This window comes from Thermobia domestica, chromosome 4 (genome assembly GCF_964235325.1).
Source record: "Thermobia domestica chromosome 4, izTheDome1.hap1.1, whole genome shotgun sequence".
In the NCBI taxonomy this organism is placed as follows: Eukaryota; Metazoa; Arthropoda; class Insecta; order Zygentoma; family Lepismatidae; genus Thermobia; species Thermobia domestica.
The window spans coordinates 34160287-34232375 of record NC_137457.1 but is presented as its reverse complement, the minus strand read 5'-3'; positions in this window follow the sequence as shown (position 1 = coordinate 34232375).

Below are 72089 nucleotides of genomic sequence, written 5' to 3'. Positions count from 1 at the left end.
ATAATATTCGATATACCCATCCCTGCCTAACTGGTTAAAATATTACATCTGCTAAATTAGTGTAATCGTGGAAGTAACGATTACAACTTGCATTTAATATGAACTTTGCAATGTTTCCTTGCAAGTGAAATCAATCCATTCAGTGTCAGTTGGAAACAGGTATTCCAAATAATATAAATATTATAAGGATGTTCACGTAACAATTCTGTATATTTGAACCGTCAGTTATGAACCCCACAATTATGAATAATCCTACACGAATATTTCTATTTTCTAACTAAATACTAGACAGCGTTACAAAGATGGATGTAACAATTTATTCTTACCAATTATACATTTGGAAATTGAAAATTACATTATATGTGGACACTAAATAACAACTTGAAATTTAAGAAAGATGCCTAATTATCAAAGTTAAGTAAAACAAAAATTGTTAGAAATATATTGATTAACTATTACGAAATTATATAAACTGAAAATTATTAAATTATAAATTGAGATGTACTTAAATAGTAGAAATATGATTATAACATTTTTCTGTTTCTTTTCCCTCTTAAGACTACCAAATGTTCTTTCTCTGTCTCTCTCTCCGTCTATCTTTCTATTTGCGCGCACACAATGAGCGTCTTTAATTCAGACGATAGAAAATGATACAAATAGAAAGCACATAAATTATATTTAAAGTTTCAATGAAGCCTTTTGGTCGGAAAACAAAGAATTCTTGCAATCTTGCATTCACATCTATCACTAAGAGATAATTAATAAAATTAAATACTAACTTGGCGTGCACCCCATTAAAAGAACTAAATTTATTTGGATTGATAAGTGTATACTTATCTCTATATTCTACTTCTCATTTACAAGCTCATAGTTTTTCCCCACACATCTACATTTTTTAATCGGGAGGTCCGATGTGTCAGAAAAATGGAACAGAATTGGGAACAAGGAATAGTTTCAATGTATTTTCAAATCAAGATATAATATTTTCTGATTGTATTATTCGTTAATATTCTATAATTAATATCAAACAGAATGATTTAATTATTTTTTTCTAAGTCAAAATAAGTTGGTTAAGACACATAGTATATCAAAATACAAAGTAAACACTTGTAATCTCTAGGAACTAAATGCTAGGTTACGTTCTATAAAGGCAACAGAGAAAGTTAGTTCACCTTTTCACCTACCACTTTCGAACACCGACATATAAACTAAGACGTAAGTAAAGAAGAAAACCTAGTCCCCTACAACATGGACGAACTCTTTTCAACGTTCACGGAGGCTATATATTCTATCGCGGTAGATTTTTGGATCGAAAGATGGAGAGACTATCGAGTCCATTTTGACCGATACCATGGATTGTACTGGCGTTTTTAAGATTGTTATCCAAAGAATGGACAGGGGATAAGCAAGTGGTGCAGCCTCTGAGGAGTTCTAAGGACGTAAGTGTGTTTCTGATGCAAGGCATAAAATGGTAGTCAGTTATAAACTATCAATCATGAATATTCCTACACGAATATTTCTATTTTATAAATACCGATGTTATATACTCGACACATCGTTATACAGATCTGTGTAGAGATTTATTCTTACCACTTATACCTTCTGAAATAGATCGTTAGAAAATATGTATATTTTAAATAAGCACTAGAAATTTAAGAAAGGTGCGTAATTAATACGCTAATTGAAACAAAATTCTTGTTAGAAAATACGGAACTGACCATTACATAGCTACATAATTCGAAAATCACTACTCTAAATTGAGATTAACTTAATTAGGAGAACTATAATCACAGCATCTTTTCCTTTTTACTTCCCTCCTAAAACTACACATTTTTCATTCTTTCCGCATAATTGTCTCTCTGTCTATCTGTATATTTATCTATTTGCTTATATACTTCAAGCTACTTCTCTAGTTCAGACGATATAAAATGTTAGAACTAGAAACCACATCAATTTGTTTAATGTCCTAGTGAAGACTTTATGCAGCATAAAAAAGAAACCTTACAAACTTATTAAAACATCTAATATGCGTTTAAAACGTATTTATCACTATTAGAAGCTAACCTGACACGCACACATGTAGAAGAACTAAATTGGCCTGCAACAATAAGTGCATTTTTCTCCTGACTTCTACTTTACCCTTAAACACTCTTAGTCTTTCCCGTACTCATTTACATTTCTTTTTTGGGAAATATTATGTCAGAAACGAGGAGTGGACCGGCAGAGTTGTTATGTCTTGTATTTTCAATAATGAATTGTGACAGTTATGAACCATTATATCCTATCAGGTTAAAACCATGTCTTACATATTAGAGATTTCTAAAATACAGAAGGTTACTTCTTTCTTCAATATCAGTTGTTACTACTTCAATTTTCTCGCGTTTGGATGTTTTAACATCAAAAGGTAAAATGAACTTTCGTCAATATATTCGATATGTCTAACTCAAGTTTAACTGGTTAATTAATTATAGCTGGTAAATTAGTGTAATCTTCAATCAATTTGGTTTGAATCAACAAAGTTTTTACATTGACTTAGGAATTCCTGTCTTTACATCTAAATATTGAAATATATTACCAACTAATGTTAATATTTTCCCGTAATACAAGAATCAATTTTGAATATTTGAACTAATACCTGCGTTTACATCCAAGTGAATGTAAATCAGTTGAAATTTATGTTCCAACTAATTAGAACATAAATTTCAGAATCAGTTGAAATTTATGTTCCAACTAATTAGTATTTTATGGATGCTCACGAAACCTTTTGTATATTTGAATCAGTAGAGTAGAATCATCTATCACGAATCACTGTTCAACAAATTTTGATCGAAAGTATGTAAATTCTTTGAAATTGCGATTTTTACATTCATTAAGCATAATATGAAAGGGAATGATAATGGAAGAATTTTCTTAGATCAGGTTGTGAAAAAAACGTCCTTGTACAACAGTAGCTGTATATATGCAAATGTATTAATATTTATAGAACATTTAAGCAAAATCCTTGTAAAAACCTACATTTAATTTTTTTATCTATTTCACTGTGATGTGATAAGCTGGGGAGTTAAGAAGTACCCTAACCTATAACTCTCTATACCCTTGTACTTCCTTTTTCAAAACTGCGCAAATACCATGTAATCGTTATTTACGTCGTGGTTCGGAACAACTTTTATTTCTCATATATCCCCTTTTCTTAATTGTGATTCCCAGTTACACCATGACGTATACGATCACTTGCCCATGCTTACAGTTTCACCTACGATAACTGGGAATATGGTAGATGAAAATGCAAGCAACGTAAATAAAATATTGATTAAGTTACACATATGATATTACAACAAATGACAAAATATCCTTTCGGTAAAACGAGTGTAATGTTACTATGTAAGCACAAATATTACAAGCATGTATGTTTCAAATGCATCTACTGTTAACAACTCAATATCAGTAATACAACGGTGTGGTGGCTTGAATAGCAGATAATGTGGTGGCTTAATATGATAAATAACTCACGTGTTTCTTCGGCTAGCCTGTTGACGCTGCATCCCCTCTGTCCTGTATTCAAATATATGCGTAGTTGTTGAAGTTGAAGTCCAACGTTGAAATGTTAACTGCTACTTCCTCGATGAGAATTCCAAGTTGTCGCCGTATTATTAGACGAGTACACTTATATAAAAATTTTGATGTGAAGAACAACAAACTATCACTTCCACATATGGATAAAAAAAACTTTTTCACTTTGAGTTTTACTATAAAACGTTTACGTGCACATCATTGACTATTAGTAAAAGTGAGTATAGGCAGCCTAACTGCTGCTCTCAGAAGTGCGTTGGAACGAACGTCGACGATTGCCTCGTCGACTAGGTGCAGAGCAACTGCTCCTTTGTTCAGTCAGCTATTGTGTATAAATTCTAGGTGCTCGAGCGCCCCGATGATGACGTATACTACCAAGTTCACACTCCTTGGCCGAAGAAGTGCGGCCATTTTAAATAATCAAATCAGCGTTGAGCACCACCAAGAAGTAAAGTGTTTTTGCGACTTTCCCGTTTCTTTCGGGACTGAAAGCGTTCACAAAGAGGGTTGTTGTTTCTGCGTCGTATGTCCATACATGGTGATGAAATCGAACGGAAGTCTACTAACACAGATGAACAAACATTCCAAAGCGTTGACAAAGAGTTTCTAGAACACTTGGGTTTATACGAGGGTTGGTTAATAAAGTTCAAAATAAACCTATCCTTTTTCAATATTTCTTTTAAATCGCAAAAATGAGCTGTAGGACGGTGACATCCTATTGGGGCCCGAGCAGTGTCCGAGCAAATTGCTTCAATTTGTGAAGAGAACCCTGGCCGTTGAGGGGTTAATAGTCCATACTGGAATGTCACTTAATGATCATTGTATTTTGGGAACGCCCTGTATATAAATCAACCGTCACTGAGAGTTCACCATGAAGATTCAGTATATCGGGACTACACTGTATATGAAGCGAAGATCGTTGGGAACTCACTATGAAAATTCGACGTATTGGGACTGCACTATATATTGCACTTCACTAAGTAACTGTGTGGTTATTCACCCTGTATGACAACAAGCCACCTTTGTTAAAGCCACCTATTACGTTCTTTAAAGCCACCTTTAAGTCCGAATTGAACCACTTTTAAGTTTTAATTAAGCCACCTTTTGTTTAAACAAAGCCACCTTTATGCCACCATTAATAGATTGTTCATTTTTTTCAGTTTATAGTCTCTTTTATTTATTTATTTATTTATTTATTTATTTATTTTTCAAATACTGGTTTCTCACCATAATAAAAAATATTTTAATTCACTTTTCAATTATCTTTTCCAAAACACATGATATACTTAAACATGTTAAACCAAATAAATGTACAAATGAACATTAATATAGAAAATACTTAACTACTAAACAATAGTAAAATGTGTATAGCGATTTCGGAAGTGTAGTCTCACAACGTAACGAGCGGTAATATTGAAATTCCTAATATGTAGCTTGTGTAGTGTAATGTGTGTATATGCACCTTTTTACAACAAGATTGATACTTAAATTTTCTTATTCAAAATTTTCATAACATTCGATTATCAAACATAAAAATCTAATATAACATCAAATGATTATATCAACTAATATATATCCATACATATAAAGTATTAATAATCCAAAAGAGTTTTCAAAACAGAAATTTGTAAAATAAGTATACCATAATTCACATACTAATTATTCGGAATACTATATTTCAACTTATTAAACATCAAAATACTAAAGGAATCTAAATCAAATATACTATCAAGTTTCAGTAATCGTATTGCTCAAACAACAAACAAGAGATTCATCAAATTGTTTCAAATAGATTTAGAATCACATGTCAGCTTACTTTTTTTTTTTATCAGCATTGCTCACAGCAAACGTAAAGTTTTATTTTACTTGTTCATCAATTGCAGCAAGTATGCGGGCGTCAATACTAGTGCACGGAACTTGTATAACATTGGCGAACATATAACTTTTGGCTGATACAATCATTTCTGAATCTCATTTTCAACAAACATCTTATTGGCAAAGGCAAACTACAACTCAATTCTACGGGCATTAATCACAAACGCATATCACATAATAAGAGGGATTTACAATCCACCTCTAAACACATTAAACACTTTCCCTACTCATCTAGGAGCAATCTAGGTATTCAGGAAGTAACATCTCTAAACGTGAGTCGCCCTCTTAATGGCCTTTGACATCACGTTAAAATACACGTACGTAGTAACAATAAATTCATATAAGAATGCCGCTCTATACAGCCTTTGGCATCTCAAAATAGCCCTAACTTATTTGTAATGCTCAATTGCCATTCAGTTGAACTCAAACATATACAGCTCAAAATACTTTGCACACAATCATTTTGTTCGCTCGATGACCATTGTCAATGTCAACGTGACAAATAGATTTAAGTCTGATTGCCTCAACATACTATAAGCAATAGAATCTATCAATTACTATTAAATTGTACGACAAACCAATTTATTTCCATTATTTTTATTATTATTATTATTATTTTCAAATTCTCAACCCTCAAAATTCTCAAATTCAATCTAAATTTTCATTACAATCGTGTGAGTTTATTGACAAGTGCTGATTCGAAACGATATTCTCTCCTTTTAAACTTTCGAACACAAAAATAATCGGGTAAACAACAAAATACTTCGTTAATCACAATCGTTCTATTCAAATGAACCATGTAGCGAAAGTTCCAATTAATACTTTTCTCATATTGAAATGAATGAAACTCTAATAAAGTGAATTAAATGAAATTTTTTAACCTGTATGAATTATTTAAAACAAACGGAACATAATTAGGTATTCTCTCCTTTGTGTGAGTCGTTGAGCAATAGATAAACTTGTGAAAATTATAAAAGCAAACTTTTTTTTTAAAATATGTTTTCCACATTAACATTACTTCTTCATTTTTTAAATGTCTGTTTTCCAGAATAATAATTGGAATATGCGAACATAATATATAAATGTAATATGATATATGAACGAAATTTAAATTCTGATTACATTTGTTCACTAAATATGCAAAATGTATTCATAAACTAGTAAAGTTCAAAACTAAACAAGACCTGCTTATACGCTAACATTTTTACGGATTATATCATAATATGCAAAATAGTTAAAATATCAATCTATATATTTGCATTACATAACCTAACTAGTGAACTTTAAAACATTTTAATATATACATAAGTTAAACGGCGGTTAGGCCTTACATAGTGCCATCCTGAGTGTCATTGGTTGACACCTCAGGTCCTAAGTCGTTAATTAAACAAAAATATAGGTTAATGAATTGGTCCCGAAGACCAAAAGGCACCGACTTACTATTTCCCATAACTGGAGTGTGCGGGGTCGTTGAGCTCCCCGACGATTTGAATAAACCGCTCCTGCACGAAATCCTTTGTCCCTCCCAGCTAGATGCTTTACGCATCGTAGCTATGTCATAATCGGGTAAAATTTTCCAATCCCAATTGGGCTGCCAGTATCTAGACCTACAGAAGGTATTGAAAAAAAAAATATGAAAAGGACAAGAAGAATACCCTGGGGAGGGGAAGTTCGATACTACAGCCCTGCATCTCAATATCATTAACCATTCAATAACTATTAGTTATTTTAGGCCCGCTCCTACCCACAAAATTAGTAGGTTTACAATTGCATTCCTTTAAAGAGCGCTAGCCAAAAATGTGCCGGCCTCCTGGCAAAAATGCACTTATCAACATCAGTAATATCGTCACATCCGGGAATAAGTCACAATCGGGAATAAATCAATACATTTAGCCATATCGGGTGGTGACCATATCACTTACAATCAGAATGTCACATTCGTTGTTCAATTAATTTCACCTTATGGCATTTATTATTCATATTTCCTCAATTTCTAAAATACACTCATTTCAAAATTTAAAACAGTATTCATCGAATTTTGTCTAAGGTCAAACCGATAATGTTAATGAATTCAAAATCGATGTTGAATTTAATTATCAAATTTCCATAATATTTATAACTCATTCATTAAATATTAATACAGTTTAGCATCTGCTGTTACGTAATAAAGTTGATGTATTCTCCTAAGATAAATTTAATTCTGAAAAAACATTGCTTGAAATCCCAACTTAACATCTTAAGTTTATTTATTTATTTATTTTTAACATGGCTATAACAACTTATTAACAACAATTTTGTGATAGACGTTTAATGGCAATTAACTGGGTTATGGGCACTTATAAAACTGAGCTAGAATAATTCATATTGCGGTTGTCTTTAAAAAGACAATTTACACAACATAAGAGGGATAACTTCACCTCAAAGCATGGGCGTTTCTAGAAATATTTTCTGAGCATTCACAACATCGCATATAAAGGGATATACATATCAACCTTGTGGACCACTGTCATCTAGTAATATAAACACACAAAATATAGGCTTCTTGCCTCCTCCAGCACCCTTGGCTGGCAACTTAACAACGATAACGAGGGAAAAATCAACCTCGAAAAACACAGATGCGGCCTTTCATTGCCCTTTGCATCGTGCACACTTTGCAATATATATGTGGTCCTCGGTATAAGCGTCTGCCTCTCTATAGGCCTTATACGCAATTATCGCCCTCTATGCGAATATTATAGCTAGTATCCTGAAACGCAACATCGGTGTCGCTCTTCAAAATAGCCTTTGACACCGGCATTAACCCACAACGTGGAAACTACTTATTAGCCCTTATTCCATTTTTGCCCAATTATAGTTCTTAAATTACCATTGGCCTTTGCCTTGCATATCTCAGTTACTCACTGCCACTATACGCCCCTTTTTTTTCAAAGCATTTCAAACTGAACAAACTGATTGCCAAATCGTTTCACTAAACTGAAAGAAATTTCTGATGCAAACTTAAACAAATAACGAGAATACTTCAACATGAAATTCTTTACGATGCGAAATGTTATTCACTTTTTTTTTCATTTCCAATAATAAATTTATTTTCAAAATTAAAAAACACTTATCAAATTTTGGTCGAAATTACCGACGTTAATGAATTTTAAGGTTGATAATATTTTTGATTATTCAGTTTCCATAATATTTTTTAACCAATTTATATTATGTATATTTTCCATTTTTATAAGCCAATTTTACTATAGGTAATCACTACCTAATTAAAACAAACACTTTACATATCGATACCAAATTGTGTCGATGATCATTGGTAGTTCAGTTCTCTCGAAACATTGTTATAAATACACGCAATATTTCGCGAAAACTGAACTACAGGAAGGAAAGAAGAGAAAAAGTTATTTACCGAAATCCCAAATAAACACAATTTATAATCTCTTTTTCGTCAATTAAAAATGAATATCTAATAAAATGTGAAATTTTAAGCGTCAAATTAAATATCTTGTTCTTAAATAAATAGATTTAGAATGTCACAAGCCGAAATAGAATTTAGAAGTGTGTGTGTCTAAAGGCCAAATTCACACACTAGCTGAGGCCCAACCGGACGCTACCCCGATTTCGTCACTGTAATTTTGAAAGAGGATAGTAGTGACGCCTCTAAGGGTTGAATCATAATTTTCAACCTTTTGCCTCTTCTTAACTTGTAGAACAGTTTTTGTAATTAAATTGAATTAAGTTCAAAACTTCATTAGTGTCGTAACAAATACCCACTGACTTTGCATAACGATCACCATATGTGAATGGATTCATAAACAGATTTGTTAAATTCAACATTATTTCCAATTACTTGCAAAACCATACTAAGTATTATTTAATTTTCAATATTTCGACGCCTAACCAGTCTTGTGTTACAAAACTCATTATGCTCTTGGGCATACTTAATGACAGTCAGAAGAAAAGATTCATTAACTAAAGGAGAAACATTCCCCCCTTTTTTTTTCAAAATCCAAATTTCATAATTAATTGTAACATTCATTAGTATTTCTCTAATTGAATTTTAAAATATCTCTAATTGCCTGTCATTTCTCTAAATGCCTAATGGTATGGGGACGACTAAATGTTCATATAATCATACAAGGTAAATGAATAAAACTCAAAGAAAATAAAATAGTAAAATTTTATTAATGACATTTGGTTCCCAAGACTGGAGGCACCTGAAAAACAATAAAACATACAAAACATAAACATCCTAACAAAATTCAATACAGAAATTCTGTATCCAAAACGGGATAACCATAATTTTCAAAAGTGGTGGGGCCATTTTAAACTTTCAAAGTCCGGAATCGCGATCTAAAATGATTACCTATTTAAAAATTTCCAATGCTGTCTTTCCTCTGCTTTTCACATTCATCTCTCATCTCCAAAAACTGTAAAGAAAGAATAAAACATGGTATTTAAATAAACATACCTGATTATGAATGGATACTGGTGGTTCCTCTGGCTGGTCGCGTCGGTGACCGTGTGCACACACTTGAGACTGAAAAACAAATTCCTAACTTTCGAAATTCGGTGGGGAATAATTGAAGTAAAAGAGTAATAGTCTTTATTTTCATTCTCTATAAAAGCTTAAAAGTTTTATTCGGGTTTAATTTTTCGTCTCTACCGGGATTCAGTCTAAATTCGGGCAAATTTCACGTTTAGGTCGCACTAGAATTTTAATTTTCCACCGATGTCGATTACACTTGTACGCCTGCAATTTCATACGCTTACGAGTACTTTTCCAATTACCTTTTATAATTCGCGGGACTTTTCTCCTTTTTGCAGCGCACCTACTGAACTTCCACATAGTAACGCGTTTTCGTTTACGGCGCTTAAATTTAGGATCATGCACAACTTTTCTTTTAAGTTTACACTTACTACTATTGTATTTACCATGTAACTTGCTGCACGAGACTCGTACGTATTTACACTTGCGCCTTTTAGCATTCTTCGGAGTCGACATACACCTTTTTCGCGTCTTGGCTTTCTCACGAGTTTGTTGATATGCCACTAACTTCGATCTACGCTTAAATTTCTTTCTCCCACGATTACTTTGTGCTAACTTTCGTTTTTGGGAACGCTTTTGTTTTACTTTTGCCCTGCTCTTCGCTGCATACCTACTACATAGTTGTGCGCGCTGTGAGTACATTTTACATTGAAGTTGACGAGCATGAACATAATCACGAACGATCAGCTGTTTTCGAGTAGATTTACATTTGAACCTTCGTTTTCGACAATTTTGCAATGATGACGTACTAGCTTGATAAAAGGTGACCATACTAGAATCTAATTTACGCCCTTCTACAGCATGTTTATTATTGGTGCGCATTGAGACCGAATTCAGATAAACTACCAAATTAGCAAAATTCAACTGGTTATCGTGGACTATCTCACTGTTATTCTTGACCTCGGTATTATATTTTAACTTTTTCACTGGTGACAATTTCCCTTTATCTGCATGCACTTGAGTGAGAATGTTACTTTTAGGCTCAGCTACCGTAAACGTTTCTGACAAGTTATCCACAAATAACGCGCTTATCGCGTAAAACACAATTCGCTGGATAGGCCTACACTTCAAATTATCAATCTGGAGCTGTTTCTTACTACCGTATTCGAAGTTAGTAAAGTCGGAATGGATCTGCAGTATAAAAATGCAATTCACGTTGGCCGTGTATGGTACCAAAGACAAATTTGAATCTGTTAAGTCGCGCAAGACCACTTGCCTGCGACGTAAAAACGACAACACTGTAACTACATCTTCACATAAAAACAACAATTCAACTCGCAAGCTTTTCCTGGCTTCTTGGCGAGGGTGGGTACGCGTATTCCCAACGCTACCATTCGTTGTGTGTGAGTCATTGGCATCCCTAGCCGGTAAATCAATAACGCTAAGTATACTAGAATCACAATTGTCTACGGATACACATAACAAGCTTTTGCTTACTACTACTTCCACACTACGTATTTCCTTTTCCTGACTATAACTAACTCTCTGATTTATGAGGCATCTATCTTCCGCAATGGGGGCCTGCGCGAATTCAAGAGTATTTACGATTTCACTTTCGCCTTGCACTTTTTTGCGTTCAAGTCGTGCCGTCTGCATGCATTCATGAAACTCAACGAGACTTTCCTTACATTTTGCTACACTATTTTTAAACTCAACAGTTCCTGCCTCAACTTGATTGGTCACATCAATTAGTTCAGAATGTACCTCGATAATGGAATTATTGGTAGTTGTAATACCGGTACTTAATTGGTCGAATTTGCAATCAAACTTATTTCCTAGTTCTAACTTATTCTTCGTGCACTCGTTTCTCAATTCATCTATTCGCTCGTTATTAGTATCAATTTTATGCCCTAAGCGTTCAGTATTCTTTTCTAATTTCTCTAATTTCTTAAACTGTTTCTCCAATTGTTCTCTTAATATTGCCTGAAATTGTTCTAAAATATTCGCTTCCATATTTACTTAACTTGAAACAAACCAAATCACAATACAAAACATGCAAAAACAAACACTTGAAGTAAGCAACAATATAAACAAACACTTTTCTCAAACTATTTCATTATTTCAGTTGCACAAAGCTTTTATTTTATTTCAAATTTTCATTTTGTAAAAATGTTTCGATAGACAATCAACATAAACAAACACACTGTTATTCATTCATTATTTTACAGAGGCGCATATACTACTGTGAGTGTGTGTGTGTGTGTGTGTGGCTATGATCAGCTGTTCAGTGCTTTCGTACTATGAAAAGTTAGCGGAAGAAAAATACGCGAACAAACAAAAATGTTTTAATTTCTTACAAAACAAATTGTACTAATTATATTTCCGTGGTAATTGAATTTACTTTCTGTTTTCTTTTCTTTTTCAAACCCTATTTATTTTCTTTCCTCTTGCTCTTTTCTTTTCACGAGTTAAAACAATCTACGCATGATTCTATGCCCAGTTGCCTGCTTGCAACTACGTGATTCAAATGTTTACTATTTTCGTATTTTAATAAATGAACTCTGAAATAATTAAATGCAGTTCTATCCGAAGATTAAAGTACGTCCTGTCTCGGTCGCCATTTCGGGTGTAATCGTTATTTACGTCGTGGTTCGGAACAACTTTTATTTCTCATATATCCCCTTTTCTTAATTGTGATTCCCAGTTACACCATGACGTATACGATCACTTGCCCATGCTTACAGTTTCACCTACGATAACTGGGAATATGGTAGATGAAAATGCAAGCAACGTAAATAAAATATTGGTTAAGTTACACATATGATATTACAACAAATGACAAAATAACCTTTCGGTAAAACGAGTGTAATGTTACTATGTAAGCACAAATATTACAAGCATGTATGTTTCAAATGCATCTACTGTTAACAACTCAATATCAGTAATACAACGGTGTGGTGGCTTGAATAGCAGATAATGTGGTGGCTTAATATGATAAATAACTCACGTGTTTCTTCGGCTAGCCTGTTGACGCTGCATCCCCTCTGTCCTGTATTCAAATATATGCGTAGTTGTTGAAGTTGAAGTCCAACGTTGAAATGTTAACTGCTACTTCCTCGATGAGAATTCCAAGTTGTCGCCGTATTATTAGACGAGTACACTTATATAAAAATTTTGATGTGAAGAACAACAAACTATCACTTCCACATATGGATAAAAAAAACTTTTTCACTTTGAGTTTTACTATAAAACGTTTACGTGCACATCATTGACTATTAGTAAAAGTGAGTATAGGCAGCCTAACTGCTGCTCTCAGAAGTGCGTTGGAACGAACGTCGACGATTGCCTCGTCGACTAGGTGCAGAGCAACTGCTCCTTTGTTCAGTCAGCTATTGTGTATAAATTCTAGGTGCTCGAGCGCCCCGATGATGACGTATACTACCAAGTTCACACTCCTTGGCCGAAGAAGTGCGGCCATTTTAAATAATCAAATCAGCGTTGAGCACCACCAAGAAGTAAAGTGTTTTTGCGACTTTCCCGTTTCTTTCGGGACTGAAAGCGTTCACAAAGAGGGTTGTTGTTTCTGCGTCGTATGTCCATACATGGTGATGAAATCGAACGGAAGTCTACTAACACAGATGAACAAACATTCCAAAGCGTTGACAAAGAATTTCTAGAACACTTGGGTTTATACGAGGGTTGGTTAATAAAGTTCAAAATAAACCTATCCTTTTTCAATATTTCTTTTAAATCGCAAAAATGAGCTGTAGGACGGTGACAACCAGTTTCAAAGCGATACAGAAAATAAAGTAACCGTGGTCAACTTAAACATTAATAATTCCGTAATAAAAATCAGTATTAACATCAAAACATGAAAAATATGTACAAATACCTTTTTGTGCAAGGACTACACTGCAATGTAGACAAAAGTTTCAAGTGATCCCTTGTACAGGATTATGTTTATTTTGTTTTGAGCGTCTTCGCTTGGCTTGCTTTTTGTAGGTTACATCTGGAGCATCCCTTGCAATAGTCCAACAATAGTCGGCAAATATGTTAGAACTCCACTTTCCCTCATATCTCTTCTCCATGGCTGCAATATCTTGGTGGAAACGCTCACCATGTTCGTCACTTACTGCTCCACAATCTTCGGGAAAGAATTCTAGATCTGAATGAAGAAAGTGGAGTTTCAGAGACATATTGCAACCAAGATTTTCGTAGCACAATAACAACTTTGCTACCAGTTGTTTGTAATTTGTTGCTCGGTGTCTTCCCACGAACTGTGAACAAACACTCTTCAAGCTTTCCCACGCAGCTTTCTCCTCACCTTGGAGAATTTCGTCGAACTTGTGATCTTTGAATAGTTGCCTAATCTGTGGCCCTATGAAAACACCCTCTTTAACTTTGGCATCACTTAATCGAGGGAATTGTCCTCTTAGGTACTTATAGCCCTCATTCTCTTGGTTCATGCTCTTAACAAAACTTTTCATAAGACCTAATTTAATATGTAGAGGGGGAAGCAAAATTCGGTTACGATCTACCAGTGGTTCATGCTGCACATTTTTCACTCCCTGCTGAAGAGTTTCTCTGGTACTCCAATCACTTTTACGGTAGTGAGATCCATGATCTCTACTGTCCCATTCAAATATAAAGCAACAATACTTTTTATACCCTAACTGCATACCTAGCAACAGTGCTATTACATTAAGGTCACCACAAATGAGCCACTGAAAATCGTAATATTTAATGGCTTGAAGTAAACGTTTCAAGTTTTCATAAGATTCCTTCATATGAACTGCGTAACCTACAGGAATTGAAGGAAGTTCATTTCCAATATGTAGAAGTACTGCCTTTAAACTCACCTTGGACGAATCTATAAAGAGCCTCCACTCCGTAGGTTCGTAATTAATTTTAAGTGCCCTCATGAGACCATTTACATCTGTACATGCCACAAGTGTGTCTTCCATAGTAAAAAATGAAGTAAACATCTTCTCCCTATTCCGATACACTGAAATATTTACTTTTTCCTGCAATAAATTCCATTGCTTTAAGCATGACGCTAAAATTTCGGCTTTGCTTTTAGAGAGGTCCAAGTCTCTGATTAGATCACTTAGTTCCTCTTGAGTAAGTCTATGTCGTTCACATGGAGGTTCTTCTACAATAAACGTAGGGTTCTTCGAAGTACTTGATTAAGGAGCTTCAACTTCTTGATCATCAGAAAAAAGATCGTATTCTTTAGGTGGGTCAGGAACAGGTAGTTCTTCTCCATGTGGAACAGGGCGCATTGCAGAAGGAATCTTAGGATAGATCAAGCCCCGCTTCTTCGTGGAAATTCCCTTCTTGACGGAAGGAACCATGCAAAAATAACAGTCTCTGATGTGGTCGCTTGGCTTCCTCCAAATCATGGGCACTGGAAAAGGCATTGAGCGCCCCTTTCCATTAATCCAATTTCTTAGATTGCTGGCACAAGTGTTACACACAATGTGGGGTGGCCAAGTTTTATCTTGGTCTCCAATTTTACAACCAAAGTAATATTGATAGGCTTTTCTTATTTGTGGTGTTATAGTCTTCTTTTGTGAGAAAAATGTCACTTCCCCACACACGTAGCAGAAGCTATCCGCACTGTTTACACAATTTCGCGGCATTTTTGTTTATTGAAATCCTCAAAATGTCACTTGAAATAGTTCCGACAACTACTTAAAAATATACATTCGAAATACCACTATTTTTGCGTAATTGTAGTTGTATTTTTATGTCCTGCACTACACAAACGTCACACCCAAAACGCTGATAACTGCACCAAACCTATCTTTTCTAACAATAGCAGAACACTACTGAGATAAGGAACACAATGAAACCAAGCGTTCATATAGTTTCTCCAGTGTTGCCGGATCAATGTAACATTTTACCCCATTTATTTTTAAAGCGTTATTATTAGACATGCCTGTAAAACGAAAAGTAGAGCTAATATTCGAAAATAAGTTTCAAATTCGTAATCAGCACCACAAAATCAATAAGAATTAGCTGATTTTGTTCAATTTACATTTTCGTTGTTGAACAGTGTAATCCTACATGAATATTTATGTGTTCTAATTAGGAATGATATAGACACGACCCATCGAAATAAAGATGAATACAACCATTTTTTCCTATTATTTGTTCCTTCTGAAAGAGAACATTAGAAAATATTTGTATATTAAATGAGCATGTGAAAATTTATGAGTTGCTGAATTACCAACTTTATGAACAACAAAGGATTTTAATAAACTATTGAATCGAACATTACGTATTCACAATAAAATGAAAAGTAATAAATTCTAAATTGAGATGTATTTAATTAGGAGAACTATGATCATAACCTTTTTGTCTCTTTTTAATTTTAAAATAATTAAACTCCCTCTCTCGCGCGCGCTTTCTCTCCCTCCACTCCCTATATCAATCAACCTATCTATTTATCTATCTATCTCTCTATGTATCAAATTATTTGTGCATACACACAAAGCTACTTCCTTAATTCCGACGATAGAAAATGATACAAATAGAAAGCACATCAATTATATTTAAAGTTTCAATGAAGTATTTTGACATCAAAACAAATAAGCATTACAATCTTATTAAAACTTCAAATCAACGAATAACACATACTTAAAACAATTAGGTACTAATTAGAAATGCACCTACTTAACGAAACTAAATTTATCTGCATTAATAAGTGTATCTTTCTCTTTACGTTCTACCTCACAATTATACACTCATTGGTTACTTGTAAACATCTATATCTTTCATTCGGGAGAAATGACTGGAAGGAAACGAAGAATAGATAAGCGGAATTCTTATATATAGTATATCCAATATATATTTTTGACAGTTCATAACCACTATATCATGTCAAACAAAACCATTTCTTAGTTATTACATTTTTCTAGAATACAGGCCCGTTATTTCTTTGCTCGTTATCAGTTCTTACTAATTAATCTTTTTGGTATTTGTTTATTTTATTATCGAAAAAATACAATGAGCATTCGTAACTTCAACCGATAAGCCTAACTGCAACCTAACTGGGTAATACACAACTGAGGATAAATTACACTAACCTAAACAATTTCATTTGTTTCTGCAATTTGCATGAAAGCAGCTAATCCTTATGTTCTCTGGTATGCTGATAATGAACATGCAAGATTGGCTCTCCTTTTGAAGTTACGACAAGTTTACGTTATTGCGTATATAAGCTTATGCATGTATTTTCCTTGTTGTCATACTTCGGAAAAAGGTCACTGAAAGTCAACCGCTTTACGTGACGTTTGTAGTTCTCTGATTGGGTTTCCCTGATTAGTGTCGAGCAATAATCGGCTAATATTGATACACTCCGCTTTCCAAGGCATCTCGTTTCCACGTCGGAAATTTACTGGTGAAATAATTCTTCGTACTCGTCTCTTACAGCACCATAGTCGTTAAGAAATAAGTCCTTCTGAATATCTACGAAATGACACTTCGAGGACACATTGCACCCTAGTTTATCGTAGTAGTGCAAAAGATTTATCACCAGATCCTTACATTTTCCTGAAATATTATTTCCTACAAGGTTGTTTAACATTTAAACAAAGGCAGATGGGAAAGGAACAGACAGTCCGTCTGCGCGAGGCACTGATCACGTGGACGACGGTTTGTTAGTATATATGAAGAAAGATTTCTCTTCTTTGAAATACCATGCTAATAGAGTTGTCATACACAAGTAGGAATCGTTCCCATGGTTATGTGATTCTCGCCAGATCACGGAATAGCTAAGACTACGGAAGATCCTTTACTCTTCAACAACGAACGAAGACTTGAGACACAAAATTGCAACATAACTGAGGAGCCCAAAGCTTCTCGTTGTCCCAGATTTCACAGCCAAAGTACGGTCTGTACGCATTCCTAATATATGGCGTTACTACTCTCGTTTGCGTTTTCGTTATCAACGTTGTCGATACAGTTAAGACACATTTATTTCATTCCAGTTTCATTTTCAGTGTTGGCTATTGTTATTGTAAACCTCGAAGGAAATTGGTTTCGTTATAACTAACATTTAATAATAACTTAATGATTCCTATGCATTTATCATAGTGAAGTTAACTCATTGGTGAAGTTAAATCTTTGTTCGAATTAATATAAAAAATTACTGGATTTTCGTGAAACAATTTTGTATATTTAATCCGTTATTTTTTAAACTTTTGTAATGAATAATCCTACACGAAAATTTTCATCTTTTAGTTAGGAGATATATAGACACAACAGACCTTTATAAAGACATATCTAACCATTAATTCTTACCATTTACATATTCTGAAATGGAACATTAGAATATATTAGACACTAAATAAACACTTCAATATTAAGAGAAACACATAACTATAAACGCTAAGTAAAACACAAAGGTTGTTAGAAATATATGGATTAACCATTACGAATTTACAGAAACTGAAAACTATTAAATTGAGATATTCTTAATTAGTGGAAGTATGTTTATAACATTTCTCTGTTCTTCTTTCCTCTTAAAACAACTAACTTGTTTGTCTCTCTCTTTCTGTGTGTGTCTCTATCATTCTATTTACACATATACAGAGATCGTTTTCTATAATTGATACGATAGAAAATGTTACAAATAGAAAGAAGAAAACTTATATTTAAAGGTTTATTAAAGGCTTTTAGTTGGAAAACAAGTAATACTTTCAAACTTATTAAGATTACAAATCTACGATTAAGAGATAATTAACACAATTAAATACTAATTTGACATGGACACAATTAAAAGAACTAAATTAATGAACATTGAAAAGTTTATACTTCTGTTTATATTCTACTTCACATTTACACACTGATAGTTTCCCCATCCATTCACATTTTCTAATCGGGAAAAACGATATGTCACAAATCAGGAAATGAAATAGGAACGAGGAACAGATTCAATCTACGTTCAAATAAGACAAAATATTTCCTCATTGTATTATTCGTTACCATTCTATAACTAAGATCAAATAGAATGATTTAAATATATATTAAGAACATTCTCTTGGGAAATAAGTTGGTTAACATACATGGTATTTGAAAATATTGTATAAATACTTGATAAATTCTAGGTACTATAGGTTCCGTTACGTTCTATGAAGACAACACAGAAAGTTATTTCACCTTTCCACCCACTATTTTAACACCGACATATCAAATAAGACGTAATTAAAGAAGCAAACGTAGTGGTCTTCAACATCGATGCTTTCCTTCGAACTTTCAAAGAGCAGTAGGTTCCATCGCGGTAGAGAATGAGGACTGAAAAAAGCAGAAATTATCAAGTGCATTTCGCATCTTTACTAGGGATTTGAACCGCCGTCTTTTAAGATTATTATCCAAAGAAATAAACAGGGGATAAAGAAGAGGGTGCAGCCTCTGAGGAGTACGAAAAACGCAAGAGTATCTCTGATGATGGGTCTAAAACTGTGGTCAGTTATGAAGAATCAATCGTAAATTTCCTATACGGTTATTTCTATTTTGTAAATATTAATATTATACATTACTGCAATTGTTATACAGATGAACTTAAGCATTTATTCTTACCACTTATACCTTCTGAAATAGATCATTATAAAATATGTGTATGTTAAATAAGCACCTCAAATTTAAGAAAGGCGGCTATAGAGGATTTTAGTTAAATATGGAATTGAATATTGCATAATCACAAAAAATGAAAAGCACTAATTCTAAATTGAGATGCACCGAATTAAGAGAACTACCATTATAACATTTATTCTGTATCTTTTCCGCCTTAAAACTACTAAATTTACTCTCTCTCTCTTTCTGTATCTATCTATCTATTTATTTATCTATCTCTGTATATCTATTTATCTAATCATCTTTTTATCAATCTATCTTTCTAACTATCAATCTATCTTTCTTTGCATACACACGAAGCTACTTCCTTAAATCGAGCGATAGAACATTTTACAAGTAGAAAGCATATCAATTACATTTAAAGTTTTAATGAAGCCTTTTGAAATTAAAACAAACAAGTCTTTCAAACTTATTAAAACCTCAAATATACGTTGAACACAAAATTAAAATAATTAGATATTTATTTCAAACCTTATAACCGCTACCAGGTTATAGAAGGATTTTTTGTGGATACTCTGTATATTTCGTAAAGACAGTGATTATTATTTTCGATTTGTACTTTATTCTGCGACGCATATAAGTTCTTTCTTTGTGGGAATTGCTGTTTTCCCATAGAATTGGACTAATAAGTCCTTCATCGCTTTTTCATATATATATTTAAAACATTGCTTTTCGTCGGAACATTTCAGTTAGTGACGAACCATTTCAGTGTTTCTTTTGACTTATTACATGCACAGTATATATTCTATAGTTATTGGGAACTGAATTAAGTGTTTTCTTTAATCGCTTATGAAACATTGCAATAGGTTAGAGAAATACGGGCTGACCTGATGTTCCAATGACCAAAGTTGCACAAACTGCGTTGTTTCGTAGCTTTCTCACGCCAGAGCTATCGCCGTGTCTACTGCATTGCAGGCAGTTGACTAAGATTAACATCATTTTTTTCGATATTCTGTTTGTATGTGCTTACAGGTGAGTTAACTGAGTGATTTTTGAAATGAACTGCCAACCCTCTTTAATTGACCACTGCAGCCCGCACCTTGAGCTTTGGTGCTCAGCGAGTTTGACTCCGATATTGTACCCAGCCACCACGCACGTTACGTTGGGAATCAAGTATCAATTTGTGTTAAGGGGCACAAGTTATTAGCCGGTGAAGGACGTTTTCTTACGCCTAGCCCCCAACTAGTGAAGTCCCAGGTTCACGAACCTTGTGCGTTTAAAAAGTTATGCTCGCGAACTCCAAAATTAGCATTGTACCTCTTTTTTTTTTTTTTTTTTTTTTTTTTGAAGAATCACTTGAAGAATCACTTTTACGCTTCAGGATTGTTCTGCGCCGCAACTGGATTAATCGTGGGACGATCCAGACAAATTTTCCCCAGTGTTAATCCTCCAAGTGTGTCAAGGCAGTGAGAAAAGCATTTTGTCGTGAAATCTGAAATATAATCTCATATATATACATAAAAGGCAAAGTGTGATTTCAGTGACGAAAATTATTATACATATTCAGTGTTCAGTGTTGTGCTCATTCGTCTTCACTATTTTTTTATACAATAGTGTTCTAATAAAAAATATAGTGCTATTTCATCCAGTGTGTTTTCGTTGTTTGTATGAGTGATATTTGTGTGCGTTATGGACTGGATGACCATCTGATCGTCCGTGAGGTTTTCGAGACGAGAAACCCGAACCTCTCGGCGCCTAATGCTCATATCATTATTGAGACCGACGAGCGATTCAGAAACAGTTTTTAATCTCCTCTTGGAGAGGTTCTTCATCGCCCTGTCTAGGTAAGTTCAAGTATCAGGAAGATACTTATTGGTAGGACCACGAACGACCAACAGCGACCAGATTACACGGAGTGGTTACAAATAAATGTTCACCCAAATAGAGACCTCGAATTGAAACGGTTACAAATAAATGGCCGCCCGAATAGCGACCCGACATCCGGGCGGTTATAATCTAACTATTTAAAAGAACTATAATTATATCCATTAATATTGTATTTTTCTCTATCTTCTATTTCACAATTATATGCTCATAGTATTCGTGCAAACAACCACATCTCTTTCGAGAGAAATTATATGACAAAAAACGAGAAATAAAGCAGTGTAGTTTTTATATATAGTATCTACAATAATGATCTGTGAGAGATAAGAACCACTATACACTATGAGATAAAAAGCACTTCTTATTTATTACAGTTTACTACAAGACAGAATCGTTATTTCATTGCACATTATCAGTTCTTAAAACCTCGAAGGAAATTGGTTTCATTAAAACTGACATTTAATATTAACTTAACAATTCCTATGCTTTTATATGATAGTGAAATCAATTGATTCACTTTCGGTTGAAACCTTTGTTCAAAGTAATATAAATAATTACTGGATTTTCCTGAAATCATTTTGTGTATTTAATCCGTCATTTTTGAACCTTTGATCATGAATAATCCTACACGAATATTTCCATCTTTTAGTTACGAGTGATATACACTACGCAGCTTATAAAGGTATTATAAAACCATTAATTCTTACTATTTACACATTCTGAAATAGAACATTAGAATATATACGGACATCAAATAAACACTTGAAATTTAAGCCTTTCCGGATCCTGGATTTTTGGGCTATCTTTTAGCCTTTCAGTCAAGCAGCTACTGTATCGTCCATATTTACCCTAGGATCACGGTTCATACCTTATGCTCTTCAGAATAAAGCTGGCTTTCAAATGGTACCACCTGCGTGCTCATACCATATACCAGAAGCGGGACAAAATGTCAAAGTGAAAGTTTCGGAGGGAATTTTTTTTCTCGAAATTTGCCCCCCCCCCCCTGGACCCCAATGTGTGAACGTAGCCATCTAAAAAATCTGAGAAATAGTACTTGGTATACTGAATGTGTGTGTCAAATTTCAAATTTCTATCGTGAACAGTAAGGAGAGGGAGAAATTTTATCATAATTTCCCACTGCCGTCTTTTAAAATTATTATGCAAAGAATTGAACAGTGGATAAACAAGAGGTCCAGCCTCTGAGGTTTACGATGGACGTAAGAGTTTTTCCGATGCAGGGCCTACAATGGTGGTCAGTTATGAAGAATCAATTGTAAATTTTCTATACGATTATTTGTTTTTTGTAAATATTAATATTATTGATTCGTGCAATTGTTATACAGATGAACTTAAGCATTTATTCTTACCAATTATATCTTTTGAAAAAGATAATTAGAAAATATGTGTACGTTAAATAAGCACTTGAAATTTACGAAAGCTGGCTATAGAGGATTTTAGTTAAATATGGAATTGAATATTACATAATCACAAAACTCGAAAAGCATTAAATTCTAAATTGAGATTCACCTAATTAAGAGAACAACCATTATAACATTTATTCTGTGTCTTTCCCGCCTTAAAACTACTAAACTTACTCTCTTTCTCTTACTGTATCTATCTATCTATTTATTTATCCATCTCTTTGTGTATCTATTTATCTAATCGTCTTCCTATCAATCTATCTTTCCAACTATTTGCTCATATACATTAAGCTACTTCGTTAATTCAGATGATAGAAAATATTACAAGTAGAAAGCATATCAATTAAATTTAAAGTTTTAATGAAGCCTTGTGAAATCAAAACAAACAAGCCTTTCAAAATTATTAATACCTCAAGTATACGGTGAACTCAAAATTAAAATAATTATATACTAATTTAAAATCTAACTAATTAAACTAACTATATTTATCTCCATTAATATTGTATATTTCTCTATCTTCTACTTCACAATTATATGCTCATATTATTCGTGCAAACTTCCACACCTTTCATTCGAGAGAAATCATATGACAGAAACGAGAACTAATGCAGTGGAGTTTGATAATATAGTATCTACAACAATGAACTGTGACAGTTAAGAAGCACTTTACAATAAGAGATAAAAGCAATTCTAATTTATTACAGTTTACTACAATACAGAATCGTTATTTCGTTGCTCATTATCAGTTCTTTTTACTTAAGCTTTCTCGAATTTGTTTATTTTATTATCAAACAAATACAATGAGCATTCGTAACTTCAATCAATAACCCTACCTGCGCCTAACTGGTTAACAAAGTACTGCGGCGTAATAAAGCTAACTTAGAAAATTTCATTTAAAAAGTGGCATGATAGCAGATAATTTTTATGTTCTAGGATATGCTGGAAATGAAAATGCAAGATTAACTCTAGCTTTGAATTCAGGATAACTTCACGTTATTACCTATATAAACCTATGCATTTATTATATTTCTTATTATACTTCGGAGAAAGATCACTGAAAGCGCGACCGCTTTACCTGACATTTGCTCTTCTCTGCTGATGATTCCCTGATTAGTATCCAGCAGTAATCAGCTAACATTTATACACTTCACTTTCCCAAATATCTCATTTCGACGTCGGAAATTTACTGGTCAAAGAGTTCCTCGTGCTCGTCGCTTTCATCATCATAGTCGTTAGGAAGGAAGTCCTTTTTGAAATCTAAGAAATGTAACTTCGAGGACACTTTGCACCCTAGTCTATCGCAGCAGTGCAGAATTTTACCACCAGATCCTTACAGTTTCCTGCTCCCTCATTTCGTAGAAGTTGTTTAACATTTAAGCAAAGACAGGTGGGAAAGGAACAGACAGTCCGTCTGTGCGAGGCACTGATCACGTGGACGACGGTATGTTAGTATATATGAAGAAAGATTTCTCTTCTTTGAAATACCATGCTAATAGAGTTGTCATACACAAGTAGCAATCATTCCCATGGTTATGTGATTCTCGCCAGATCACGGAATAGCTAAGACTACGGAAGATCCTTTACTCTTCAACAACGAACGAAGACTTGAACCAAAAAAAATTGCAACATACCTGAGGAGCCCAAAGCTTCTCGTTGCCCCAGATTTCACAGCCAAAGTACGGTCTGTACGCGTTCCTAATATATGGCGTTACTACTCTTGTTTGCGTTTTCGTTATCAACGTTGTCGATACAGTTAAGACACATTTACTTCATTCCAGTTTCATTTTCAGTGTTGGCTATTGTTATTGTAAACCTCGAAGGAAATTGGTTTCATTATAACTAACATACATGGTATAAGGGGGGGGGGGGCTCAGAATAACACACAGGCTCAGAATTAACATACATGGTATAAGAAAATACTGTGCAAACACTTGTTAATTTCTAGTAACTAATAAACAAATACGAGAAAAATGAATCAGTAAAAACTTATAATGATCAATGAAATAACCATTCTGTACTAAGGACGCAAGAGTGACAAGTACGAAGGACGCAAGAATGTTTCTCATGCAAGGCGTAGAATGGTGGTCAGTTATGAACTATCAATCATGATTAATCCTACACGAATATTTCAATTTTCTAATTAAGAATGTTATTGGGTAGATACATCATTATACAGATGACTGTAACGTCTTATTGTTACTAGTAAAACACAATGGTTGTTAGAAAATATGAAGCTGACAATTACATAAAATGAAAATCATTACTCTAAATTGACATGAACCTAATTATAAAAACTATTAATACAGCATTTTTTCTGTTTGTTATCTCTCCGAAAACTGAATTTTTTTCTCTCTCTCTCTAACTCTGTATCTATCTATCTATCTGTATATCTATCTATTTGGGCATACACTTTACGCTACTTCTCTAATTCAGACGATAGAAAATGTTACAAATACAAACCACATCCATTATATTTATAGTTTTAATGAAGCCCTTTTCGCAGCAAAACAAAGAAAACTTATAAATTAAACCTACTAACACACCAAGTCTGCGTTTTACACGTATTTAACACCATTAGACGCTAACTTGACACGCACACAATTAGAAAAAGTAACTTTATCTGCAAGAACTAGTATTTTTCTCTCTACCTTCTACTTTACCCTTAAACAGTCTTAGTCTTCCCGCATACATCTACAGCTCTCTTTCAGGAAAATTGATGGGTCAGGAATAGAGCAGTAGAGTCGTTATATCTTGTATTTTCAATAATGATTTGTAACATTTAAAAGCCATCATATCCAATCATGTTAAAGCCAGTTCTTACCTATTAGAGTTTGTTACAATACAGAATTTTTATTTCATTGCTGAATATCAGCTGTTACTACTTCAATTTTCTCGTGTTTGTATATTTTGATATCAAGAGTTGCAATGATCTTGCGTCAATAGATTTCATAACTGGTTAATCTTAACTGGTTAATAACTCCATCTTAACTGGTTAATAAATTACCGCTGCTAACTTAGTGTAACGCTGGAAGCAAGTTGGTTTGAATACAAGTAATTTTTAGTAATAACTCAACAATTTTTGTGTTAATTTCCAACAGTTAAAATCTGCTTTTCAATTACTACTACCTTTTTTTGATATTCACGAATCACTTTCGTATTTGGGAACTACTAATTCTTTTGTTTACATCCAAATGAACTCAATCCATTCAGTTTCAGTTCAAATCTCTGTTCCAAATAATATTATATTTTCTAGGTGCTCAAGAAACCCTTTTATTTATTTGAACCGTCAGAGTTGAGCCATCTATCATGAATGATCCTACATAAATATTTCTATTTTCTAATTATTAATGTTATAGACACTACATATACTTATTGAAACTCGTAACCATTCACTCTTACCACCATCTGAAATAGATAATTAGAAAACATGATTATATTAAATGAGCATCTGAAAATGAAGAGAGGTGCTTAATTACAAAAGCTAAGTAAAACATAAAGGATTTTAGTAAAATATGGAATTGTCTGTTATATTATCACAATAAAAGGTAAAACATTAAATTCTAAATTGAGATGTACTTAATTCGGAGATCTATGAATATAACATTTTTTTTTCTTATCTTCTACGCCTTAAAACTACAAAACTGTATATATATGCGCACGTACGTCAAGCTACTTCTCTAGTTTACCGATAGAAAATATTAAAAATAGAAACCACATCAATTATATTTAAAGATTTAATGAAGCATTTTGGGAACAAAAAAAATTCTTACAAAATTATTAGAACTTCCAATCTGCGATTAGCACATAACTGTCACAATTAGATATTAATTTGACATGTACCTATTTAAAAGAATTAAATTTATCTTCATTAATAAGTGTATTTTTCTTTCTTTGTTCTACGTCACCCTCATACACTCATTGTATTTTTTCACCCATTTACATCTTTCATTCGAGAGAGCGGTGGCTCAGTGTTAGAGTGTTCACCTCTGATGCATGGGGTCCCGAGTTGAAACCTTGCTCCCGCCAAGTGAACTTTCTGGTGGAAAACACCGTGTGCGTGGGTTTTCTCGGAGTTCTCCCGTTTCCTCCCACTTTCTTCATTCCACCCTTTCAATCATATCTCATCATCACCGTCCCCTTTACCCTAACTGGCATAATCGTGGGACGTAAAATTCAAAATTTTCATTTCATTTCTTCAATCCATTCAGTTTCTTTTGAAATATGTGTTCCGATTAATATAAATAATTTCTGAATGTTCACGAAACCCTTTTGTATGTTTGAACCGTCACTTATAAATCATCTATTATGAATAATGCTACACGAATATTTGCATTTTCTAATTAGGAACATTATAGATATTACACTTGTTCTGAATAGTAATGTTACCATTTCTTGTCACTACTTATACCTTCTGAAATAGAACATTAGAAAATATGTGGATATTAAATAGGCACTTCAAATTTAAAGGGAATGAGTATTTAGATACATTAAGTGAGGTAAGTTTTTTTAGTAAAATACCATTTACCACTACATTATTACATAGAATGAAAATCATTGAAATTTAAATTGACATTTAGTTAATTAGATAACAAATATTACAACATTTTTTTTTGTTTCTTTTCCCTCTGAAAATTTCTAAAGCTTTTCCCTCTCCCTGCGCTACGCTTCACGCATACACACCTAGCTACTTCTCTTATTCAGATGATACAAAGTATTTCAAGTAAAAAGCACATCAATGATATTTAAATTTGTAGTGAAGCATATTGGCAGCAAAACATAGAAGACTTACAAAGTTATTGAAACTTCAAATCTACGATTAACACGAACTAGTATCTAATTTGACATTCACCTAATTAAAAGAGTTACTTTCATTTGCACTAATATTTGCACGTATCTCCGCCCTCCTCTCAATCAGTCATACATTCTCATAGAATTTCCACAGCCATCCATTACTTTCGTTGGGGGATATGATGTCAGAAACGAGAGATATATCAATAGAGTTGTTATATCTTGTATTTCCAACAAAATATTTTCGTGACAGTTAGAAACCATTATATTTTATCAAATAAAAACGCTTCTTACTTATTACAGTTAGCTACAATACAGAATCATTACTTCGTTGCTCAGTATCAGTTTCTACTAATTCAATTTCCTCGTGTTTGTATATTTTAAAATCAAACCAACACAATGAACTTGTAACATGGAGGGGTAATTGGGTTGGATTCCGGTTGCGCCAAATTATGTAAGTGTATATATAATTTAGAAAAGTCTCTGGTTCGGATCGCCAAACAGCATTACGACGTGAAATTACGAATAAATAAACGTTACGTATTCGGATGTCAAATTTCCAAAGAGAGAAATTTGAAACATACTAATTTTGGAATCCGATTCCTTAACACCGATTTGCATATTTAATATTAAATAGAAAGAATAACTAATGCAATCATGGATTACTCTAATACTGTATACGAAAAATGAATTTCTGACATTCCAATTAAAGGGGAATAGTGCTGTCGAGTGGTGATTCATCTCTTGACACTTGACACATTTTTAGCGGAACAACGCAATGTTTAAATTATTCAATTTTACAGGAAAAATAGCGACAATTTGATACTGCTTATTGAATTCATAATATTCTAAACTTTGTAATTACTGTTAACTTAGTCTTACACAAAAAAAATTTCTATCAAACTGAAGATTAATTTGCAATCTAACTTGTGATATGATTGCTTGTTTTCCCCCTAGACATGAACAGTTATTATGAACGTCAGTTATAATTAACACCTTTTACAACAAAAGAAAAGGAAATAAGTTCAATAATCGAATTGATGAATGAAAGAAAGAATAATTTTGTTTGCTTGCAAGACTTATGTAGAAGATATGTTAAGTGAGAAGTGATAGAATGTTTTGCGAAAAATTAGTGCACTTGTCTCTAATTAAATCTTGTGAGTGTATGCTATCTTTAATATTAAAAGATTTATGACTTCCTTTACACAATCAGTACACAGCTTTATACACATACTATATAAGTAGAAGAATAATGCTAGGAAATAAAAATTATCTCACAAACACTAACTACACAAAGAAATTATACTCAAATGTAATACATAAACAATAAGGTTCTATTAATGGCCAAATGATTAAACTAATATTGTCGACACTTTTGATTATCTCAATGATTCCTTCTTTTACAAAGAGAAAAATATTTCTCAATAACTATGGACCCTATCTGCGCTTGTTGTTCAGATAAGTACCTCTGAAAACAATTTTACTCAAGTGCGTTAACTTGTTTACATTATTTACGGAATTCTTAAGATATTACGTGATAAGAAAATATACACTTATTTGTCTACAACTTGCTTGAAATAGCGCGACTTTTTTATTTATTTCTTAGCAATAGTTAGTTTTAATAATAATAATAATTGACGATTAACAATAAAATTAAATGAAACTTGCTTGATGCTTGAGCACGCATTTCCTTAGTACAACCTACAAAAATTGAAATCTGCACAACTATCCTTTTACGCTACATTATGATTTTGTCAAGATCAAAGTTATACTATATGCAGGCATCTGACACTCAATTTATATATAAAAGAAGGAAAATTACTCACACTTGATATTAAAAAAAATATTCAGTTACATACTAATAATTGTAATGACACTTTCCAGAATATTAATATTTACAAATGACAATTTCAAATAAATAAAATATAAAATAATAAATAAATTTGACATATTAAATCAATGTGTGCGTACTTCACTAGTAAAGTAATCACAAATTCATTGTAATAATTCAAGAATTTAATTAATAATTCCAAAACCTTTAAATTAATTTTAGAGGTGCAATCAAGGCATTAGGCTATTTTTCTGTATATTCTTAAAAAATAATGTTCTTTAGATTACGGATAGTTCGGCATAGATAAACAATGTCTCGAAGTTTTTAGAAAAAAATGTAAGTATGGGGAAGATCACGACTCCCGTCAATATTGCTCTCTGTTTTTCCTCAATAGAGAAAATATTAGAAATGTTCATCCTACCTTATAAAGACTTTCCTCCTCCGCTTGTATATCCACACTTTATAAGAAAACTGCACTTTACTTTCCTGAGTATAACAGTGGTTCCTAGTGTCTATTTCCTAGTCTTGCGGTAGCGTCTCCCTATCAGATTCGTGGGTTCAAAGTACGGGAAAGGAGTCCTCGTCTGCCTGGAGCGTCTACCTCTTCTTCTGGTAGGGCATCTGTCTCGATTGACGGGCTTTGATCTCGTGTCTATGTCACTCTCTATTTCCATGGTGTTGCGATGCAGTGATAGTTGAACTTGCAAGTATTTATCCATTTGCACGTAAATATTCATTAAAATAACACATTTTTTATCAAGCACGTCAGCACCACACTCTTTTGCCTATTCCTTTTACACTTATAGCATATTGCTAAACTTTTCGGATGCAAGCAGCTCTCAGTCACCACATCACTTTGTTCAAATAACAACATGAAGCGTCACAATTAAATAATAATGCCCTCCTTCCAAGATGTAGCAAGTGCTGCAACAGAGTGAAGCACGGCTGCATCCAATGAAAGATATGATTTAACAAAAGTAAAATTTCAAATTTTGACAAAATTTTAAGTACATAGTAATCGTAATCGTAATGTACGATATACACAAAAAAATCATAAGTTCACAAAATTCGTAACTCTAGGTCTTTTTTAATGAATGTTCTCTGATCTGCTATTTGGATTGAAGTCTCAGGTATCGAATTTGGGGTCTGCTCAAGCTCCTGGGCACAAGCTCGTGAGCCATGCTTTAAATAATATGCTATTGTTCTTAATTATCTTTTGGAGCTTTTCTTTCTTTTCTGCGCGGGACATAATTTCTTCTATTTCTTCCAAAGTGCCTGGCATCCCTGGGTAACAAAACAATATTTCTTTTAGATATATTCGTCAGCGTCTTGGGCTATCAGGAAAGAGAGCATTGTGATTACAGAGGGTGGCATGGAGCTTCAATTCTTCCATGTGCGAGGGCAAAGCCACTTCTCGCACCTTTGTTTTAATTCTTCGGCCGAGATACTTCTATAGTAAAGTCATATCATTAACTTTAAAATGCAAGGAGAGTTAAATGATAAAGACAATTCCACGTGGCGACCATTCAGTTGTGGGAACCTGCTAACATCTTGGTGGAATAAATTTCTGACCCATCTCAAAGCTCAGTACTTTTTAGCTTGGCGCGTTTTCGCAGCTATCATCACCACGGGGAAGGGATGCGTTGAGTCCTTTGCTATAAACGCAAAACTCCACTTTAGAGAGGTCGAATCGGGAATCCATCTCTACCGATTGCTCTATATATAGGCACATCTTCGTGCATAACAAAAATTATTTCTCCTGGGCAGGTTTCAATGCTGGGTTGCGAACATTGGTGAATATCTTTTTCCAATCTTTCTCTGTAATTTTGATTCCCTCACATCCGGTATCTGAAATGAAGTTTAGGCAAATACTCTGGTTTAACATTTTCACTTCTTCCCATTATGCACCTATGTAATTCATTTTCTCACTCTTTGCTTTTATCTCCAGTGTTAGCCACTTAGATCAAAGATGCAGATACATTTAAATGAACTGTGCCATAAACATTTTTTCTTGTTTTTTTCACAATTTTCTGTTAAGTTTTTCTCTTCCGCGCTAATGCTTCATTCTTCAATTGTTCTTTATTTGCCATTGTGTATCTTAGTATGTTTTTAAAGCAAGCTGTCGTCTGACCCTTGTCTCGAACCTGGACCGTTAGAAGTCAATTTTTAGTATGCAAATATCATGGCCGGGTGAATGGTAACAATGCTGATACCATTCTGGTCATTTTCGGGTTTTTCCTCTGTACCATCTAATTACCTCCAATTGTCATTCGACATTTCTTGGGTTTTCGCCACTTTGATATGGGAACTGAATGAATCATTTTGGTCACTTTCACATCCTGCGTCTGGTTCGTTGTCTCCACTTCTGGTACTTCTATGATGAACGATAACGTCTGGTGAACTGGTTCCTTTCTGCCAGCTATCGTCACTCATTTCTTGCGTCGCAAATGCTTTGACTTGATTGTGTATACAGTACCAGTCACCGTGACTTTTCTGGCTGTTTTAGTTTATATATGACTCTTGAATTCAGTTATCCCTTTCACTTCCTAATTCCTTGAGTGTTCTGCACGTTCTCTCCATGTTTTCGGATTATTATTCCTCCCACTGCACATACGGATACGTTGCCATGGCGGACGTTCGCTAATGAAGTTTCGCATTCTGGCCTTTCTGTCCCGTATTGGTTAAATTCTTATCTTGGCAGGGACAATTTTTCCACGCTACTTGCGTTTAATCGTGAACTTGGGAACACGTCTATGGGTGTTTAGAGGGGGATGTGTTTCATCGGTCTCCTGAGGTGAATCCTGCATTATTTCTTCTAGTGGAATTTCCTCCAGGATGACTTCTTCCGGTTTGGTCCCTTCTACCATTTGTAGGTCTTGCTCTCGTTCCGGAGTACATTTCGTCTCTTGTACCTCTTCTTCGTGAAGTGTTTATTGGACCCTGTCAGCTTTTCTCTGCGTCTCCCAGACCCTTTCTCGCTCTTCTCGTTCTTTGCTCATTTTTTGTATGTCATCATTCAACAATATCTCAATTCGCTTATATTGTTCTTCACTTCTCTTGTTTTGTTCTTCAATGAACTTCTTTTGTTCTTGCATCATTGATTGAAGCAAAGACTTCAAATCATCATGTGTATTGATCTGCATGTGATTCAGTTGTATGCTATCTCCAATTTTGTGCGTGACGTAACTTTCCGCAGCTGACCTTGTGTCCCTCTGGTCACCGCATTCTGGGCAATCTCTGGTTCGTTCGTGCGACAAAGTTGTGCTTCTTCGTTCTTGTACATCCCGCTTCTGGGTCTTTGCCTCAAGGTGGATGGCCTCAACTTTGGTATCTGCAAATAAACTTATAAACTGGATTGTCAGAATAATAATTTGAAAAAGTGGCAGAAAGACCATTCATATTATTTGGCCTATGCCGTTATTTACTTTGAATAGCTTACTCCAAGTTCGTTCTTAATAGTCTAAAATGCTCCTATTTCATCAAAATAGCATGCCAGGTTACATTAGCACCACACATTTTCCAGAACTATTTAGTCCTTTTTTCTTGCTTTTTGTGTATCCATATATATATCCATATATATACGTATATTTAAGTACTTTATGAAATTACAGACAAAATATCTAAGACACAACATGAATAGATAAATAATGAACACGTGTGTAAAAGAAAAGTATTAAATCTGACATCCTAAATAAATATGTATATATATAATTATATTAATACTAGCATTATTCATTCGAAAGACTTATGCTGTTATTCAAATTTATGTATTATTATGACAAAAAATTGCGTATTTACTTGCAGTGACTGCTTACCTGTGCATTACCTTTCTTTCTTCCTTATTTCTTCCTTCTTTCTTTTGTTCTATTTGAAATCAATCAAACAAGCAAACAAACCGATATGTTTCCTTGTTTTCCAGGCAAACGAATAACCAAACAAACGTGAGATGAAAACAATTATTCTTTTCATCAACGTGTGATGAAATAAAATTAAATTCGATGCGAGGGGGAGTAGAACGCTTAATCGTTCTGTACGGTTAATTTCGAAATAATAACATTTTTTAAATATAAATTTAACTAATTTGTGTCACATTCGCTACTATTCGGTTTTTGTATTACGGAATAGAATTAACTACAGTTTTCTTCAGCTGTTCGAAATTAACTATGCATGCCTCTCCAAACTAAAATTAACTACGGTTCTCGAGGCGATTTGAAATTAACTACACTTGTCGGGTCGAATTAAAATTAACTACGCTTTTCCTGTCCCTGTTCGGACAAAACATTTTGTGACATGGAGGGGGTGATTGGGTTCTTGTCCGATCGCGCCAAATTTTGTAAGTGTAAGTAGAATTTAGAAAAGTTTCTGGTTCGGATCGTCAAATACTATTACGACGTGAGATTAGGAATAAACAAATGTTACGCGTTTGGGCACCAAACTTCCAATGACAGAAATTTCAATCGTACTGATTTTGGAATTCGATTCCTTAACTTTGATTTGTACATTTAATATTAAATAGAAACAATAACTAATACAATCACGGATTACTCTAATACTACATAAGAAAATTGAATTCCTTACATTCCACTGAAAGGGGAATGGTGTCGACGCGTGGTGATTCATCTGCCTATACCAAAAGTAACTGAAAGAAAATGAATGAGGGTTTCCGAAAAGTGCAGCTGAATCCACGGGGCTCGAACTTTAGTTTTCCAAATTTAAGGAACGGGTTTTGAACAATTCTGAGTTAAAAAGTTAATACCGACGTTCAGAAAGAACGATGAATTAAATTTAATCGGTCCTGTTTTTCACATAACGATGTCTCCAAGGTGCTAGGAGAGCATGTGCATAGTTACATTGTAAAGCGTATACAAAATATAATAATTTGGAATCTCACAAGCTGCAATGCTGAAAGAAAGATTTTTCGCTTCTGGAGTTTTTCGTGAAGTTGGCTACACTGACTATCGCTTTTAACACAAAAATGTTTGGAAAAAGCATAAATCATTTAAAAGCAACAAACAAGAGAAATAATATTTACAGTTAAAAAGAAACGAGTTAATTTATAAAGAAAAAAAGATTTCTGATGGTCAATGTAACCGTCTTTCACTTCCAAACACAGAGTAATTTGACGTAACTTGTAACGATCTCGTTACGATGAGCATTGGAGAGAGGACAAAAAGGAAGAAAAAGGATTAAAATAATCTTTATTATTGTAAATTATGCTCTCTTCATAAAAGAGAATGCCTAAAACTATGTATCTTTCCTTCTTGTGATTACTTTTAAAAAGAGAAGAAAAAGAATGAGTAAAAATGCAAGCTGTTTTTATCAGCTGAGTTTGTAGTTAAGGAGAGAGAGGGGAGGAATTATGTTGTATTGTCTCAAGGCCGATGACGTGTTACGCGTGTCTCACCTGACGCGATGGTAGCGCCAAGTGCTTTGGTGGGTTCGCTCGTACCTTGTGACGGCGAACTGACCATGAAGTGCTAGGTGTGGGTAGATGTCTGGAATTTGTTGTCCGAAGGAGGAGAATGGCTATGTCCTGTTCGAGTTCAATATGGTTGAAAGTGGACTTTATTTAATGGGACGTTTGATTCAAATTTCGATTCATACCAAAACCTTTGTTGAGTTTCATCACTGTGTGAAAGAATAATAGGAATGAGAATATTAAGTTGTTGCTGTGATTTTGTTTTGTGTAATTTTCTAAAAAGAAGTGCTGTGAAAGAACGGTGTTACTTCGTGATCGAAGTGTTAGTGCATTGCACGTTGTGCCCAATTGTGATTTCCATTGAGTGGAGTTTATTTACTTTGCCACTCTTTATGTTGAATTCATTCCTTTCTTGTTTCTCGTTTTTCTGCCGTGCGTCTGAGGCACGAAAAACATATAACATACATTTGCCTAAGTCTGGCCAAATCACTGAGTTTCCCTATTCAAGGAAAACCCTTGCTGAAATTATTAAACTGCATTTCTTTATTTGGTGGAATGGGAACGAAGGAAACTTGTGCTTGAACTGGCAGAAAAATCCCACTTCAGACTGTGTTAGCATTCCGAAGAGTTGGAAGTTGAATGCAAATCACGTAGTACTTGTTACTATGAGCTACTTTGAAATTTGCTGAATGGTGGAATGGGAATGTAGAGAACGTAAGTGCGTAAGGTGTATAGACCTTAGGTTTGTTCAAATAAAGTTTGTTCCCACCACATTGAGAAGGTTTCTTATCTTCGCTTTCATGAATTCGCTATTTAGTCAAATAGTGGAATGCGGATGTGGGAAGTCGAAAGGCAGAAAATTAGTCAACTGATTAGTCGGAGTAATATCTGTACTGGTTATATCCTTGTTGGGCCTAATTCCAGAATTGTTCTGAATTCAGTTCATTCAGAACTCAATCGCAATTAGTTGCAAGGGAGTGTTGCAAAGTGCAGCAGTTTGCATGCTGACTGAAAAGGTGTATTTTTCTACCTAATTGACTAAGGATAGTCAGAAAGTCAACACAGGTTGATCAGATTACACAACAACAACCAAATTATTCTCGATTCCCCTTTTTCACTTAGTAAGACGACATGCAGTCCCAGGTAAAACATACGAGGAGGTAAATATAGAATTGAAAATACGTGAGGTGAGTGTTAAATTATTTAATTATTATTTTGGTTGTCCATTGTGTGTGTTATTTGAATGTGGGTCGTGTATTCGCCTCCATTATTGCTCGTTGTTAGTCTAATTCGTTTTCCGATTCTTCTATAATTATGAAGCCGCGTGATAATTCAGCATTTAATATTTTGGCTGAGAGCCGTTGTTATTATTCATTTGTCATTTTTATATTTATATGAGTATTTGGTGTTACATTGATTTATTTTGTCTCCTGAATATTGCATACAGAGTATATTTAGAATTTTGGATTAATTTTGAAAGATTGTATACGAAGTTTAAATGCGTTAGACTTGCGGGGTGAGATACTGCGTTGTAGTATTCGATATTGAATTCTAGTTGAAGTATTCCCTTGCTAAAACTTTAAATATTTAAATTTCTTATTAGTGGATTTGCATATAGAATTCAATCCCCCAGAATTTTGACTACTTTGATATTAGTTGTTTATGAATTGCTTATAGTTAATAGTTCTGTGGCATTATGAAGAATTTGATCTCTCTCTTTAATAGAATATTTAATATAATTTAAATACTTAAATCTTTGCATGTTTTGTAAGCTTCGAGATTTTAACACATTGATGATTATTGACTTTCTCTAAAATTGAAAGTATTTAATTTGAGACTGAATTTTGAAACTACAACGTACTATATTTATCGACGAAGAATTCATTGTTGCCATCGGATATCTGAAGGATCAGATGTCGATTGTAAATATTTTGTTAATAAATATTTGTGAAGCTGAATTGTGTTTGTCATTTCTTAGATATTATTATATCTGATTATTTGTGTGGTATTATTTTGAATTATTGGGTAAATGCTGAATTATCTATTAATGCCCGAATCCTGCTCTGGACACAAGTTGGTGACGTCCCCTCGCGTAGATCCCTCTGTAGTTGGTTGAGGGTGTTGCCGACGGATCAACATATCTTGCGACCTTTTATCCATGTATGTTGGGCTCTTGGCAATTGCTCTGACTTTGACGGTGGATGGGACCGCTACAAAATTTGCTTCATGGTCAGTTCGCCCTTTTTGTTTAAGAAAAGGGTTACAATCAGTTCCGAACTTTTCGATAAAAGATTTCACTTAATTTTTTTTTAAAAGTTGTTGTAATAACATTGTTATTTTTTTATGGGCAATTAATTTGAATGCTCGTGTTGAATATTGATCAATAATTACAAATTGTTTGGTAATTTTTGTATGGCTGCCATCGATTGGAAACAAAAAATATATACTATTTAATTAAGGATTGAATGTTAAAGGTTGTTTGCTCGTTGGATCCATTCTAGTTCTCCTGGGTTGTGTAGTGTCCGTAGATAGTTTAATATTAAATTTATTTATTATAACTTGTAATATTTCTTGTGTTATTATCCTAAAGTGTTGTTTATTTTTTAAAGTGTACGATGAATAATCGGTATGAATGTATTAGTATTGATATACCTGAAGGGTATTCGGAATTGATGACACGTGATAGAATGAGCTATTGTGAAGCGGATACGCTTTCGGATTTTGGACAATTAAGTATGTCTCTTACTCCGACTATGCAAGGAAGTCTATATGCTAGGCCGGTTTCTTTAGGAAACAATAGGAATTCCGAGAGAGATAACGTGAGCTCACATTCAATAAGCTATGGTTTCAGTAGGCTAGCTAATGCATCTAGTTCACGAGAACCACAGTGGGATATGAGACAGGATGCTTTCGAAGCTCCGAGGAGCCAACCCATGCAAATGGGTTTTGGAAATAGAATTTCTTCAAGGGAGAATGCCGTTGGTAATAATCAAGGTAACGGTTCAAACAGATATTTAAATCTTCGGAATTATTATCGAAGAGTATCAAAAATCAGGAATTCGACTCCTAAAGCTCCTGTGAGTTCTCCTGTTTTTCAGCCTATGAGTAAGTGTATGGAGAGACATAACTTAGAACCTGCTACTTTGGGTTGTAGTAACCGACCTGATTTAAATGACGTTGAATATTAACTTATGATTAAGTTTGCATTTAAGAGAAATAGTGAATCTCTTGAATTAAGATTCAAGAATATAGCTGACGGATGGGAGTAGTAGTAATCTGGTTTTCGAATTGTTACTTAAGATCGAAGATACTCTATTAGAGACAAGTTATTCCCTTAGTATGATATTAACTGTGATTGTTGCCAAATGTACAGGGGCTTTATTGAGGGAAATATTATTTGCTATCAATAATGACATAAGTTGGCAGAATTAAAGAGAGAAATTATTGAATAAGTTCATTACTACTGTTAGTCATCATGCATTTGTTTCAGATTACATTTATAGAAGGCAAAGATTGTCAGAACAAATAAATGATTATGTAAGATCAGTTGTTATTGCAATGAATGTGTTAGGTTTCTCAGGTCCAGAATCAGAATTAGTAAATATTATAATTTGTGGTATAAACCCAAATCAAAGTTTTAGAATGCTAAACAACCTTATACCAGCAACTCGTTTGGAGTTATTAGACATTGCCGATAGACATGTATTGAATTTCCGAGATCAATTAGATTATAATAAGGAGATGGTTTATAATAAAAAGAAAGTGAATACATTCGTATCCAGTTATCAGTCTAAAGGTGCATATCAGCATAAATTAAAGGTTAATGAATCTTTGTCAGAAAATAAAAACAGATCAACCCTTAATGAAAATAAATCGGGTAGATTAATGGGAAACTCTGGGGATTTTCGGAATTCCACGCTTCCTTTTTTCATATCTGAGCCTAGACGCGAACAGAGACTAGCTCAAACGCAAATTCCTTCTGAAATGAACAATACAATTGCTTCATACATTGTGGGAAAAATTAATAATCAAGTGACGCACATATGCATAGATGGTGGTTCGAGTTTCAACATCGTTCGAATGGACTTGGTTCGTGCTTGCGGTTTGGAGAAGAAGATTATGATTACAAGAAAAGCATGTGAATGCACCTTCTGGTTTGCATTTTACTACGAACCAGGAAATTATTTTGGCTTTAAATCTTTCGGGTCACTTCGAAAGAGTTGGGTTCAAGGTTGTTTAGCAGTTACCTTGCAAGTGTTTACTCGGGACTCCGTTTTTGCGTTCTACATGTTCCGTTATTGATATTTCGAAGAATGTTTTAGTGCTCCGCAATGGTAAACGACGAATATCTTTGAACTTTAAGAAGACAGTTCGTCAACCCGTTTTTCATCCCAAGGGATTTAAGTCAGTATCTCGTGATGGCCAGTCGAGTTCGAATGATACTAAGGATCATCGGAAAAGCAATCAATTTGAAACCAAGGATAATAAGATGGTTTCGATCTTCATTTACGAAGATATCTTCAACTATGGATTACATGATGAGGGAATCCAATGCAATCTGGATTTGTCAGATACTGAATCGAGGATGTTGGATATTCGAGTTCCAGATGACATCCAATTGGGACAACTTAGGGCTATGATCGACGTCGAAGTGGACTTAGGGAGTCCTATTGAAGAAACGTTGTCGTGTATGGCGGATGCTTATCGCACGGAATCATCGACTTGTGGATTACGTGGAGTGAATGAGATGTCCGAGTTCCAGTCTTCACATTTTGGTAATTCAACTTCTAGAACATCAGGAAATCCTCCTAGTACTTTATCAAGGAGTTCGACGGGACGAATTGGTTTTAGTGGAATGTCATGTGGGAGGAGACCAATGGGTACTAACATACCGAACTACAGACCAGCGGTTAGATGTACTACAGTTCCAGCTGAAGAATTTGGAAGTACAGATGGCGTTGTTGGTACATCCAGATTTCGTCAACGTTGTAGTGAAAGCTTGGGTTCAGTTAATTTTGAATGGAACACTGTAAATAGTACTCTTTCGAATGGGATGCAAGTTGGTGTGCATGAGGATTCCAACAAAGAGTGTCTTAATTGTTGGTTTTCTGGAACTGCAGATAGACCTAGTGGTGCAAGTGAAATGTCCTTTCGGGGAACATCTGCAGGACATGTGATGCCTACGAATTCAGCTGGGAGAGCTTGTGATTTTGAAGTTTCTCGTTCAGCTAATGGAGTTTGTGCGAGCGGAATGTCCATTAGTGAATAATCGAATTGGGTTTTGAATTCCGAAACTCAAGATGCTCAAAGAACTTCGGAATCTGTATCTGGTGGCAATCCTTCATCAGATAGTGTACTGCCTTTGGATAACATTGATATTTCTCACAATTTGGATTCATCGGCTAGAGAACTTTCAAGTACTGGACAATCCGAGAAGAAAAGGCGTGAACGTCGTCGAAGAAGAAAGGATAGAAAGAAGAACGTAGTTACCGAATCTTCGAAACTGGATAGTGGTTTTGAAAGATTAAGTGGTGCTAGTGATCCAGATATGAGTGATGAGGTGGATGTTAAAGAACATAAGAATATTTCATCTAATATGTGTAGCAGTGGTTCAGACGCGTCGGATGTGGTTTTTGAACAATCTGAGAACTTTCGTAAACTGATTCAACGCAACATAAAGTTCCAGCCTATTGACCATTGTTTGGGTTCATCGAATGGGGCTCAGAATAACACACAGGTGTTTAACCACCTTAACACGCAGGTGAAAGATCACAGCTTGGGTCAATACTCGTGGAAATACGAAACCCCTGACGTTACCGCCTTTATCAGCTCGATGAAAGCCAAGTATTCTGATGTAATTCCAGAAAGGGTTCGATGCATTAAAGGGTTTGTAGGTAGACTATATTTAATAGAGAATAGACCATTTAAAGATACGCCTTTCCCAGTTCCCAAAAATAAGGAAAAATATTTTTATGAACAAATTAATGATCTTGTTAGAGAAGGGATACTGGAAGAGGTCGACCATTCCAACTATGGTAGTAGTTGTTTTCTTGTCAAGAACAAGAATAATATGTTTCGTATAGTTGGTAATTGCATCAAAGCCAATAACTTAATAGTAAATGATGTGTATCCTTCACCAAACTTAGGGGCATGTTTAACGGGCCAAGCTGATAAGAAATTATACAGCAAATTTCATCTAAAGCGAGCCTACAATCAGATATACCTCGATAAATCGTCTCGTGGCATCACTACTCTCGTTACACCTAAAGGGTGCTATCAGTACACACGAGTACCCGTTGGTATAAAGACGGGAAGTACTATTTTATCGAGGGCTATCGAGAAAGTGTTGGGTGATCTGACAGATCAGGGCGTCAAGGTTTTATTTTTATGACGTCCTTGTAGCCAGTAATACAGTAGAAGAACATATGCAAATGGGAGAAAAAGTTCTACAAAGGTTCAAGGAATATAATATTACGGTATCACCAGATAAGTGTTTTATGTTCTATAAAAGAATAAATTATCTATGATATATAATTGAGGGAGAGCAGATGGAAATAGACCCGAGCAGAGTATCTGCTATTATTAATATCCCACCACCTCGTAATGGACGTGGATTGTTAAAGATATTAGGAGTGTTCAGTTACTATTCCAAATTTGCCTCAGAGTTACAGGAGCTTATGGGTCCTCTTAGTGCTCTTAAATCTCCGAAGGTAAAGTTAGTCTGGACACCTGAACATCAACAGATCCTGGAGAAGTTAAAAGGTATTTTGATAGAGAATGTTGTATTGAAAACTCCAGATCTGAATAAGCGCTTTGTAGTCCATGTCGACGGGAGTAGTAAGAGTATAGCAAGGTGCGTGTCTCAGAGAAATGCGAACGGTGACCTTCAACCTGTATGTTACTATAGTAAGAAATTATCAGAGGCTGATAAACACCGTAGCATCTATGAGATTGAATTTATTAGTTTGGCTAAAACCATTTCTCGCGATAGGCACTACCTCGTTAATGAATTCGATGTGTTGACCGACAATAAAGAGTTATCTTGGATCCTTAACAATAGCAAAAGACTTCTGAAATATGGTCCCTTCGTTGAGACGCTTTGCCAATTCAACTTTAAGATCTGGCACATAAAATCAGGGGAGAACATCATCGCTGACATTCTAACGCGAATGTACGACCCCTTTGGGTTTAGTGTTTTAGACGGCCCAGTTGGTTTGGCGGCGTTTAAGAAGAATATGAAATTGGCGCATCTTTGGGATTTACCATTAGTGAAACAACCCATTGACAAACTGCAAAGAGAAGATACAGAAGTGAATGACATCATCAAAAAATTGGAGAATGGCCAGGACGTTAATGGGCATATTCTGAACAAGAGTATATTGTTAAAGAGAACGAAAAATGAAATGAAATCTTTAAGTTTTACGTCCCACGGTTTTGCCGGTTAGGCTAAAGGGGACGGTGATAATGAGAGATGAGTGAAATGGTGGAATGAAGAAAGTGGGAGGAAACGGGAAAACACTGAGAAAACCCACGAGCACGGTGTCTGTCCACCACAAAGTTCACTTGGCGGGGGCTGGGATCGAACCCGGGACCCCAAGCACCAGAGGTGAACGCCCTACCCTTGAGCCACCGCGCCCCCCTAAAGAGAACGAATTCGGCTATCAATCCTTATAAGATTGTAATCCCTAAGGATTTGAGAAAATTACTTATTGAGTATTATCACAAAGATGCACTAATTGGTGGCCATGCTGATGTTTTTCGGACACTGGGCAAGCTGATGAATAAATTCAAGTGGGACGGTTTGAAAGAAGATGTTAAGAATTTCGTCAGTACCAGTGACGTATGTCAGAAAATAAAGGAGTCAAATCCAAAGAAAATGGGACATTTGGTTTCTAACTTCAGCCGAATGATTAACGCACACTGAATGCATGACATCTTGGGTGCATTGCCTAATTCCAGTGGTTATAAATATATTCTCATCGGGGTGGACAATGCAAGCAGATTTGTGGTACTTGAACGTCTGCGAAGTTTAAGTTCTAGTGTGGTGGCCAACAAAATTATGGAAATTTTCAGTAGATTGTGTTTTCCGGAGGCTCTGTCTACTGATAATGCCTCAATATTTGTTTCCGACTATTTTAAGAAGTTCTTGTTTGGCCTAGGTATTAAGCATATAAGGCTTAGTCCGTACCATCCTGGTGGTAACGCAGCGGAGAGATTTATCAAGACGATGAAAGCTTCTCTCAGAGCTTATATATCTACTAAGCAACATCTATGGTCATCCCTTATCCCAGAGCTGCAATTTACCTTAAACATCAGCGAGCATTCGGGATTGAAGATGTCACCCATCGAGGTCTTCTATAGACGTCCTTATAATACACCGCTTGAGAATCGATGGTGCATCAACGATTCCGATTTCGGAGGTAAATCGTCGGCAGAATTGTGGAAGGAAGCGATATGTAACATGGAGAGAAGTTGGGCTTCAAGACGTAAGTTAATGCTGCGGAGGAGAAATCCCGTTAATCTGGGTGTTTGACAGAAAGTACTGTTAAAGGCACATGTTAAGTCGTCGTTAAGGGGCAAGGTACCAAAGTCACTGAGTGACAAATGGTATGGTTCTTTTGTCATCCGAAGGTTTTTAACACCTAACACAGTATTAGTGTCGGATGAAAACGACACGGAGGATTCATACAGACTTTCGCGCGTACCTGAGCTAAAGGTTTATCGAAGGGGACGTCATTAAATGTAGTAATTTAGGCCGTTTGTCAGATATAAATAGGAATCTTGTAAATATGTTTGTAAAGTACGAGGCTATGATTGTTGTTTTTATATTGGTGTGTCATTAATTTTTTAATTCTTTGTTAATTCATCATGGCCATGATGAACAAAAAATAAAGAAATAGATGAGTAAAAAAATTATGATAAATTAACATTATGTTAGTTGTATATATATAATATTTTGTATATAATAATTTATGATTTTATATAGTGTTTGTTATTGTATGTTTATTTATACTTGTACTTATGATGTTTATATATTTCGTAGCCTCGCTGTTTTGTGATAACGAAAAATTCCAGGAGGAAGGTTTTTTCTTTTCCATCGCTGGCCAGCCTGTAATGATCTCGTTACGATGAGCATTGGAGAGAGAACAAAAAGGAAGAAAAAGGATTAAAATAATCTTTATTATTGTAAATTATGCTCTCTTCATGAAAGAGAATGCCTAAAACTATGTATCTTTCCTTCTTGTGATTACTTTTAATAAAAGAAAAAGAATGAGTAAAAATGCAAGCTGTTTTTATCAGCTGAGTTTGTCGTTAAGGAGAGAGAGAGAGGGGAGGAATTCTGTTGTATTGCCTCAAGGCCGATGACGTGTTACGCGTGTCTCACCTGACGCGATGGTAGCGCCAAGTGCTTTGGTGGGTTCGCTCGTACCTTGTGACGGCGAACTGACCATGAAGTACAAGGTGTGGGTAGATGTCTGGAATTTGTTGTCCGAAGGAGGAGAATGGCTATGTCCTGTTCGGGTTCATTATGGTTGAAAGTGGACTTTATTTAATGGGACGTTTGATTCAAATTTCGATTCATACCAAAACCTTTGTTGAGTTTCATCACTGTGTGGAAGAATAAGAGGAATGAGAGTAGTAAGTTGTTGCTGTGATTTTGTATTATGTAATTTTCTAAAAAGCAGAGCTGTGAAAAAACACTGTTACTTCGTGATCGAAGTGTTAGTGCATTGCACGTTGTGCCCAATTGTGATTTCCATTGAGTGGAGTTTATTTACTTTGCCACTCTTTATGTTGAATTCATTTTTTTTGTTTCTCGTTTTTCTGCCGTGCTTCTGAGGCACGAAAAACATATAACATACATTTGCCTAAGTCTTGCCAAATCGCCGAGTTTCCCTATTCAAGGAAAACCCTTGCTGAAATTATTAAACTGCATTTCTTTATTTATTTGGTGGAATGGGAACGAAGGAAACTTGTGCTTGAACTGGCAGAAAAATCCCACTTCAGACTGTGTTAGCATTCCGAAGAGTTGGAAGTTGAATGCAAATCACGTAGTACTTGTTATTATGAGCTACTTTGAAATTTGCTGAATGGTGGAATGGGAATGTAGAGAACGTAAGTGCGTAAGGTGTATAGACCTTAGGTTTGTTCAAATAAAGTTTGTTCCCACCACATTGAGAAGGTTTCTTATCTTCGCTTTCATGAATTCGCTATTTAGTCAAATAGTGGAATGCGGATGTGGGAAGTCGCAAGGCAGAAAATTAGTCAACTGATTAGTCGGAGTAATATCTGTACTGGTTATTTCCTTGTTGGGCCTAATTCCAGAATAGTTCTGAATTCAGTTCATTCAGAACTCAATCGCAATTAGTTGCAAGGGAGTGTTGCAAAGTGCAGCAGTTTGCATGCTGACTGAAAAGGTGTATTTTTCTACCTAATTGACTAAGGATAGTCAGAAAGTCAACACAGGTTGATCAGATTACACAACAACAACCAAATTATTCTCGATTCCCCTTTTTCACTTAGTAAGACGACATGCAGTCCCAGGTAAAACATACGAGGAGGTAAATATAGAATTGAAAATACGTGAGGTGAGTGTTAAACTATTTAATTATTATTTTGGTTGTCCATTGTGTGTGTTGTTTGTATGTGGGTCGTGTATTCGCCTCCATTATTGCTCGTTGTTAGTCTAATTCGTTTTCCGATTCTTCTATAGTTATCAAGCCGCGTGATAATTCAGCATTTAATATTTTGGCTGAGAGCCGTTGTTATTATTCATTTGTCATTTTTATATTTATATGAGTATTTGGTGTTACATTGATTTATTTTGTCTCCTGAATATTGCATACAGAGTATATTTAGAATTTTACGTTAGACTTGCGGGGTGAGATACTGCGTTGTCGTATTCGATATTGAATTCTAGTTAAAGTATTCCCTTGATAAAACTTTAAATATTTAAATTTCTTATTATTGGATTTGCATATAGAATTCAATCCCCCAGAATTTTGACTACTTTGAAATTAGTTGTTTATGAATTGCTTATTGTTAGTAGTTCTGAGGCATTATGAAGAATTTGATCTCTCTCCTTAATAGAATATTAAATATAATTTAAATACTTAAATCTTTGCATGTTTCTTAAACTTCGAGATTTGATCACATTGATGATTATTAACTATCTCTAATATTGAAAGTATTTAATTTGAGACTGAATTTTGAAACTACAACGTACTATATTTATCGACGACGAATTCATTGTTGCCATCGGATATCTGAAGGATCAGATGTCGATTGTAAATATTTTGTTAATAAATATTTGTGAAGCTGAATTGTGTTTGTTGTCATTTCTTAGATATTATTATATCTGATTATTTGTGTGGTATTATTTTGAATTACTGGGTAAATTCTGAATTATCTATTATTGCCCGAATCCTGCTCTGGACACAAGTTGGTGACGTCCCCTCGCGTAGATCCCTCTGTAGTTTGTTGAGGGTGTTGCTGACGGATCAACATATCTTGCGACCTTTTATCCATGTATGTTGGGCTCTTGGCAATTGCTCTGACTTTGACGGCGGATGGGAACGCTACAAACTTCTTTTAGGTATGCATGTACAGGCTAAAGAAACAGGTATATTTTAGATATGATAATCACAGTAATGCCTTTGTCCTAACATTAAATAGATCTTAATAAATTTAGCGAGAAATAAGATTAGTTTCTACAACAATAAAGAAAAAATAGCAACAATTTGATCCTGCTTATTGAATTGACAGTATTCTTAACTTTGTATTTGCTGTTATCATCGTTTTACAGAAGAAAATTTCGAACAAACTGAACATTGATTAGCAACCTAACTTGTGATATGATTGCTTGTTTTTCCCCTAGACATGAACAGTTATTTTCTGTCACTTATAATTAACACCTTTTTCAACAAGAAAAGAAAAGGAAATAAGTCAATAATCAGATTGATGAATGAAAGAAATAATGGTTTTGTTTGCATCTCTTCTTATGGTAGAGTATTCTTCTCGGGTGACGGGCTTCGAACTCGTGTCTATATCCGTCTCTATTTCCATGGTGTTGGGTTGCAGCGATACGTGAACTTGATAGTATTTATCCATCTGCACGTAAATCTTCATTAAAATAATACAGTTTTTATCAAGCACGACAGCGCCACACCCTTTTGCCTATTCCTTTCTCGCTTATAGCATAATGCTAAACTTTTCCAATGCAAGCAGCTCACAGTTCCCAAAATCACTTAGTTCAAATAACAACATGAAGTGTCACAATTAAATAATAAAAATGAGATGAATGTAATAACGTATAAAATATTTACAAAAGATCGATAGCGGACTGTACTCATGGAGAAAGTGCGGGCACTGAGCCGGCAGCTAATACGTTGTTAGCCTACCATTGTTATCGTAGTAAATACTTAAAAAATATAAGTTTATTCTCGAGTATAATTTGAAGTACTATAAATGTTGTCGGTATCAAAGATGATCTTGGAGTCTTCTTGTTCTCTGCTGAGGGGTTTTCCGAAGTTTTCTAAAAAAAAATAGACGCATCTATCTTCTTTTTGTCAAATTTGAATTTTTTGTTTCTGATTAGCTGTCGTGGGTCCGTGACACAATTTCCAAAAAATTGGATAATGGTGAGACTTGGCTTTCTAGCGTCGTTTCCTGGTTGTCTGGTGCGTGAGATTCACAGGATTCTTATTCTTGTGTAATGAGAAATTCTAACTTTACTAACAATGGCAGTCCATTAGTGATGAGCCGATAGGCGCTATAGTGGGTGGTCTTTTGAACGAGTAGAGCAAAAGAAGAAGATTGTTGGCTGCCGTCTTGACAGTTCTTTCTTTAACGGCAAGGAGAATTTTCTACCTGCGAAAAATAAAGGATTCATTTATTTGCAGAAGAATGAAACAAAACAAAAATATGTTCCTTGGATTTCAAAATTACTTAAATTTAAATATTTATTTTGGTATGGGTACAAAACCTCGCGGCCAGAACCTCGCGGACCAAAACCCCGTCTGGCCAAAACCTCGCCTCCCAAAATCTCGCCGGGCCGAAACCTCGCATGGCCAAAACCTCGCATGGCCAAAACCTCGCCGACAAAAACGTCGCGGGCCAAAATCTCGCGCGGCCAAAATCTCGCCGGGGCAAAACCTCGAATTGCCAAAACCTCGTCTTCCAAAATCCCGCGCCCCAAAATATCGCCATACCCAAAATCTCGCCTGACCCAAATGTAAATGTTCCAACAGATGATAAAGATGACGTTATAAAAGACGCTGTTTCAGAAGAAGTATCACGGGTATTTGACTACGTCCCGCGATACCATATGAAAATTCTATTTCTGTATTAGAGGATTTCAATGTGAATAGGGCGACAGGATGTTTTTAAACTGGTTATAGGGAAAGAAAGTCTGCATAAGGAAATTAATGACAACTAACGGGGTTAGTTTCGTGACCTTTGGAACAACCCAAAACTTAAAATTTTACCAAAAATCTAATCATATTTATGAAAGTATGAAATAATATATGACTTTTTACGACGTCCCTTGATTATGTCCTATAGGTTAAATGAGACGTAGATGACCAGGATCAAGGAAATGATCAAATAAAGAAAGTGGGAGAGAACGGGAATAACCGGAAAAAGCCCACGCACATGATGTTTTGTATCTTCTTCTTCTTCTTCTTCTTCTTCTTCTTCTTCTTCTTCTTTTCTTCTTCTTCTTCTTCTTCTTCTTCTTCTTCTTCTTCTTCTTTTTTCTTCTTCTTCTTCTTCTTCTTCTTCTCTTTCTTCTTCTTCTTCTTCTTCTTATTATTATTATTATTTGTAATGTGGAATTGCATATTAAGACACTCATTGGGTAAATTTTAAAGAAAAGTTTCATTCGCAGCGAGATTTTATGCGGCGAAGTTTTGGCAACGCGAGGTTTTGGCCACGTGATGTTATGGGCGGCGAGGTTTTGCCCACGCGAGTTTTGGGGCGGCGAGATTATGGCCACGCTAGGTTTTGGCCCGGCGAGATTTTGTCCCGTGAGGTTTTGGCCGGCGAGATTTTGTCCGTATCCCTTTTATTTTAATCTAAATATATGTCTAGATAGTTTGGTTTGAACATCATTAACCCCTTTCTGTATGTTTTTTTTCTTTTAGCGAAAAAAATAATTACTATTAGAAATCCTCATACGGGAACTTGAAATATGAACTAAAACTTGAATTTTAGATTTTTCACTAAATTCCGACGAGGAATAACTAAGTTCCATATATGACACACTTACAACTTACAATGAACATGGCAGATGACACCGAAATATTTTATTCATACACGTCAATATCTCACAATGTAGACAGAAGTCATTTGGTGCCTTTCATAAACCACACAAAAGGTAAAGGAAAGAAAGGGTATATGCCATATATTGCACGGTATACGTAAGGGGTTAACATTTAAAATCAACTTAAAAATTTCTTTGTTTTATTCCAATTGAAGTAAGTATATTCGTTTTTAGTTGAAGTGTTCCATTTCATACATATATTTTCTGGATTTTCACGAAACTAGTTGGCATATGGGAACTCTCAGTTATGAACCATCTATCACGAATAATACTACATGAATATTATTTTTAATAATTATTAGTGCTATATGAAGTGTTAATGAAATGAATGTCACTATTTATTCTTACCACTTATAATTCCTGAAATATAACATTAAAAATATGTATATATTAAATAAAGACTGGAAGTTTAGACAGATTCGTAATTACAAACGATAACGAATAAAATCATAGGTGGTTATTAATTCTTCATTGCACCATTTCATTCATTTCTCATCATAACCGTCTCCCTTACCCTAGCCGGCATAGCCGTGGAACGTAACACAAAGATTGCATTTCATTTTTCGAACCAAGCCGATGGCCGAATCTCCTGATCCGAGTTGAACTAATCGAGCCCGCTCGGGCCATCGGCTAAGTTAAGCCGAGTCGATGACTCATCCCAACCGAGCTGGCTCGAGATGTTCGCTCAGTTGAACAAAACCGAGGTTGTTAACATCACTATCCGGTTGGGCTTATGCTTAGGCTCGAAACTTCAACTGTGCACGAAACAGCCTTGATTGTAAGAACTACATATAGTATATACTAATATTGGTGCTCACGACATTGAGCTTGAGGTTGCCTTGTTATAAAAACTATTGCTGTCTCGTTATCGAGGCAAGACAGATGTGAGTTGTGCCCTCTAGTGCGCAACACTGAAAGAATTCCACATTACTGCTTATATTTCTCATTGCTGACGCTTTCCAGTCTAATCAGACCATGAATTCAAAACGAGGTATAAGAAGCTGAACGAGTGAGACATTCATTAAACTCGACTCAACCCGAAACTCGAACTCAAGAACAGTGACTTTGCTTAGAACTCGACTCGAGAAAATTACCTTTGACTTGATTCGTGCCCATCTTTAAATGTAAACCTCTTGAAAGCAGCTCTTATATGTAAAAGAATATATAATGATCGGTTTTATCTGTTACAATGATCTTTCCAAGCAGCTTAATGAAAGTTCAGCAGAGGATAACAACAAAAGTGTCTTCTTTTATGTGTAAAAATAAATTTAAAAAAGAAAAAAGCTGAATAGAGTGTAGGAAAGGCCGAATTCTACTTCAGAACGGGAGCAGAAATCTCTAGCTACGGCTATGCCCCTTTTAGAGATAAGAAATCATTGAAAAGATCAAACAGGTTTTAATTTTTTCTTCAGATGAAGTAACACACTATGAACAACATGCAATATATACAGGGTGTTTCGAAACAACGCCGACAACGTTTCGGAGCTGATTCCTCACACCAAGATAAGACAAAAAGTATAGACTTACCTGGGTGAACAAATCTTCCTTTCGGAGTTATAGGCTCCCGAAAACATGAAAAAAATAACTTTAAAGATCCATACCTCCAAAACTATGGGAGCTACTGTAGTCGGCTCAAAGCTTCTCCTAGGAACTGGTATGTGGCCCGTAAAAATATCAAAGTTTCAGAATCCTGCGGTACTTCCGCAACACTTTTATAGAGATAGTTGGTGAGTAATTCAAGTTATATGCCCGCAGCTAAACGTCCTCTATAAATTATGTTGCGTGAGTACCTTAAAATGTGTCTGCGGCGATGAACCGGCAGAATGGTATTCCCGGGACATGGAGTCGGTCGTCCTCCAATGGTGGGATCTGCTTGCTTCCTATGATCCTGCAGGTTTCTAAACTTTGTGGCGAATACTCTTTGTCGATCTGTCCTCCGTGGTTTTGTCTGGGTGTAAAGTGATGACTTGGGCGTTCAATGAACGGGGAAGTATCAGACAATGCTTGAAGGTTCGCGGAAATGCAAGAAGGAAACTAGTCGAGCTTATTCACAATTTTGAAAGTGAAAATTAACAAATATGTAATTACAGAGTATGTCTGGGAATGTAAAATCTTAACAAAAGCATTTATTCGTTTGGATGTTAAAGAGAGTTTATGATTCTGGAGAAAATAACCGCAATTTAATAAATAATTAAACTTGATGAAGTATATATAGTATATGTTCCTCTAATGCAGAAAATAACTTCAATATCAAACGTAACTAATACGCGAGAAGAAGATAATGTTGTAACACTATCTACTCACCAAAGATAGTAAAGTGAAACAGCACAAGCAGGGTATTGATTTCAGTTTGACAAAAATGAGCTTTAAGTTATTTAGGCTTAAAACATCCGTAGACTGGAAAAGAATTTCAAGATATGGTTATAGCTACTTATACTGGCGGTAATAAAACTACATGAAATCAGCACGATCGAATTAATCACCACATATAACTAACTCTAACTAACATATAAATTCTTCTTATCTTCATCTTCTTTCTTCTTAAATCTTGTCCTCTTCGGGCATCGAATAATAGATATGGATCATGGCATCATATCCTAGACATCTGAAGGGATGGAGCACGGTTCTTGAAGTCTCCACATCAATCTTCTTGCATCTTCTTTATGTATCATTGAAATATATATTCATATACATGACGTTAATTTTCTTCATTCTTCAAATACTCGCATTTCAAAAAAGTAAGAAACTTTTGTAGTCATACCTTGTCCTGGCGAATAGAATATCACAATTCTTGAACATACCAACGTGTTAAAAATTTCGAAGTATTCCAATTTTCGAAGTGTTCCTTCGGAGGATTTGGATTCACAATCCAAAACCAAGATAAACTAACTTCCAAGGAAGGCCAGTGATAAAAGAAAGTTCATCATCCATCTACAAGGTGTTTTTATCCACAATAAAATCTTCAAGAAAAGTAATCCACATGCGGACAAGGTTCTTCATCAATGGCAAAATATATTGGAGTAATCGCTGATAGATATCACAATTCTCTTTATAATAAACACAAAATACGACACGGTCTACGTCATCTAGATGTTTCTCTAAATATATTCTTGTTGTAGCCAAAGCAATTTTGGCAGATTCTATCTTCGGAAATTTAAAAGCTCTAGTGCAAATGTTAGGTTCTACAATTGTAGAAAGACCATTTTCCAACATTACTTCAAAACAATTTTTGTACGTCACTCGTAGAATCTTCTTGTTTGAATTCCGTGGTCCACATGTCATAATTAAATAATTAGCTGGTAAACGATAACCATTGCATTCTTCGCTTCTCCTGGCTTCAATGATGATATGGTCAAACATTCTTCTGAAACTTCAGATCCAGCTGCGCCTTGAATAGATTTATCTGCACCACCTAAAGGAGTTAAGGTTTCATTCCTCGGACTGACTAAGGCATCTGCTTTTGTATCCACTATATTACATTTATAAATACTAATCTTGTGATTGATATCAGTATTACAAGCAAAATCTGTTTTTTTCTTCTGTGGAATTCTGCCCTATAGTTGCCCACGTTTGTAAGATGGCGGCAGTGATGGGTAACACGTGTCAGAGAAGCAGTACTCGATCCTATTTGTTTCGCATATACCCACGTTCATGTCCAATTATATCTAAAGAAGCTAAAAGTAATTTTGTGACCGAGCTTTATAGTACTGGTTGACTAAATTCCGGATATATGAAGGCCCATAAGTATGCAAATTACCCATATGGACCGCTAAAATTAGTACAATATGCAATACGGTGAACTTTGCATTTGAATAAATTTTACACGAATCCCGAGCCGACCCGACCCGACCAGTTGAGAGCACTAGTGTGCAGCTAACTTGGATCAAATCGCCCAGCAGTCCTTTTATGGCTAAAAAGAAAACAAATTACTTCACAGAACATTCCAGCAAGAAGTGGCATCTCTGAATTTAGCCATTGCATCAGTTGGTTGCGTTTCAAGTCAAAATCGGGATTTTCCCTTTGGAGAAACAACACAAGAGATTTACGAAAAAAGCAAGTCAGTCTATTGAAGAGACTCGGTTAGGCAGGGGTGCGCCTCGCACCTGTCGTGCGTCCTGCACTTAGAGTAGAGTCCCACCCAGCCCGTCGACCTGACTAAGTTTCCAGTGCTTTGTTCCTGTCGTTGTTCCTGAGAAGTTGAAGTAAAAGGAACCAAGTGTCGGTGTTTTGTAATTATAGAACGAACCTTGAATCTAAATCCATTTGTGATTTTATGAGTTGTTGTAGCCAAAAAGAAAAAGGGCTAGCAAGCTAGTTTTAAAAGTAGTTCGATGCATTCAGTGGACCTTGGCAGGAGAACTTCTAAACAATAATCCTATTATGAGTAGCATAACTATTGTATGCTTTACTTCGTATGGCAAATGAAGTACTGGATTTTATTTAGGAACCAGTTTCTGTAAAGAAAATAGGCAGAAGAGGAAACTGCGGTTGATTTAATACCCACCCTCCTTGTGCAGTACAGTGTGCATAGTGAAACGCGAGTGTTATATAAATTATCCCCCACTCTCATTCCAAGCCGCTAGCGCAAACTGTAAGTAGAATTGAGCAAGAATCATTCTTATAAATCGAAAAGGCCACATGAAAAAAGTAAATGATTTTAAGGAAATAAAAAGTAAAGGAATTACTTTTGAGCGCTCAAGTTGTTAAATATTATAATTAGTTTCTAGTTTGTTTATTGTATATTGTTAGTTTAATCACAATACATAGTACTTGCAATTTTAATCTCACGTTTAACTCTTGGCCGTAATTACTCGTAGCTTTACAGTGTGTTGTAACAGTTCATAGAAAATTTGTTTATTCATTAATTTTTACGACAAGCATTCCTCTCTTCCTTGATATCTTTCCAGATGTCGGTGGAGAAGGGGATTGCTTGTTTGGGTTATGATGACCTTCTGTGGGCGCTGGAAGCCACGAACCCAAAGTTTGGAGCAAGTGAAACAAAGAGAGAGAGAGATAATATGGAGCCTTATCTACGATAAACCCACAAAGGTCGGTCATAATATGGGATGGCAAATTGCGGGCGATGGTCTGGAATATTGTCTACTAATTCAATTTTATGCTTATATTCTTTAGCGCAATGATAATCAAATTCAATCCAAGAAAAATGGAACAAAACTCCTCTACTAAGTTATATAATTGCTGTTGTTGACGTGGCAACAATTCAGGGTTAACATTTACACAATAATTTACACATTATTTATCATAACCTCAGGAAAAGATTTTGTATCTACTGCATTGACTTAATGAACCTTATAGTTAGCGCTATTTTGTTTCCTGAGGTTCTTATCACTGATGACATATTCGACAGAACCGAAAACGATATCTTTGTTAAAAATAAAGTTTACTTTTATTAGGATTAATCACAAATATTACTGGATGAATTCCGTCTACAACTGACTTACGCATAAAAAGTTCTGCCTGCGTATCTATAAATTCATTGGAAACAGGTAAACTGCGAGTACCTGAAAGATAATTTACTTTTCTTAACGTAACCTGTACACTTGAATTTGGAGGTAAAACTACAGAGCGAATCACTAAATATTAAGGTTTATATAATTTTTCTATAAGAATAGAAATTTCATCAAAAGATAGGTATGGCGGCAATTCAACTCTTGGAGGAATACCAAATTTAACAAAACTAAAAGAATTCTTATTGTGATCAACCATTGCAAGATGATTTTTGAAGAAATCTTGCCAAATTATACTACTATACGAAAAATCTTTATACAGTCGAAAGGGTGCGTAAAATACCTCCAAATTTGAATTTCACCAAAGCGATTTAATCAATTTCTTGAGAATTTCCAGTGACGCCACGAACATAAGTCGTTCCTTTGAGTATTTTATGCTTATTACTTAAAATGTTGCGAGAAATTATGCTGATAGTGATGCCTAATCTAATTGAAATAAATGCGGTTTATTATCAATATATACTTTAACATGACGCAAATTAGCTTCATATTGAATACGAACATAATATCGCTTAATATTTCTAATATTGTTACACATTATTGTTTGCTTTATTCCTATTATTCGACTGAACATTCTCATTTACATTGATTGCATTAACCGAAGCAAGAGGCTGCGTATGAGAGGAAGTGAAGGATGCATGAATTGGATTTCTTCGCTCCAAATGCGAACGCTCGAAAGATTGTATACACACAGATTTTCCTTTGTGTGTGTGAAAAATATTTGCTAGCGCAGTCCGTTGCTCGAGAACTTGATGTTGATCTTTGATATGGTCTAACACAGCGATCAAGCTATTTTTTCTGCAGGCTGACTTACAGTTTCATTTATGTTCTGTTTATTAGATTCTAAAGTATTTTCTTTTTTTCTGTATAGCATTAATACCAACAGGATGTATATTATGTTCGTCTGTGGTTGCTCAGGACTTCGATCGCTGACTATGCATGCTGACAAGACAATTAATTCTCTCCTCTAAACCTAAGGACTTTGCTAACTCAATATCAGTCTTAAATGACTTTCTTCCTACTACAGAATAGACTGAATGCAATAACACATCGATTATCAAGTTAATTTGTTCGGTCAACGGCATCTTGTGATCGTACTCGAGTATTAATTTCCACTTATGAAAATTGTAATCTAAGATATATTCAGAATCTGACTGTTCCCTATTCCTGATTTCTTTTTCCAGAACTTGCGAAACTAGGTTATCCTGATAAGTCTCTATTAATTTCTTCTTAATCTGAAAATATATTAAATTATCATACTCTGCGGTCGATTGTAAAGTTAACAAGAAAGTGCGAGCTCCATTTTCTAAACAATGTGGAAACAAATGTCGTTTCGGTACATCACGAAAGATATAAAGGATAGAAAAATCCTAAGAATAATATAAAATAACTAAACTGACTCGTTGAATTTGCCAGAAATTCTGGGGGTTCTACTAATCTATTTAACGCAGAAGATATAACACTTGTATTCTCCATTATAGCTATTCTCTAAGTCACAATTACTAATCACAATAATAAATAAATATATTACACTACTATGCATATGAACATATATCCAACACCAGAATTAACCCTAGAAATACCAAGGGGGGGTCAATTTTGCCCGCGCGTCTTTTTTTGTTCAATTTGAATACCTTAAAATGCTTTACGGATTCTCATTTTTTTTGTTATTGTTACTTTTGATTAGAAGATCATTTTGGAATTTTTCCACCTATGTTTAAAGCAGTGTGGTTTTATATAAAAAAAAATATACATGTTACGCGGGCTGATTTGACCCCCCCTTGGTCATAGGTGCTACCCATTCTTTTATTTTTTGATGATTTCTTAATTTTGTTTTTTATGTCCAAAATTTAATTCTTTTAAACTATATTGAATTTCCCTTTATATAAACACTTAGCCTTACATAGAGCCGGCCCTAAAATACCATGATATCTTTCTGATTGGATAAGATAACCAAATGGTCATGAAAGTAAGAGTCGCTTTTATATAAAGTGATACATTACTTACAATATCACAATGGACCGATACTATACTTCCATTGAGTTAGCTGGCGAATTATACACCAACAACAATCTGACAGTCGTTGGAACTCTCCAACTGAATAGGAAAGGCATACCAAATGAACTGAAGGACACTAGAGATCGTGCAGAACATTCGTCAAAGTTTGCGTTCACTGACCCTTCTACCGGTAAGCCACCTGTTACGCTAGTGTCATATATTGCTTCGAAAAAACCACTACGAAACATACTTATGCTTTCCACCAGCATAACGACGATCAAGTGAACCCCAGTGAATCCAACAAACCTGATATAATTATTTACTATAATGAAACAAAGGGTGGGGTGGACATCATTGACCAAATGGTTCGACAGTATTCATCGAAGCGGGGAACAAGAAGATGGCCTCTCTCGCTTTTTTACACACTCGTGGATGTTGCTGCTCTAAATAGCTACACACTATTTCTACTAAATTTCCCCGAATGGAATAGCAACAAAATGGAAAGAAGACGACTGTTTCTGCTACAACTTGGGGAATCTCTTTTAAAACCGTACATTGAAAAATGGGTCTTGAACATAGACGGCCTCAAAAAGCCAGTAGTATCAGCAATGGAAAGCGTTCTGGGAAGGAATGTCCGTCCAAAAGTATGAGTGGGACAGCATATAAACGAGAGTAACTTACATCTCAATAATTTTAAATTTTTGCCTAACCTTACATAACCTGAACTTTATATTTTAATAAATAAAACAAGCATTTTCGTATAATATATCAGTGATTTCACGCATTTTTGGTATATATACACTACCAGTGCTGGAAATATTCTCGGTTTTGAAATTTGTTCAACAGTTTAACCATGAGTCAATAAATAAGGTCAGCAAATTACTTGAACCGAGCGCGGGCAAATTTGACCCCCCGTTGGTACTTCACGTAGCTGTCGCGAGCATGGTCTTTCTAGGGTTAAATGACACTTCTTATATACTAAAGAAAAAAATATAACAACTTGGCAAAATCTTCCCTTCTCACCCACTTAATTTTTCAGCTAAAAACAGTGAAAGAAGAATTACTCTAGCTGAGCAAATGCACAAACGTAACGAAGGTGGGCGGGTGGGTTAAAAGTAATTCTACTAAATTTCTTTGAGAAAAAACTATAACTTTCTCACTATTACACTGTACTCGTTACTCAAAATGTATCGTTATTATGTTGAACTGTATCTATCGAGAATATTTAGAAATTTGGGATCGTTATAGCGGTGTAAGCTTCACAGTATCCCCACAGTAAGCCGGTGGGCACACGTACAAAATTTGAGGATTTTAGGATCTTACTGCATCTACCACCATATGCTGATGCTGTGCCATCAGTTGTAGCTCAGTATACCTATTAAATGAACGCAACAAAATGAGGATGAAACTGATGCACAACACAGTACATAACTGTAAATTAATGGTTGAATTTAAATTAAATTGAAATGTTTTAATTTTGAAAATGACTAGTTGTGGGAAATAGGTTAGAGGGAGAAAGGATATAACTAAGAAATAAAGGAATAGCACTAGCCTGACATTCCGTTATGACTGGCGACTGGCCATCTGAATGATGAAGGGTTTGCCTTGGAGGAACCTGGACATACTGGAGTCAACCAACAACTGGAACTCAATCTTGCTGGACTACTAGGGGCGTCGAATTCTCTCTGCGATACGTTTCTACGATGTTCTTCCTATACACCTTCATACAACTACTCTGATGTCAAACTCAAAATGTGTCCGCGGCGACGAACCGCCAGAATGGTATTCCCGAGACATGGAGTCGGGCGTCCTCCAATGGTATGATTTGCTTGCCTCCGATGATCCTGCACCTTCGTAAACTTCGTGGCGGATACCGTTTGTCGATCTGTCCTCAGTGGTTTAGTTTGGCTGTAAAGTTTAGTGGTTTAGTTTGGCTTCGGCGTTCAACGAACTGGGAAATATCAGACAATGCTTGAAGGTATGCTGAAAGGCAAGAAGGAAACTAGTCGAGTTTATTGACAATTTCGAAAGAGAAAAATAAACAAATATGTGATTACAGAGGTTGTCTGGAAATGTAAAATCTTAACAAAAGCTTTTATTCCTTTGGATTTTAAAGAGAGTTTATGATTCTGTAAAACATAGCCGCAATTTAATAAATAATTGAATTGGGTGAAGTAATTTAAAAGTTTACACAGATATCTCACAATCATGTCACTATGATTACACTGATACTTCACAATATTTAATAATATAAAATAAATTATTAAATAGAGAAGACGAGACAAATAATAAGATTTTCTCATCTTTTCTTCTTGTCTCCAAAATCATTGAAGATATATTGTCTCGACCCGTTTCTTGGAAATCTTTTCTCGTCTGGTCCCGATTTTCCTTGTCAGGTTTTGTAATTTATGTAGAAAATTTATGCTGTGTTTGTTTTCTTAATTTAATCTAGAATTTTGTCAGATTCCTTCCGCGGCGTAAGAGATCATCGGACAGTAAAGTGTAAAAACATTTGATTAGGTTCATTATTAAAGTAAGTTGTGTAGTGGTTTGTATATCTTCAAACGATTGTAAATGCTCTTCATTTCGTTCATATAATCACTCTATGAATTTATAGTTTTTATATTGTGAATCACGTAAGAACAAAACTTTGTTTAAGCTGAGACCTAAAAGTTGGACAAACTACTATAGCCCACGAGACTACAGAAAATTTTCGTCTCAAATTTAAAAATCTATTTTTCGTTACGACATCTGTCTCATTTCCGAAACGAGACAATATATTTTTGTCTCGTGTGCAGTACTATTGCCTATTTAATTTTTTAAAAAATATCAGATTAAGGCAGTAAATAACATGTATAAGTGAAAATACTGTATATGACGGGCCATGAATTCACTTGCATTCCGAAATGATATTAATTAAACTCAAAGAATGTGGGCAAAGTGACTCGATGGCAGACAATTGCGAGAGATCTCTGGTTATAAGGCCATGTTAACGTGGTCTATGTCGTGTCAGTTTCGTGTCTCGGGATTTGTCCGTTTCTCTGGAGTGGGAAAACTGATAGTTATCGATGGTATTATAGACTAGGATATCTACATTGATATCTTGAAGGAAAATCTACGTTCTAGTGCTGATCAAATGGGCTGGGAAGTGTATTATACATTTCAACAGGACAATGATCCCAAATACACGGCACACCATACAAAACTCTGATTATCACACAATGTCCTAAAACAACGGACCGCTCCTCCTCAATCGCCTGACCTCAATCCGATTGAGCATTTCTAGTACTTAGTCGAAAAGAAAGTGCAAACTATAGTAATTTCTAAAACAGTGCTTTCCAAACTGTGTTTCGCAAGGAACATGTGGCCTTCTTGGCATTAGAAGTTTCTCAATTATGGCTGTAAAGCTTGATTTAATTCTAGTCATAGAGACCATATTCGAATTGAAATCTGCATCATTGAAATCTGCCCGAAAATACTTCTTGGAATGCCTAACATCCCGATTTGGGTCTCTATGTCTCGCATGCTTTAGTGAGCATTCCATTTTAGTCCAGTAGCTCCAATTCACTTGGCATAGATCAAAACACGAATCACGAAAGCCTGTGAACTATGAAAAGGGGATGACTCTGCCAAGATTATCCGTTAGAGTTGTTATAAAGTGAAATTAAAAAGGTGTAATTAGAATTTTGTAAGGACTATTTCCATTTCCAACAGTATTTAAGGAAGAGGAAGCAAAATCCCACTGTTAATCAATAATAGAGATAAGAAGTCTCTCTCACATATGGTAGAGAATACTATTCATTACACTTCAAAGGACTAGAGAAAATCAGAGAAAAATAGAAATAAGAAAACTCCGATTGTTAACGGCATTTGGAAGAATATATTTTCAAGCTTACCACAATATTTCGCTAGTTAATTGTAAATAGTTTAAATATCTTTATAGAGGATGACTCTTTTAAAGAAAGGTCACGGGTTTCACTTGGGAATAGAACTTCTAACTGAAGTTCAGTTTTCATTACGTTTGTGGCAGGTGATCAAGGAATGATGGAAGATTTATGGGACTATTTTTACTTGTTTATATTCATGCGGAGTAATGTCAGCTAGGTCTCAAGAAAAGCAGCACATATTCGCCAGTGTACCTTACGATTGGGATTCATTGCGGTGTGGAGGTTTGAGTTTTCGTCGTTAGATGGAACCTTGCAAAGGTAAAAAAAAAAGAAACTAGGAATTCAGATGTATCGGGAATTGTGCTGTACATTTCTGTATTCGTATGTGGATATCATCAAGATACAGTGAGAGTAATGTACTCTTCGTGCAACATGAGTTTTTGGTTGAAAGTCTTTGGAGAACGGAACTACACAAAGGACATCTAGAAACAAAATTGCCTTACGTTCTGTCCCACTTAGAAACATAATATGGTCGCTAGTTTGGAATAATTGGAAGAAACTGATTGCTTCTGAGTGAAACATTTAAGCATTGGCTCCCGAAGGCGAGTGTTGTGTGAGATGTCAGCTATCGCTTCGTTATGTCGGCCTAGAAATCTCTCCGTCCTTTGTTGCCATAAACAGGTTATAGCTATCCAGTATATCAAAAGGCTAAAACTTAATTAGTATTCTCAATAACACTTAATTTGTACTCTGCAATGTCGCTTCAAAAATCCAAAACCTCATGACAAAAGTATGATACACTGGCGAATATTTGCTGTTTTCTTTTAGGCGTGTTCGATATTACCCGGATGAATTAAAACAAGTAAAAATTCGATAAATCTCTCATCCTTCCTTGATCATTTGCCACAAACCACATGAAAATCGGATTTCAGTTTGAAATTCTAGACCCAAATGAAATCTGTGAGTTTTTTTTTTTTAAAAAACACCCTGTTTGTTCCTTCTGGTCTCGTGTATTTTATACCTGTATTATTCAATATAAAAAGTTACATTAAATTAAACGGCAAATAAGAAATTAATTAACCGAACAAGTTAAATTAAGCCTTAACTAATTATTATTTCAAGTATTATGCACTTACCTCTGTCAAGAAGTCACTTTTCGTTGAGTTTTAATGAATGAATCCCTTCATGGAGCGTATTGTTTTAGAAACGCTGCAACTGTTACTTTCTTCACAAGGAAAACAACATTTAAAATATCAACTTCATTGTTTCAGCAAGGCAAAACATAAAGGCTGGAAGAATCCTATAATTTTCTTTGTTCCAACGCAACGTAAATGTACTTTTGCAATATATATAATACAAGTTCCGAAATTCACATTTTAATTTGACTGAGCAAATGGTAGTGACTGCTATTTAAATCGAAGAGATATCCTAATTCTATAACAAATAGCTTTGGTTAATAAAAGTAACGGAATGACAAACAGAACCGTCCGTATCAAATCTAGAAATATAATGTGCCAGTCGGGTAATTTTTTTCATATTTCTTTTCCATCTTCTAGAATAATTATATAAGGGGTGATCAACTGAAACCCGCTCAGTGGTCATAATTCATGAAATAAATTTTATTTCCAGTGGAAACTTGTACACTATCTACAGGTGTCTGGTTAACGTGCAGTAGAAATATTATTCAGAAGTAACCGTAAGCGTTGAGACACTTGTCCGACTAAGCCACTAACTTACGAATGCCGACCATGTAAAATTTGTCCATGTAATATAACGTTCTATTATTATTATTATTATTATTATTATTATTATTATTATTATTATTATTATTATTATTATTATTATTATTATTATTAATAATATTAATAGAACGTTATATATAAACTACAGATAGATATAGAAGACGCTTGAGATTCATATCTGAAATTTCTACATGTCTAGATATTCCAAGTGTGGGTATTGCTACATATTAGTGCCCCTGAAAAGCACACATTTTTTCTATTGCAAGACCCCTTGCTCGTGTAATATGTCAAGAAAATCATGTGTCCCTCGCCTCGGGGATAACACTACTGCTATATGTTACATGGTTGTGCAACCACTTATTTTTAACCTAAAATGCTTTTAAAGTTTTTGAGTAAGTAATAAAAATTTGCTCTTCAATGCAAGTTGATGTATCAGATATTCATATAAATAAAATTCAACGAGGAAGTACTATTTACTTTTGTTTATGTTGAGTGTTGCAACTGCATGAAGTCATAATTGAGCATATTGCGGAGAGCTTCAATTTGTTAACATGGAAAAACCCATTTATTCCTTTATCTCTTCTACCTTCACAAATTTTGGCTAGTGGTTGCAGTATACTTCACAACCGTAAGCAGTATACTTCCATAATAGTTACGAACAGTGGCGACGAAAGTTTTAATTTTATTTTTATTTTTGGCGGGGGCAAGTGGGGAGCATCGGGTAAGGCAGCGAAATTTGAGAGAGTCAGTCACTTTTTCAAATACGAAAAAATATATTATATATTTCTTGACCTACATTACAACACCTATCTCGGGACAGTTTTGGGAAGGTGGAACTACCAAGAGGGAGGCACTTGCCCTCCTTGTCCCTATTAATGTCGGTGCTGCTTATGAATATCTCAACTCAGCAGTATTTGACTGAATATCTTTATCTCTTGTGAGCAAGTGACGGAGGAGTGAGAAGAAGAAAAGAATTAACCTTTGACAGGAATTGACTTTAAGGAAATACTGAAGTATGAGCGTGATGGTTGGTGGTGCACATTTGCATTCGATTTACTTTCATGAGGACAGGGAGGGTGCTATTTAATATATTTGGAATCTATTTCAATCAGTACCGTGCATGTGTTATTTTATTACTAGCATGCCTGGAGATTGTATATAATACAGTGTATATAATAGTTTTGAAGGCGTATATGATACTTTTATTTTATTTATACTTATTAATTTAGTTATTTAATTGGGTAATGATTCCAATGAAAAAGTGTTTATATCACTTTCTTTTCTGCCCTATTCTTAGTTGCTGTTCAAGTAGACACTATACTTATCATGAAAAAAAGAAAAAGAAAAGAACGTTTTATTTCTGATTACATGCACTCTGGAATAACAAGAGAGATTGAGAGAGAGAGAGAAAGAAAGAGGAGAAAAACAAATGATATTATTATGTCAACCCTCTCTCTCTGTTCAAGTTAGTAGTTGCTTTCCTCAGTAAATATCAATACGAAATCTTTACTTAACTGCGATATAAATATTTGCACACTAATTCACAATTTGTTAATTCTTTTTTAGTACACCAGGTTCGATTTTTTTTGTAATTTCTCACAGCAGGTTTGTCTTTCTGTGTACCTACAGTTATTTACTACATTAGTTATTTACTATTAAAGAACCATTACTAAGAAAATAGCATAAAATGTTTTAGGTAATAAAACAGTATTGCAGCTTTTATAATTTAATGTTAATAATATAACGTTTTACATAATTCATTTTTTTTCTAAAATGCCTTCTCTATTTTCATATGTCTTCAATGCCGACCATAGGTGTTTACAAAACAGCATATAGGCCTACCAAGTGAAAATTTTAAGACAATGGGACTGCTTAAATTTACCGTTTATTACTTTCTTCTCACAACTTTGGAAATTGGATTTGATCCTGTTGTGCCTTGAACGTGATCCTGTTGTGCTTTAAATTATTTTGTCACTGAAAAAACTGGGGCCTAGACCCCCCGACCCTGGCCTAGATTCGCCACTGTTATTCATCTCCTCTGCAATGCGTTACTAAGTTGCTATATTACTCTTCACAATGTACAGGAACTATTCTAAATTCAGGCTTACTTAACACAGAAAACTTCACCTTTCTACAAAACTTGACAATGTCAATTTGTTTTTTTTTTTTTTTTTTTCTAGTTTGTTTCACTTCCAGTCGCATAAGAAGGTACTCCAATATCTGCGAAAGCTACAAGTTAGAATGCAGTGCAAAGCGAAAAAGAAAAGAATGTTGATAGTAAAACAATTATATCTGTTAAGGAGAAAAATGCACCTAGTTTACAGTTTGTGTTATGACTATTTCATGAAAAATGCACGTAAAAGAAAACCACGAGCATTAGTTTTGTTACGTTATTGCAATTAAAAAGGAATATGTTTTCTTTTTATTGAAACTCTGAGAAATTTTGATTAAGTCTGCCATTACCTCCCATAAACTGGACAGCCCCGATTTTGGATCTTAGTGTCCCGTGTAACAGTAAATTTGGCTTGAACAGGCAAATGTACCGCAATTTAGTCGCGTTCCATTTCTGCTCTCAATCAGTTTTTTAATGATGAAGTGTAAGAATTGTAGTTGTGGCTTCTGCAGAGACACCTGTATATTTTTGAAACAAGTATACTATAAATTTTAAAACAGCACGCATGTACTGCTGAAGCTTTAGCATGTTATGAACTTCCTACAATGACATTGAAAAATAGGAAACATCATACTTTATTGAGTTTAAAAGTTAAATCTCTATTTAAGGACATATATGGATAAATTTTATTCTTCTGTCCACTGTATATACCCTGTGCGTACTTAGTTTAAATTTTGAGAGGGAAATCAGCTATCCAAAAATTTGCATATCAACATTCAAATTATATATTATTTATAACCTAATATTATTAATATTACGTCAGTTAAGAATGTTATTCAGGTAAATTAGAGTATTAAAGCCAACATTATTCATATTATAAGCGCCGAACATATTATTTTAATTGGGAAGATATTAGAAGCATTCGCAAACGCAACGGATTATTATTATTATTATTATTATTATTATTATTATTATTATTATTATTATTATTATTATTATTATTATTATTATTATTATTATTTGTGAAAGTTTCAAAATCATCTTTCAGCTCCTATCCAAACTCTTAGCCTCCAGCGAAATACTCCAGGACAGCAGAGAGGAGAGTACAACTGTTTCCATCTAAACATACAACTCAGAACCACAGATGGTATTATTTTAAAGCTACCTAGGATAGGACTATGCTACTAATTCAACTCTTAGGTGGTTAACTACAAGTTAGATACACTTGTATACAGCGCCAAGGAAACGAAAACATTTCTTTTGTATTTTAGTAAGATTCAAGAGTTATTTTTCTGGGAACAATAACTTGTGATATTCTTTGCTGATGAGGTTTTCTCTCACCTTCTTCCTCTTGCTGCACTACGCCTCTGGACGGACCTATACTAGCCATACGCGTAGTGATACAAAATTTGAAAATGTGAGTTGACTGAGTTGTTTATTAAATATAATCAAACTGCAAAGGTTCTTGGATGCATCGAAATATCAATTATGTTTCCTCAGAACGATATGTCCTATGTCCGAGCATCTTATATCCCGTAATTGTAGTATTTAAAAGTACTATTTACAGACAGTACTTGAGCCCACTCGGGCGATGTTCGTCTGCAAAATGGATGACGTCCCTCTTTCTTCTGTGCACCAATATTTTTGAAAAGTATAGTACACCTCCACATGAGAATGTAAATAGGTTTTTATACTACAATTCTCTTGCTAAATATATTTTGTAAATGTTATAATGTTTAAACAGTAACTATAATACACGTCTAAGCAGGGATGAGTGTAAATATGTCGAAAATTTGTATTGTATTTACATCCCTTGTGATTGTTTTCTGCTGGGCGACCTGCCTGTTTTATCGCATAGGTGTCAGCGCCTGTCAAGCTTTTCATTTGTCGAGTGGGGAAGTTGGGAGGTTTTTAAATGTTTTTTTTTTCTTTTAATGTCGTATGTGTATTATACAGTATTGTTAGTGTGAAAAAGATATCAATTTGTTCAGAGCAGATGCGAGAATGATGTGGAACATTCAGAACTCAAAAACGAAGTCATGCAAATAAGATATTAACATTGAACATTATGACCTCATTTTAAAAAGCCGAAATTACTGTCAGGGAAAAACCGTTGGCCCATTAAGAAAACTGCACACAGAAAGGGAGTCTACCTTTCTGGAGCTCCTAGCAGCTGAATAACTACGGTTGGCAGAGAGGTCAGAGAACACTTCGGTCTGAGATCCGGAACTACAACAGGGGTCCACCCATACTGCTCTTAGTAAATTCTTATAATACTCATGTAAATTAAGCTCAATGGTTCGAATACGGGAGTGAGCTAGTCGATGTATTAAACATAACTAGTGGATATTATACTTGTTTCATTTATTTTATTGTGAGATAGCCAGGGGGTGTTCATGATACACCAAACTACTACTATCGAACTACAGTATCCAATGATACACATTTACAAGGAGAATTCCTGTATCCATGTAATAAGTGAAGCTGTTCAGTGCAACGGATAGACAAATTGGTGAACAGTACTTTTTAAACTTTCTCTCGAACAATGTTGGAACTCTTACAGAACTAACGACAATGAGTCTTTTTTTAAACTTTGAAGCCGTCCAACACAGGTAATTTCCGTTCATAAGTGTTATGGATTCTACTGTAGAAATTTTGTGGGACTTGTGTACCACGCACTGCATACAGTGATAAGGGGTGATCTGTCTATGTCATGCCCATTGTAAATATAATACCAGAACTTTCCTACAGCTTAGCAGTTGTTTTCTAAGCGTTATATCATTGAGGAGGATGTTTATCAGCTAATCTTCAAGAAACCTTCCTAATTGGAAGCAGGTAGTGCATGCACGAAACGGAAGAGTGCATGTCATAAGAAGACGCCTCCTAAAAGAGGACACCATACTTCAACAGGACAATTCATCGTGATGACAATTCAACAGGACAATAACTTAAGTGTGGCAACAGACATTTTCATTTCGAGTAACAACGTTATAGCAAATTTTATTTTTTATTTCCTTCTTGCATAAAGAAGTGTACAGTGCTGTGAGTTGTTTGTGAATATTTTTTTAAATAAAATTAAACAAATCGCAACTAATCTGGGATTCCTTTATTCCTGGAGTCAATTCTGATATCATGGTATGTTGATACGAAGAGGGGTGAGTACAAATGTGTATACAGTGTACTATGAATGTCTTCTATTTCAGGCAGATGTCGATCGATGGTTTCAGGGCAGATGACTGCAAATATTACTACCTTGTAAAATAAGTAATCTTTTGTTGGCTGCCTTTGACTCCCTTCCCTATCTTAGGAGGAAATGCTACTATACTCTTAGCCTATGAGTCACACCATTAAAGTCCCTCAAGGTAGGCAACATTAACTAACTTCTTGTTTTTTTTTTTTTTTTTTTTTTTTGTTGAACACTTTTAGCATAGATTCACATAGGGACTATTTTGATTATTATCAATTTGAAATTTTCATTGAAGAGTCCCAAGTTTTTTTTTTATTTTAGTCTCTACCACAATTATTAATTATCATAGTTCATGGGACCCACGAAGACAGACGGTATTTCAAGTTCTGAAAGAAGACCACTGTCAGAAGCAAAGAGGGAGACCTTATGGTCTATATCAAAAGATTGGTGGTTGAAGGTGACTCCTTATGCTCTGAGAATTTCACATTCTCAAAATACAAGCAAGCATCTCTAGAGAGTTGTTTCATCTCTCTCTCTCCCACACTTATACAATTGGCTGCTATGCAGGGGCGTAACCCTCTCTCTCCACATATACACCACACATTCTACAGTGTATAGTAGGATTGTCTAATTTCATGGGGAAAGCAGTTTTCAGAACTTGGCACAATAACTTGTACTTTGAAATCAGACTTTAAATGGTCATACAGGGATGTAATGGGGCATATACGGGCATAATGGGGTATACCCATTTGTTTGATAATCATTTAATGTTTGTATATTTCATTTTTATTGCATTATTATCTTCTTTTGTTTTTGCTTACGTCATAGCAGAATTTGTGTTTCTCAGATCATGGCAGTGTTGTTGGACAAGTCGAACATGAACTACCTGATGTAGTTCCTTCCGTGTGCTTCTTTTTACTCATTAAATAGTAGTGTTTAATATACATTTCAAGATACATTAACCTATAATATTCATGCCAATGCGCCAGTGTTGTGGTATATCTATTTTGTGACTCTTTCAAAGGCAGAAGTTAGTTTTATGTGTGTTTGTAGAAGTGGTGAAGATACTTGTAAGTTAATGCAGTTTAAATACAAATTTCAACACAGCTTTATTCACTTGTTATCAATCAGCGTCTATGGTAAACAAAACAATATTTTCTGTACAAGCAGCAGATGGTCCTCCAACATATTGGTCCACCAGGCCGGGATAATTTAGTGAAAGAAAAACTGTGTTTTAAGCTCAATTTAAGTGTCAAGTCAGACATGTTGGTGTCAGCTCTTACCCATAGTGCAACTTAGTAGTGGAAGTGTATTGTGACCCGATCAAGGTTTCAAAGTAAAACACTCGTTAAAATGTTATTTTCTTGCACAGCATTCTAAAAAGAAAGAAAAAAAGGTTATTCTTACTACATTTACGTAACAATAAGCAGTAGCTACAAACATTCCTATTGTGTGAGTGAAGCAAGCAAGGGAACCAGGAATATTTCCCCCTCCCCCTTCATTAGACCTGTGCAGCAGTTGTGTTGTGTGAGTTAGAAAGCAGCTATTGTTCACCCTCCTCCTCCTCATTTCAACAATCGTGCCACTCAGCAGTACGTGCATCAGCTGATTTGATTTATACGTTTTTTTCTTTTTTAAAGTGCTTTGGGTGCAATGTACAATATTTAACCTCGCCCATCTTAGCCACAAAATCCAGCCACAAAACTAAGGACGTTCAAGGTCATCCACACAATACACAGGGTTGCAAGGACTACAAAGTTAAAACGTAGAAAAATAAAATCCAATACCAAGATTACTCCACGCTCAAAAGGACCCATGCAATCATGATCCCTATCATCCCTTTACATAATATACAAAATTTTGTGTGCTAAATGTCGTGGTATCAATACCACAACATATAAACCAAATTGTTCAAATTTACAAAAACTTTTGTGGCCAGGGTCGTGCACGTTCACTAGCGGGTCAGGACCAACGCGACCATCATCCCTATCATCCCTTTACTTACTATACAAAAATTTGTGCTGTAAAATGTCATGGTATCAATACCACAAGACATAAAGGAAATGGTTCAAATTTACAAAAACTTTTGTGGCCAGGGTAGTGTACTTTCACTAGCGGGTCAGGACCCACCCGATCATCATCCCTATCATCCCTTTACTTACTATACAAAAGTTTGTGCTGTAAAATGTCGTGGTATATATACCACAACACATAAAAGAAATGGTTCAAATTTACAAAAACTTTTGTGGCCAAGGTCGTGCACGTTCACTAGCGGGTCAGGACCCATGCGATCATCATCCCTATCAACCGTTTACTTACTATAAAAAATTTGAGCTGTAAAATGTCGTGGTATCAATACCACAAGACATAAACGAATTGGTTCAAATTTACAAAAACTTTTGTGGCCAGGGTATAGCACTTTCACTAGCGGGTCAGGACCCATGCGATCATCATCCCTATCATCCGTTTACTTACTATACAAAAATTTGAGCTGTAAAATGTCGTGGTATCAATACCACAACACATAAACGAATTGGTTCAAATTTACAAAAACTTTTGTGGCCAGGGTCGTGCACGTTCACTAGCGGGTCAGGACCCATGCGATCATCATCCCTTTACTTACTATACAAAAGTTTGTGCTGTAAAATGTCGTGGTATATATACCACAACACATAAACGAGATGGTTCAAATTTACAAAAACTTTTGTGGCCAGGGTCATGCACGTTCACTAGCGGGTCAGGACCCATGCGATCATCATCCCTATCATCCGTTTACTTACTATACAAAAGTTTGTGCTGTAAAATGTCGTGGTATATATACCACAACACATAAACGAAATGGTTCAAATTTACAAAAACTTTTGTAGCCAGGGTCGTGCACGTTCACTAAGGGGTCAGGACCCATGCGATCACCATCCCTATCATCCCTTTACTTACTATACCAAAATTTGTGCTGTAAAATGTCGTGGTATCAATACCACAAGACATAAACGAATTGGTTCAAATTTACAAAAACTTTTGTGGCCAGGGAATAGCACGTTCACTAGCGGGTCAGGACCCATGCGATCATCATCCCTATCATCCATTTACTTACTATACAAAAGTTTGTGCTGTAAAATGTCGTGGTATCAATACCACAACACATAAACGAAATGGTTCATATTTAAAAAAAAACTATTGTAGCCAGGGTCGTGCACGTTCACTAGCGGGTCAGGACCCATGCGATCTTCATCCCTATCATCCCTTTACTTACTATACAAAAATTTGTGCTGTAAAATGTCGTGGTATCAATACCACAAGACATAAAGAAAATGGTTCAAATTTACAAAAACATTTGTGGCCAGAGTCGTGCACGTTCACTAGCGGGTCAGTACCCATGCGATCATCATCCGTATCATCCGTTTAGTTACTATACAAAAATTTGTGCTGTAAAATGTCGTGGTATCAATACCACAACACAAACGAAATGGTTCAAATTTACAAAAACTTTTGTGGCCAGGGTCGTGCACGTTCACTAGCGGGTCAGGACCCATGCGAGCATCATTCCTATCATCCGTTTAAATACTATACAAAAATTTGTGCTGCAAAATGTCGTTGTATCAATACCACAAGACATAAACGAAATGGTTCAAATTTAAAAAAACTTTTGTGGCCAGGGCCATGCTCGTTCACTTGCTGGTCAGGACCCATGCGATCATCATCCCTATCATCCGTTTACTTACTATAGAAAAAATTGTGCTGTAAAATGTCGTGGTATCAATACCACAAGACATAAAGGAAATGGTTCAAATTTACAAAAACTTTTGTGGTCAGGGTCGTGGACGTTCACTAGCGGGTCATGACCCATGCGATCATTATCCCTATCATCCGTTTAAATACTATACAAAAATTTGTGCTGTAAAATGTCGTGGTATCAATATCACAAGACATGAACGAAATATTTCAAATTTACAAAAACTTTTGTGGCCAGGGTCGTGCACATTCGCTAACGGGTCTGTACCCGTGCGATCATCATTCCTATCATCCCTTTACTTAATATACAAAAATTTGTGCTGTAAAATGTCGTGGTTACAATACCGCAACACATAAACTAAATGGTTCAAATTTACAAAAACTTTTGTGGCTAGGGTCGTGCACGTTCAGCAGTGTGTCAGGACCCATGCGATCATCATCCCTATCATCCGTATACTTACTGTTCAAAAATTAGTGCTGTAAAATGTCGTGCTATCAATACCACAACACATAAACGAAATGGTTCAAATTTACAAAAAGTTTTGTGGCCAGGATCGTGCACGTTCACTAGCGGGTCAGGACCCATGCGATCATCATCCCTATCATCCCTTTACTTAGTATACAGAAATGTGTTCCGTAAAATGTCGTTTTATCAATACCACAAGTCATAAACGAAATGGTTCAAATTTACAAAAAACTTTTGTGGCTAGGGTCGTGCACGTTCAGCAG